Source organism: Chelonoidis abingdonii, chromosome 5 (genome assembly GCF_003597395.2).
Source record: "Chelonoidis abingdonii isolate Lonesome George chromosome 5, CheloAbing_2.0, whole genome shotgun sequence".
NCBI lineage: Eukaryota > Metazoa > Chordata > Testudines > Testudinidae > Chelonoidis > Chelonoidis abingdonii.
Window position 1 is genome coordinate 87568279 of NC_133773.1, and position 72089 is coordinate 87640367.

Sequence of the window (72089 nt, forward strand, 5' to 3'; positions counted from 1 at the left end):
ACAAGCCCTGAATGACAGGGGCATCACCACTTTGGCCATTTACCTGACAGGGCTGGTTGTGAATTTCCCTATTCTAGCTGCAGACTTAAAAAAAACAAAACACCACAACCTGAAAAGGAAATCTGATTAAAATAAAGTTCATGTCCTTTCACAAGGATGGTACATAAAAACTATGTAAAGAAACAAGTTAATTGCAGTTAATCTCTGTGAACAACAAATGAGCTAGTTAACCACAAGTTTTAGATGATTATATTGCAATTATCGTTGTTCCATATTAAGATAGTCATTTCTCAAAAATACCACCCGAAAAAATAACCGTATACTTTATCTAGAATGCTGTTGCTCTTTAATACTGATATGGAAGACAGCAAAACAACATTGAAAACATTTTAATAACTTTGAGGATTGGGGCACTATCCTAGTATGCGCCTATACAAAACATAAATTAGTTTTCTGAATCCCTTAAATCTGAGCAGAGCCTGCTAGCAGTAAAATATCTTGCTAGCAACTTTTAAGATTTGCATCTTGTACCAATGCTTTTTTGGTCTGCACTCACATCAGATGTACTAAATGCATTTCTTCTTTATGATGTGCACCACTAACTTTTTTTCCCCCTTCAGGACAAAAAAAATAAAAGATTTCTGTTCTCATCTTAAATAATGATATATTCTGTGCTTAATTTAAAAAAGGTTTGGCATTTTTGCTAAATATTTTTTATTTCCCAAAAAGAAGCCATATTTTTGGTCAGTATCCATGAATGCAAGAAAACCAAAGCCAGGTTTTTGGCAGCAACAGTGAGAATGTATAATAGCATAATCTGTTTTTCATCTAGGAAAGAGGAGAAGCTGGGGCTCTGGTAGCTGTGCTGGATGGGACACAGAGAATTGCACTCTTTGAACCTGACAACTCATTTCTGTGGCTAACAGCTCCAGGATTCTTCCTCTCATTCCAAGTCCTTTCTGGGCTGCTGTGAGATAGAAATCAACTCCTTACTGGAGATGGGTGGGAATACCAAATAACCCCACCTCCCACCTAAAAGTGGACACGTTTACATGAATTGCAAAGCCCTGGAAACAGTACGCCGGCTACAGGAATTCAAGCAAATTGCAAACGCAACCCTGTTTCCACACTTATTAATACGTCTGAGGTGAGGAAGAAGGGGAGAAAGTGCAGCTGATTTATGGAAAGTGAGGGAGACAAACGTTCCCTAGACAGGGTGAGGGCTGCCCGGGCTGTGCAGTATGAGAAGAGAGGAAGGGAGCCACAGAGAAGTGGGGGCGGAGGAGGCAATAAATGAAATGAGGCGGCAGGGGCAATAAGGGCGGAGAAAAGTGAGGAAAGGGCTGAAGGGAGCATGTCGGCAGGAGAGGCGCGGCAGGACTGTGGGACAAGCTGTTTGTACAGCACCGTACATTATGCCCCCCAGGCAAACAGCCGCTGTGCCTGCTAACCAGGGGAAGGGCAGCAGTGGGGGAAGCGAGCCAAGCTGCGCTCCCGAGAGCAGTGGGGCTGAGCCGCCGCGAGATTCAGGGTTCGCTGGGCCGCGGGAACAAGGGGGCAAGGGAGGGAGCCAGTGTGCCCCCAGCCCGGTGACTCACCATTTTGCAGCGTTTCGTGCAGCAGGAGGAGGCTCAGCAGGACCCACAGTCTCATGTCGGAGCAGCCGCGGACAGGCTCTGTGGGCGGGTGGAGGACGACTCTGGAAAGTCCGCCGCAAAGCTCCCAGTGCAGGGAGGGGGGAGCTAGAGCCGGAGGAGGAGCCCGCCGTCCGCGCACCAAGCGAGCTCCTCGCTGTGAGCGCGCGGGGAAGGGCTGCTAGGGGCGCGCTCAGCCCTGCCACGCCGAGGGCCCCGGGCAGCTGCGGAGCGGGGCCGTTCGGCATCCACGTGAGAGCCGAGCAGGGGCAGGTCCGGTTCCCCCCCGATATCACAGCCAGCGCCGATGAAACCTGCAGTGCCGGGCGTCGCTCACCTGGGCTGCCCCGGCCTGCAGCGCGTGGAGTGACCCTAAGGCGCAGGGGTCTCCGCTGGCAGCCTCCCGGGGTCAGAGCTTGGCAAACACACGGAATGGTACCAGCTAGCGGCAGCGTGGGCCAAGTTGTTCCTTTGAACGTGAGCCTGTGTCCCCAGCTGACTTTCCCTGCCGCCTGTCCAGGCAACCCGGGCGTTCAGTGCCCGGACACTCAATTTAAACACCCGGCCCTACAAGTGGCTGGATCCAGCCGCGGGGGCGATTCCGTCTGGCCGCTGACGCGCTGCAGAACTAACTGGCGTCCTCTGCCCTGCGTGGGCTCGCCCCTGGTGCGCTCTGCGGGCAGGTGACACCGCAGGGATGACCCGCTGTTGTGGAGCCCCACTGGGAAAGGGGCACAGCCTAAGGCCTGAACTGTCAGTGAGAGAACACAGCTGGTGGCGTGAAGTCTGCTTGGGCATGAACTCTATCAGGGTGGAACAGCTTAGTGCAAAAATTGTTCTGTAAAAACTTCTTGTGTGTCTTAGTAGTAGAGTTGCCACTGCCAACTTTCTAATTGCAGAAAACCAACAATCCCATTGCCCCCTGCCTCCACTCACTCCATCCTCCTACTCTCTCCATGGCTCACTCCCTAGGGTTGCCAACTTTCCTCTATCAGACAAAACCAAACATCCTAGTCCCACCCCTTCGTGGAGGCTCCAACCCCAGTTTAACACGTTCCCCTCTGTGGGTGGCTCACTCTCCTTCACCTCACTCACTTCCAGTAGGCTGGGGCATGGGTGCAGGAGTGGGTAAGAGCTCTAGCTGTGGGGCTGGGGATGAGGATTTGGGGTGCAGGAGCGGGCTCCAGGCAGGGATGGGGCAAAAGGATTGGGGGGGCTATGGGTTGAGGCAGGGGGTTGGGATACAGGCTCTGGGGTAGGGCTAGGGATGACAGGTTCAGAGTGTGGGAGGGGGCTCTGGACTAGGCAGGGTGTTGGAGAGTGAGGGCTTCAGCTGTGGGGTGCAGACTCTGGGGTGGGGCCAAGGATGAGGGGTTCAGGGTGTGGGAGGAGGCTCCAGGGGAGTGTGGGCAGGAATGAGAGTTTGGGGGTCAGGCTTACCTCAGGCAACTCCTGGTCACCAGGGCTAAGGCAGGTTCCCTGCCTGTCCTGGCACTGGTGCTGTACCCCAGATGCAGCCAGCAGGTCCAGCTCCTAGGTAGGGGGTGGACAGGAGGCTCCATGTACTGCTCTCACCCTCAGGCCCTGCTTCCCCCCCAGCTCCCATTGGCTGCAGTTCCTGGCCAATGAGAGTGCGGAGCCAGTGCTTGAGATGGGGACAATGTGTGGAGCCCCGTGGCCCCCCCTGCCTAGGAGCCAGACTTGCTGGCTGTTTCTGGGGTGCAGCGCTGGTGCCAGGACAGGCAGAGACTAGCCTGCCTTAGCCCTGCTGACCAGACTTTTAACAGCCTGGTTGGTGGTGCTGACCGGAGCTGCCAGGGTCCTTTTCTGGCTCGGCATTCCGGTTGAAAACCAGACACCTGGCAACCCTATCACTCACTCATTTTCACCAGGCTGAGGCAGGCAGTTGGGAGGGGCTGCAGGCTCTGGGGTGGGGCTGAGGATGAGGGGTTTGGGGTGTAGGAGGGATTTCTAAGTAGGGGGTGGGGCTGAGGGATTCAGAGTATGGGAGGGGGCTGCAGGTTGAGGTACAGGGTTGAGGTGCAGGAGGGGGTATGGACTCTGGGCTGGGGATGGGTTCAGGGTGTGGGAGGGGGCTCTGGGCTGGGGGGTTGGGGTGCAGGGGAGGTGAGGGCTCTGGGGTAGAGGCAGGGATTTGGGATGCAGGGGGTGTGGGTTCAGGAGGAGGTTATAAGCTGGAGCAGGGGGCTGGGTTGTTGGATGGAGTTTGGGATGTGGGCTCTGGGCGGTACTGACCTCAGGTGGCCCTGGCATTTCCCAGGGTTGGAGGAAGTCCATGGGAAGTGGTGGCATGTCCCTCTGGCTTCTAGGCGGAGGGGCAGCCAGGGGTCTTCATGACTACCACCCCCGCAGTTCCAATTGGCCATGGTTCCCTAAAGATGTCATGGCACACCCTTGGGAGCCACATAACTGTCTGCAAGGGCAGATTTTATCCCTGTGTTACCTATAGCTTGATTGAGCAGTAACATACTACTCAAAATGATAGAGATGGAAAACAGAAGGCATCTGTTACCTTATATTGTAAAGATCCTTTAAAAGAGCCAGTGGCAAGCACAGCAGTTTAGGCTGTAATGTGTTGAGCAAGTCAGTGAGAGACATCTGTTTTCTTTAAGCCCAGGTCTTGTCTGAAAAGTAACTGTAAAATGGCATATTAGGGTTCTATGTTCATAAGTCCAAAAATTGTTTTGCTCTGGTTTGTTTCTAACAGCCCTATAAATATGTAGAATCTGCAAGTCATACTGGGTTCTTTCCTTCTTGCAAATCACCACCAGTAAGAAAGGATCAGCAGGCCAAATTAGTCTTTTGGTGACACCTGTTGAACCCCTTTATCTTGAAACTCTATCATCAGTAACACCTGCCTACTGCTTTCAGTTGTTTTGCACTGGTAACTGGAACTTATAAACACTGTTCCTGATGCACAAGTCTTTTACTTTTGACATATCAGAATCTTAAGAACCAAATTCTGCCATTACATGCAAAACATGCAATGCCCATTGGCCATCAAAATTTACTAGCAGCATTAAACTAAACAAGCTCTGATATTTTTGGATTTTTTTATGATCTTCCAGAAAAGCCTGGAAGTTTGAATTTATAAACCACTTTCTCTCTTGATGTGTCTGATCACTCTTTAATTCTTGCTTCAACTAAATGACATAGCAGATGCTTCAAAGTAATGGAGACATTACTTCTTACTTGGCCATTTTCATAAATAAAATAAAATCTGATTACAATACAACCTAGTTTTACCCAATACATATTAATATTAAATTAAATCATGTAATGTATTGCCTTTCCAGATTTGCTTACTTTCAAAACAATGAGATATTTTTTCCAAGTGATATTACACTTAATATATTCTCTACTACCATCCATTTTGAAATATCTTCCTATTTAGGCCTTGGGACATGGGGATAAAAAATAGGAAACTTGACATGAAAAGCCTTTTAGGAATCACACTAATATTTCAGACAAGAGGGGAAACTCCAAAAGACATTCAAATACATTGTTAGAAGTGAACCTGTAAATATTTCCAAAGTGAATTTGCTGTGTTTAGTTTCATGTCTTTTGAGCTGTCAGATCCAGATCAATTGTCTGAAAGCTAAGGTTTATAATCCTTTTTAATAGAATATACGATACAAAAGGAAATGTGGATTTTACTTGATATGCTAGAGTGCCACATATGGCTCTAGCTATCTACAAACACAGTATAAGATTAAGGATCCAATGGGTTTTCTGAAATGCAAGTGTAACATAAAAAAATCCAAAAATATCAGAGCTTTATATGCATGATTAACTTTAAGCATGTGATTTATATTTATTACTAAAGTTCACCACTGTTAACATACTGACTTCAGTGGGGCCAGGATTATGCTCAAGAATAATCATCTCTAATATATCTATATGATATAGATTATATTTTGTCTTAAATCTTTAGTTTATCTACAAACTACACTGCAACCCATTTTATAAGTAACTATAATTTAATGTGGAATTATCTGAGTCTAAGAACTTTGTGTACCACTGGAAATTTGCTGCCAAGACTTTGTGTCCCTAGCCCCAACTCTTTATGGTGTGTTTTCTCTTTAATTTGTTGTATGTATGTCTGAATAATTTTATGGCAAGACTATGCAATCTGTGATTTAACATTAATTAAAAGAAATAAAAATAGCTGTCATACTTCTTTACAACACTCCAATTGATGAAGCTGCAGAAGAGGTTGTGGTTCAGTATATTCAGTGAGAACCATTCTCAACATTTGAAATTCCTATATATGAGTCTTAACTGCCCATATCCTTTAATTACCAATTTTCAGCTGTAGCCATATTACCTTGAAATATGATCTCATTCAGACTTACAGGACCTTGGCCTTGGGTGACAAAACTCCAAAGCAAATCCCACTTGCTAAAGGAGGTGATGGTGGCAATTAGGAGGTAGCACTGCACCATTTGATTCAGCAATAATCTCCCAGCATGGAATTAGACAGTACTGTGCAACTGAAGACACTGGGCCAGCTCCTCAACTTGTGTAAATTGTCATAGCTCAGTTGAAGTCAATAGAGCTTTGACAGTTCACAGCAGCTGAAGATCTAGCTCACTCTTTTGCTTGATATTTAAACCAGATGGATTTTTCTTATTTATGTAGGACCCTTTACCCAGAAGACTCACAAAGCTTATAAAGTACTTTGAGAAATTTCTTGAAGAAAGGTATTTCAAAAATTTAATAATATAAATCTTTTGTCTAGTGATTATTTTTATGTTAGAAAATACTTTGTCCCAGATCCTCAAAGGTTTTTAGGTACCTAACTCCCATCAGTTTCAATGGGATTTAGGCATGAGGATCTGTGAAATTGTATTTACGCTGTATATATTTGTTCATTTGAGGAACTCAAAGCACTTAACTATGCTGAATAAATGCTGTCTCCATTTTTAAGAAAGGGAAATGGAGACACACAAGTTTAGGGTCAAAATTTTCAAAAGCAGTCTCTAAGCTTGGGTGCCCAACTTGAGACATTGTTAGAAGTGTTGTACACTGGCCACCAGCTAAAGTTTAATGGAGACTGTAGGTGATCAGCACCTCTGCAAATCAGTCCCATGGTATCTCAGGATGGGCACCCCAAACAGAAGCACCAAAAATCAGAGGCCATGTTTGTAAGTTTTATCCTGTGACCTTCTCTCTCTCTCTCATATGCAAGCAGAGCTTGATGACCAGGTTCTGCAAGCAGAGGATGATTTCCGTATCAGGAGAAACTAGGTGTTATAGACCACCATCCAGATATCACGTCAGGCATTCTTCCAACACGAGTTGTTATCTGCAACACTGCCCCAGAGACACAGTGCAGAGAGGAAACCAGACCAAGCTGGTACATAGTTATGGCAATTGTGGTTGAGCTAGAGAGAAACCCGTTGAGCCTCATCCAGGATCTATGATCAAATGGACAAGGAAGTAGGTGCAGTGATGGACTTCTGAATTTACTTAGTGTTAGACTCTCTTTCTCGTTGATGCTTCCATTCAATAAGGACATAAAATTTGTCGGTAAGGACATAAAAGAATTGTTGAGAGAATAGTGTTGTCGCACCCCAGACCAGAAGAGTGGGACTCCTCCCCAGAATAAGAGCAGACCTTTGAGTTGGTGTAACGTGTTGTTCCCTGTCTGAGAATAGGGTTTCAATCAACTGGAGAGGTAACAGGTTGGTTTAATTGTCACAGCTCTCCATGTCTATTTAACTGAACGTTATGTAGTAAGTCTGTGATAGAGGCAGAATGGTAGCTTGGTCCTGTGACTACCTCATGTTGTACCCATTTTGATCCAATCCACCTTCTTGAAAAATAAAAGCTTTTAGCAAAAAACCACAGCTGCTTATTGTCCAACAGAATGCTCATATATATTATTATGCAATACATGTTAAAATCATAGATGAGTTTATGCTACACTGGAAGCAGTTTATAAAGTCGTAACATTTGATAACAAGAGTCACATAATGCACTCTGAATGGTTTTCAGTCACTGTAGATCATTCTACCTTACTTAGTAAAATCTGTGGTGTATTTTTTGTATAAAGACCTCTGCAATCATTTTAGAACACAAGACAAAGTTGAAACTTATATCCAGTACATGCAAGTGATTTTTAACTTTATTTTAAAAAATATAGAATGCATGACTGTTGTCCTATGAAGCATATATTACAGTGAATTAATCAACAGCAGTATAATTTCCATCACAGCTTCTATAGCAACTAAGAATACTGATGATATTCTATTGCAAAAGTGAAAAATCCAAGCACCATAAAGTATTTTAATTCCTACATACATTCCAAACACGTTTACATTAATAAAAATTAGGTTTTTTTAGACTAAAGCATTACACAAATCTAAATTTGTATCTGAAGCTGCATCATTTTATCTACATCTAAATGTACAGCAGCAAACAACATACACTTGAAATAATTACTGCAATGTACATATAAACAGTGATAGAGGAGAGTTCCAAAAGACAGAAATACTAACATTTTTGAAAATGATAAAACACAAAATTATTTTAAAATGTATTAAACAAATATATTAAATGCTTTCCAATCTGCCAACACTAAAGATAAACAAATCCTCCTAAGCAATCAGGGCCAAATCCTGTTGACCTTAACCCAGTCTCTGCCCAACTTATATTCATTTCAGTGGGAGTTTGCCTGAGACGGGCTGAGTGAAAACGTTCTAAAGACATGAGAATTTGCCCATCAGACAATAAAAAGCAGCATTTATACATACAGTTCAGTCTTATGTATGCCTGTACAAATGTCCTTTAACTTGGTTAGTGTCTGAATAATTCCTAGAATCAAATCATAAACTGTGTTCAGAGGGGAAGAAGAGACATGATTGCAATTAGTTTTGGAAAAGCCAACTGTGAAAATGAAGAGGCCGTCAAAAAGCACATATCAGGAAATATATTAAAGCTACAGGACACTAAAACAAAAATAAGTATCCTATGTTATGTGAATAACCCGTTGAGGAGTAAGGCTGTGATCCTGCAAATCCTGGCACACATGCTTAACTTTACACACTGCAAGTAGTCCCATTGACTTCAATATGTACATTGCACATTGTAATGTGTACCCTTTGTAGGATCCAGGCCTAAAAGCATTAAAGCATTTGTAACCAAAAAAGGATCTGTAAATACATATGTGAATTACGTTAATTTAGTATGAAAGGCATCCCAGTGTTGAAGGCATCATGTACTAAAGTGGCAGAGCCTTGTGCTTGCTCAATGCACTGTGGTAGATTTCATCTCTTTTGCTTAAAGCTTTGAGTATTCAAGGATGCATGGTATGCAGCCATTATAGACATTTGGTAGAGCCCTATTACTTTAAAAAGTAATTCTGCCTTTATAAAGGCACACTGCTGCATATGCAGTGATAGCTCCGGGGTGAGGGGTGACAACATATTCATTCACAATCTAAGACTTTATTAAAAATCTATACAAACTACTGTGTGTGTTGTGTCAGACTTATCCATGTTATTTGCAGTTACTGCACAGCACAGCTGTACAATCCCTTAGTTAAATGTAAAGGATAATAGTCTAAATACCTAACTTAACCTAACCATATTGCCAAAACAATCCCTTGATGTATTGCCACTAACACTTTATTGGCAGTTAAAATAAAGAAACCGCAACTTACAGTGACATAGCCATGATAACAGTTACATAGAATAAGTCTGTTTTGCACCAGCAGAACCTACCAATGCAGATACAGCAATAGCTTTCTCCATAAAAATAAAAGCTACCTGCGACAACAGATTTTTGACAATACTACATCATTTGCATAGATACTGAACAAGATACAATAACTATTAATCACGTTTTTAAAAAAGCAATGTGTAGACTAGGTTTTCATTCCACAGGATTAGAGTTTTCATTTCATCTCTAGGTAAATATAAAGACACGCATGCACACACACATTCAGTATTTGTTTTCTACATACCGTTTCTTACATATTTCTATCTAAACACCTCTCACATGTAAGAATTTGTATGGTTGTTTTCCCTTACATGGCTGGATCGTGCAAGGCAAAGTAAGTTGAAGGCAGCTAGAACCTTGCAGTGTTGGGCCTATACTGGATACCAAACCTAATGCATATATTTTACTTGATTCTTACAGTGATATTACTTTTGCTACCTAACAGTAAAGGCAGAGAATTATCTTTGTACATTAGAGAAGGGAACTGAGACTATCAGATGATGTTTAAGATGAAACTAAGTCAACTAAAATAATAAGTTAAAACTGATTTCCGGTACTATGCCTGCTTCTGAGCCCCCTGTGGTATCTGTACAATCATATTTTACTATTTTTTAAATGTCTTTATTTCTCCCCTGTTGTTGTGGAAAATATCTATGCAAACAAAAGAGAAACTGTTTATACACAAAGTGCTGTCAAATACACACAAACTAAACAAACTGAAAAAAAAAATTTAGTCTTTCAAGATTTGTCAAAATCTTAGGTAGCAATAATAGGTAACACTTTTCAGTCAGAACTGTTATTAACAGTGTCCCTTTTAAGGAAAATTGCAGTGCAACACAGAAATTATTTTAATCGCTACACTGAATTACAAAGATTAAATTATCAAGGACTACAGACAGACACAGATATTCCCCTCTTCCTCTTCAAGCAACCAAGTTTAGTCCAATTAAGTAAATGACTCCTCCCTCTAGGTTACAGAACTGCTGAACTTTCAGAGCTGTTGTAAAAAAAAGTTCTATACTTAAAAAGGTGATTAAACAAAAAGCTGAATAAATTCTTTTTAAAAATAGTTATTTCTAGCTTCCTCCCAAAAGCTTTGAGAGTCTTGTATTTCTAATAATTTCAAATGGTGAATATGATGTTTCTGTCCTACTCTGCATCAAAAGGGGCCCCAGCTGGAAAGTATAATTGAAACGTTAGACCTAACTGAGACAGACATCTTTTTTTCATTCATTTAACAAGATATTGAAACTGATCAGTATTTCTAAAAAGCTCTGAAAATTCCTCTGTTAATATTCTTATTTAGTAAACATTTATCTATCTATATCAGTGTAATAAGTCACTAGAGTTTTCCTTTAATTGCATCATTCTGAATGAGTGACAGACCCATCAAACTACATCTAAAATCTGTTCTCTATGATACGTGATTTTAAAAGTCTGAAGAAAGCAGTTACATTAAAAAATAAAAAAACACATTAAACCCATCCTGGTGGTCACTGATTGTCCCATGACACACAGTTAAACATAATTCCTAGCATTTCAGGGATTAAGGCAAACATTATAATACACACCATTTAATAAGATTTCTAAACAGGTATTCATAATTTGTGATTTCATATTAGAAATTTTATAAATATATGGAGCCCAAGTCTGCAAGTCTCTCTACCCACAAAGGTTCCCTTAAATCAATGGACTTAAAAAAAAAAAAAAAAAGATAAAATCTCTTGACATATCAATGATTAATAAAATGTAAATACTATTAAAATTTCTAAAATATATTAATTACATGTACATTATATAGAAACAAATATAAGCAGAGAATAATGTCAGTTTTCCTCTACACAGACAGTATTTGGAACCCAGCTAGTAGTAACATCCTCAAAGCTGAGACAAAGGAATTTCCATTGATGCCAGAAGTCTAATAGCGTCTTTCTTTATATCCAAATAAAACTGCTTCTAACTCAGAAACATCCCAACATGTAAGTTAAAAAATGCTTCCAAAAAAAGGAAGCCAACATCTGAACTTTGATTTCTATTTTGCTGAAAAGTAATAGTAAAAGTTGTTACCTAACATAGGGTCAGATTCATTCCTTTGAAGATAATAGAGTTGTGCCCACCTACCCACACAAACTTTTGTTGGGTTGTTTGCTTTCCATCCACTTTCCTAGCCCTTTTCTTTCCGCCTCACCCAAACTACATTGCTAATCAGCTTCCCTCAGGTTTGTCCCTAACACCAACACCCTCCCAAGATTGACCATACATAAGGGTGAGTATTTATCCTTAGGACAATAATAGCTAAGTCTCAGTAAGAGGAAGGTATTTTTGCATATGCTTCTCTCAGAGAGATCATGGTAGCTAATAGGGCTCTCACCTCCCAGCAACTGTCCTCTGGAAATTTCACTGGAGTACACTAGGTAACCAAGCACCTTCCAAAAGCAGCAGAGAATCCTGTGGCACCTTATAGACTAACAGACGTTTTGGAGCATGAGCTTTCGTGGGTACTTCGTCAAAGTGGGTATTCACCCACGAAAGCTCATGCTCCAAAACGTCTGTTGATCTACAAGGTGCCACAGGATTCTCTGCTGCTTTTACAGATTCAGACTAACACGGCTACCCCTCTGATACTTAAGTACCTTCCAGCCAAGGAAAAAAGGGAGTGGAGTTCTTTTCAGCATGCAACCTCTTGTTGTTAATGGCCAATAGGGGCCACCGGTGCAACAGCACAAATCCACCCCTCCCTCCATTCCAGGTACTGCAACATATCCACAATCCAATCCAATCCAAACTGAGGAGTAAAGGAAGCTCAACATTAAGAACCAATTCCCCTGTTCAGTATCAACACATTTCTGATTCTGTGCCAAGCAGCTTTCACATTTTTGTGTTCACCAGGTTTGTGCACGTTATATCTAGGGTGACTAGATGTCCCGATTTTATAGGGACGGTCCCCATTTTGGGGGTTTTATTGTATAGGCTCCTGTTACCCCCCCATCCCCATCCCAGTTTTTCACATTTGCTGTCTGGTCACCCTAGTTATATCTAAAAAGTAGCAAGAATCCAATGCTGCTAACACACACACACATACAGAAAATGGCTTTCCACCTTCTCGTAACTTCCAGATGTTGTAAAGTGTAAAGGTGATTTTTAATATCAGACAACATATGTCTTTGAAGACACCTGTCAAAACTGTGTTCACTGGGTCTTGCCTTACAGTGAGTAAAGGAGAAAGCTAACAGCTTAATAATAAATGGAGATATACCTATCTCCTATGACTGGAAGGGTCATTGAGTCCAGCCCCCTGCCTTCACTAGCAGGACCAAATACAGATTTTTGCCCCAGATCCCTAAGTGGCCCCCTCAAGGATTGAACTCACATCATCAGATTTAGCAGGCCAATGCTCAAATCACTGAGCTATCTTATCCTTTAGATTGTAGGACTACCTATTTCCTTTAGTCAATGGCAGCATTCTGGCTGCTCTTTCCTTACTATTGAGAACTTATTTTTAATTAACAACACACATTTTGGGCAAAATAACTCCACATTTTGAAATCCTCCATAACTAACAGTGACACTTCTCAACTATTTAAGCCTATATACACTAAAAATATTTAAATGATTATGTACCTTTGATAGGTAACACAAATCTTTGCTTTTACATTGAAAAGAACACCATCAAGATATCGTTCATTATGTTCAAATTAATTATTCAATATTGTTATAACAACTTGCTTCCTGGCTTTTGGACATCAGACCCATGTGCACTGTACTGTTTATGTATGGTTGCTTGCTCTACTATCATTGATATTTATTTAAAGGGTAATAAAGAACTGAAACATTTGTTTTTGGGGGAAAAACCCAGACTTTGCAAATAGATATATTTCAGATTTTAAATCCTATCATCCCTGAAGATACCCTGTCAGGATTGAAAATAAATATATTCAAATAAAAGCTTTGCCTCCATGTATGTCCACCCTCCTCCTCTCTGTGCAAGGAACTCTAGTACCATAGGCATTTGTTTTCTTGTCAAGAAGCAATGTATCAAATAGACCCAAACACCGCCCCCACCCACAATATGGATATGATGGACGAGGAGGAAGAGGGAATTTAGCTGTGAAGAAGAAAGCATTTCTAAAAGCTATACATAAGTACTAATTACAGAAATTCCCACTGAGTTCAGTACAGCTAAGATTTCGCGCTATGATGTCCCACACATTATGTCCCAGTTGATTGTCCCAAATAAGATTAAGTCTGCTTTTGAATTTTTATTTTAGCACCTGGAGTAACTTTGGAAGGAAAAAAATTCAGATGTTACTTTATATGAAACAAAATAATATTCTTGAATACTGTTCCTACAGTGTATCATTTCTTATAAGCATCTTCATGGTCTGAATTATGCACATTTGCTTACTGGTAAGAATAACTGAACATCTCCTTATTACTTTGATATAAATATACTGTACTCTACTTTGTTAAAAGTGTCTGATTTGTGCTGTTACCATTTGTAAACAAGCTTTGCAGATCATTTTCTAGACCAGTGGTTTTCAATTTTTTTTCATTTAAAGACCTCTAAAAATTTTGAATTGAGGTGTGGACCCCTTTGGAAATTCAATCTGTGGTCCACAGACCCCTACCCTGGAAGTTTTACACTGAAAACTGACTGAACAGAATTCAACTATAAATGTTGCATGTGCTTGGCACAATATTTGATGCATGAAGGGCGCTAAACTGTGGACTTCTATGGTAACAGTAACATTTCCAGGCTTTAACCTGTAGATGGGTGTATTCACATACTTTTGATTGATCAGAAAAACAGAAAGCCTTTTCTGGCATCTGAAACGTTATTTTCTTTAGTTAGACGTAGTGTGCAGATGCCAGGGGTTGAAAACCACTGCTCTAGACCTATTCCCAATTAATCTCTCATTAGTTCCCTGTAAAGAAATAAGAAGGAATTTAATATTTGAATGATCAAAGAGTATCGTCACTTTGTTATTCATTATACCCTGTCAGACCATGACAAAGTATTTTAACAAACAGGGATAAGGAGAACATATGAAAAGCAGTTGCTTTCTTCATAAAATGTAAAATGTTCAGGGCACTCTTTTGTAAGCAATCCTAAAACTCTTTATACTTTGTCATCACCAATTAATTGTATATAATTGTGCAACCAAAACACCCCCAAATTTTAGCATAGCAAAGGTACGGTTATCCCCTTGGAAGTCTGTCCTTCCCTTCATCTTCCTTGATGTTTTCATCTGGGATATCAATTTTTCACAGAAGAATGTCTTCATGTGATTGGATCTGAAGTATCCAAGAGGAATTAGCAGCTAGTTCAACATGTCAGTCACGCTTTCTGGTAGGCACTTTCAAGATGCACAAATATAAATTATTGTTAATCTGCTGGCAGCTACCTTTTTACAATTTCGTTCAGCAACTACATTCAGTCAGTTTACTACTACTTAAGAGACATGCACATTAAGGTTGTTTGCAACATTAACATTCACTTGTCCTTTCATGTGTAATAAACAGAGCATTTTCGTTTGTATGTTCATCTGCTTCTTCCACAGGGTTCTTTTCCTGGATTCCACTATTTTCTGAGCAAGTATCTTCATCTTCCTCATCTCTAGGATGACCTTCAAGACTGTGTCTGATGCCATATGCAAAGTAAATAAAGAAGCCTTCCAAAACAAAAAAAATACTTAATTTTTTTTTCAGGCAAACAGTGCATTAAAAGTGATTCCCAACCCCCTGGATAACTGAACCCATTAACCTGAACAGTTCCCTGTCTCTGGTATGCAAATTACTACTAGTTCTTCAGGCCTTTGCGCCTGGTAACGCAGCTTTTCCCTACATTAAAGATAACTGGCAGTGCTGGGCCCCAGTGCAACATTTCTATTTCCCAGTTATTTGCGTATGCTCTTATCTGCACTGGTAATGGTGAGTGCTGCCTGTAATTCATGACTGCAATGCAAGTTTGGAGCACCAAAACCGACTTTGCAGTTAATGTATATTTCTACAATTCTAAAGTACTGCAGTTCAGAGGAGAATGATAGAGTAGTAGGAAATAAAGTAGTTGCAAATACTCCTCTCTCTACAATTTTGACTATAATTATTAGAAAAATATTGATCTTGATTTTACATATTTTTCTCCCCATGTTTTCTGGTCTGGCTTACAAACAGACAGTCTGTACCGACTTAAGTAAATTGATTTAGGAACTGAGCTAGTTAAATCAGTGCAACCTCTTCATGTGAATACTCTTAAATTGGTTTAACCAACTTAAGCTACATCAATATAAAGCACTTTCTTAAACCAATTTAAAAAAAACTGTCCATATAAATGATTTGCACTGATTTAACTAACTCAGTTTCTAAACCAATTTGGTTAAAATCAGTGCTACTGGAATGTGTGTGTGAACAAAGCCTACACAGATTTCTCATTATCTACCACTACGCTGATTGAATCTCAGCTAACCTTTCAGGAGCATTTTGACACAACAACCACTTTCAGCTCTCATTTTATATTTACCATAGGGTGACCAGATAGCAAATGTGAAAAACTGGGACGGGTGGGGAGTAATAGGTACTTATACAAGACAAAGCCCCGAATATTAGGACTGTTACTATAAAATCAGGACAGCGTGTCACCCTAATTTACCAAAACAAATCCTGAGAATATGTTAAATATTCCCTGTTTGGATTTTGTATCATAAAGTGAGTTGAAAGTGCTGCCTCTGAAATAGAGTAGGCAGGCAGAAAAGATTTACCAGACTCAACGTTAATGTTTTCCAGGCCTACATATACATCACCTCTATTTGGAAGACAGCAATAAGCTAACTGGAATTAGCCCTGTAGCTTTTACGATTCCTGCTACCTCACAACTGCTTGTGCAGTTTTAGCAGCAGATGCATACATCTTCTGAGGTATGTTTTTGTTTTGACTAGTGATATCATTTGACATTTACTGAAAGAAAGCTTTTTATTTGAATAGTTAAAAGAAGATGATTAACTGATTCCTAGAAAGAACCACAAGAGAGGACCCACCAATCCTAATGTAAATAGTTGTTATAAAGTACCTACCAAAAGCCATCCAGAAGCTAAATCTGATCCAAGTCTCTCCACTTAATTGTACCATCAAGTAAATATTCACCAAGATACTGAAGGATGGCAAAAATGGCAAGAATGGAACCTAAGGGGAAACAGTTTATAAGATAGTAATGTTTTTCAAACCTTTCCGCACACTAAATGGCACATTTCAGTTTTGTAACACAAATAAAGGGACTGACAGACCCACTCACCAGTGAGAGTAAGACACATTTCCTGTTTACACATGCATCCGATGAAGTGGGTATTCACCCACGAAAGCTCATGCTCCACTTCCTGTTTAGTGTAAGGTTTAATCACTAGTTTCTGCAAAACTTACGCTTTCATCTTAAAAAAAAGTTTTGGTCCCTACAGCTGCAGAGAAAACCTTGTCAATTTGCACTGAACATACAGCAATGCAGTGCTGAATTCCTATACTAATCTAGGTGGGAAGCCTGAAACAATACTTAGTTTATTGATTAAAATTTATATTCAACAGCCTTCACCCACAGCTCTCAGCACACTTCATAAATAATTAAAAAGGATAACATGCCTCAATGAAAAAGCACACTCAATTTATATCCCTGTCCTTCCCAATCACCCTACCAAATAGCTTCCCATACCTCATCCCATCATTCAGCTCATCTCCACTTTCCTAACTGCTCATTAAAAAAAAAATCCTTGTAGTGTATGTGAGACTTATTCATGCTCCAAGGAATCATAGCACACAGTCCAAGCAACTGGGTTTTTGTGCTAAACTGCTCCTCCAGGGCTGGAAGTAAGGAACTCTTCCCTCTAAGTTACAGGCTCTGTAGTAGTGAAACCACTCTTCCACTGCTATCCCAACCTGAGGGCTGAAATAGCCTCTGTCCTGCTTGCCCCAGCACCCCCAAGTGGTAGAGAATAGCTGGTGGACCTCTGTACTAGACAATTTACCAGCCATATCCAACAATCAGTGGTGTGAACGGGATATGGACGGTGCACCCTGTGCAAGGCCTCCTCATTCAGTCTGCAGTGAAATCATACCAGAATTAATCTGAGACAGTCTAGACAATGTGGTGGTAAAAATGCCTATGACTGTCTACACTAGCACTGTCACTATCACCAGTGGAGATACCATAGTGCAATGGTGAGGCATTGTCTGAAAAACACAAGCACAGACACACACACACAGGTTTATTAAAACAAATTTAAACTCTGCATTATTTGTGTTATCTTACTCACCATAAAGGCTACTTTCTGCTGGTTCTGAGGCTGCCTCCACATGGTGAGAACTATGACTATGAAGAGTATTACCAACACAGCAAGAAGACCAATGCTCCAAGGCTCCATATTAGCAATAAAATGAATCCCATATGTGGTCAGAACACTCAACCCACACACCAGAAAAGCTGTGTGAAAAAGAAAATAAAAATTGGAAAGAAGTCAAACCTTTCAAAACTGTTTAAATGAACATGCAACTTAATCTGATAAAGCAGATCTTTACCAATAGAAACATCATCAGATGTTAAAATGAAAAGAGTCTGTTTTGACAAGAAAACACTTTATTCTGCCTTATTTTTAACTGCAGGAAAATAAATAAGATTATGGAACAAACTATAAAAATCTGTTTTCCTACCAGAATACTTCATATTTGACATTTGTGAGAAGGTACTCTAAGATGTTACCATTGGATTTGAACTTTTGTTCTGCTTAATTAAATTCCACTGTTTATGAAACTTGATTTGAATGTATTGTACTTATTTGGGTATCTGTAGACTTACCTAATAGACCCACCAAAAAGCTAACGGTAGTGGCAGACTGCTCTGTAGGCAAACTGGATGGATTCATCAATGTCTGAAGACTGAAGTGGTGCCCTTGAAGCATACTAATTTGAGATTCCCTTTCTGATCCCGTCAGAGCCTCTTTCTCTGGAGAATATTTTGGTTGCTCATAGGCCAAATTGGGTTGGTACCTATCCACAAGTAAATAGATATTTATATACAAGACTGTAACAAGTAAAGAAGTTAAGCTTGTGCTGGGGGTTGAAGGAGGATGGTTGTAAATACCACAGCAATCTCCAATGATTCCACTTTACACTAGTAGCCACAATAAAAAAAATAAGTCTCCCCTTTCAAAATTTGTGTGGCATCCCTTCAATCTTCTTTTATTTCTAGGTAGTCTATTTAATCTCTAAATTCTCTGCAAAGGGGCCTATCATCCAACACCACCTGCCATACTGGGCACTATCATATATAAAATAATAACGGAAGATTACACCCTAGTAACCTGGTTTCCCATAACCTGGACTTTCACAGTTTAGAATGGAACAAGAGAAACTCATAAGAACTGTATGCAGTAGGAGCTCTCAAACTGGGGATTGCAGACAAGTGTTGTGGGGGAGTGGGGTCATAATCACCCTTTCCTTTCCATTTTGTTAAATGGGACGATAATCCTGAAGGAGTCGTGGAATAGAAAAGATTGAGACTCACGGGTACAGAGGATACTACTAAAGGTAATATAGTCTCTTAAAAAGTTAACAATTACAGATCACCACTTTTACAAAGCTAACACTATGTCTCCTAAGATTTTCTGCGATAATAAGAAACTAGAAGAGGCTTTTTGCTTATTTTTAACTATACTGTGGGAAGCAGTTGTTTTTCAGCAAAAATACTTATAAGTGAAATAGAAAACACAACACAATACAGCAAAGAGTCCTGTGGCACCTTATAGACTAACAGACATATTGGAGCATGAGCTTTGGTGGGTGAATACCCACTTCATCAGGTGCACCCAACAAAGTGGGTATTCACCCATGAAAGCTCACGCTCCAATACGTCTGTTAGTCTATAAGGTGCCACAGGACTCTTTGCTGCTTTTACAGATCCAGACTAACACGGCCACCCCTCTGATACTTAACACAACACAAAAGCCCTTTGTGAGATGAAGGAAAGATATGGAAGAGGATTTCTTGAAATACAGTAGGTCTTTTCAATAGACTTTCACTGAGATGACCATGAGGCGCTTTAGAGAAAAAAAACACTTACATACTGATTGAATAAGGCTGAGATTTAACACCAACTTTGGAAGGAATGTAACGCTTTTATATACATGCAACCTTACTATGGGAAAGACCATATTCTCCTGTGAGTGATAAATTAGATGAATTTAAGTTACTATTGTCAGAACTATTGTTACATTTTTCAAAATTACCAGTTTGAGTTCCTCTGACTACTTAATTAGTTTTAACCTTCATTTATTGCCCCAACTACCAGCAATACACACAATTAAAAAAAACCTGTCTTATGCATTGCAATACCAAGTATCATTGTTATTCAGTTACCTTACATTAAAAATACCTTTAGATTAGCTGTAATTATAGACAAGTGTCACCTATTAGATCAGTGGCTCTCAACTTTTCCAGACTACTGTACCCCTTTCAGGAGTCTGATTTGACTTGCGTTCCCTCAAGTTTCACTTCACTTTAGAAGTGCTTGCTTACATAATCAGACAAAAATACAAAAATGTCACAGCCACATTATTACTGAAAAATTGCTTCCTTTCTCATTTTTACTATATATTTATAAAATAAATCAACTGGAATATAAATATTGTACTTGCATTTCAGTGTATATTATATAGAGCAGTATAAAAAGTCATTGTCTGTATGAAATTTTAATTTGTACTGACTTCACTAGTGCTTTTTATGTAGCCTGTTGTAAAACTAGGCAAATATCTATGAGAGTTGATGTACTCCCTGCATACACCTCTGCATACACTCAAGGGTGTGCGTACCCTTGTTGAGAACCACTGTATTAGATCACAAAAGGAACACCATTCTATAGCTTATAAGGATGCCTTGCCTTGAGACATTTCTCTAACCTTGTCAAAGACTTTCTGAAACTCTAAGTACACTGTATCCACCGGATCACATAAGAACATAAGAATGGTCATACTGGTCAGACCAAAGGTCCATCTAGCCCAGTTCCTGTCTTCCGACAGCGGCCAATGCCAGGTGTCCCAGAGGGAATGAACAGAACAGGTCATCATTAAGTGATCCATTCCCTGTCGCCCATTCTCAGCTTCTGGCAAACAGAGGCTATGGACACTGTCCATCCCTGCCCATCCTGGCTACTAGCCATTGACGGACCTATCCTCCATGTATTTATCTAGTTCTTTTTTGAACCCTGTTATAGTCTTGGCCTTCACAACGTCCTTTGGCAAGAGTTCCACACACTGACTGTGCGTTGTGTGAAGAAATACTTCCTTTTGTTTGTTTTAAACCTGCTGCCTATTAATTTCATTTGGTGACACCTAGTTCTTGTGTTATGAGAAGGAGTAAATAATACTTCCTTATTTACTTTCTCCACACCAGTCATGATTTTATAGACCTCTGTCATATCCCCCTTTAGTCATCTCTTTTCCAAGCTGAAAAGTCCCAGTCTTTTTAATAGCTCCTCATATAGAAGCTATTCCATACCCCTAATAATTTTTGTTGCCCTTTTCTGAACCTTTTCCAATTTCAATATATCTTTTTTGAGATGGGGCAAGCACATCTGCACACAGTATTCAAGATGTGGGCATACCATATATTTATTAAGATGTAATATGATATTTTCTCTCTTATTATCTATCCCTTTCTTAATTATTCCCAATATTCTGTTCACTTTTTTGACTGCCACTACACATTGAGTGGATATTTTCAGAGAGTTATCCACAATGATTCCAAAATTTCTCTCTTGAGTGGTAACAACTAATTTAGACCCCATTATTTTATAAGTATAGTTGCGATTACATTTTCCAATGTGCATTATTTTGCATTTATCAACACTGAATTTCATCTGCCATTTTGTTGCCCAGTCACCCAGTTTTGTGACATCCTTTTGTAGCTCTTCACATTCTGCTTTGGGCTTAACTATCTTGAGTAGTTTTGTTTCATCTGCAAATTTTGCCACCTCACTGTTTACCCCCTTTTCCACACCATTCATTAATATGTTGACTAGTACTGGTCCCAGTACAGACCCTATGGAGGACATCACTATTTACCTTTCTCCATTCTGAAAACTGGTAATTTATTCCTACCCTTTGTTTCCTATCCATGAGAGGATCTTCCCTCTTATCTCATGACAGCTTACTTTGCTTAAGAGCCTTTGGTGAGGGACCTTCCCAAAGGCTTTCTGAAAACCTAAGGACACTATATCCACTGGATCCCCCTTGTCCACATGCTTGTTGACCCCCTCAAAGAATCTAGTAGATTAGCGAGACATGGTATCCCTTTACAAAAACCATGTTGACTCTTCCCCACAAATTATGTTCATCTATGTGTCTGACAATTCTATTCTTTACTATAGTTTCAACCAGTTTGCCCGGTACTGAAGTCAGGCTTACCAGCCTGTAATTGCTTGGATCATCTCTGGAGCCCTTTTTAAAAATTGGCATCACATTAGCTATCCTCCAGTCATTTGGTACAAAAGCGGATTTAAATGCTAGGTTACAAACTACAATTAGTAGTTCTGCAATTTCATATTTGAGTTCCTTCAGAACTCTTGGGTGAATACCTTCTGGTCCTGGTGACTTACTACTCTTTAATTCATCAATTTGTTCCCAAACCTCCTCTAATGACACCTCATTCTGGGACAGTTCCTCAGGTTTGTCCAGACCTTGCTGATTCTAGATTGGGCAAATCCCAAGCATCTGTTTTCAGTCTCCTAACTTATTGATTCACAAGATGAAAACACACTAGAAGGTCAGGATTTAGCTTATGAAGCAAATTTATTAGAGTATTTCACTATTCACATATAGCTCTCACAATTTACTGTGCTTGCTGTATACAGTAGGAGATAAAACATAAGTTATATTGTAAAATTAGAAATACGTTTCTAGCTTTGACTTGAGGTCCTACTACACCATTTGGAGTTGAAGACCATAGAAGTTATCTTTAGAAAGGAAAACCCTCCTAGATTTCAAATAAGGTTTTGAATTTGACCTATGCCCACACTGGCATTACACTGTGTCTATTCCTAGGGTACATCCAGCTTTGAAGGGACACCATTTCTGGTAATCATTAAATTAAGAAACCACACACGGATTAACATTTTAGAAGAGCGAACCTAATTTTACAATATGTATGTACACAGAATAAAAGTTATACAAACAGAAATTGTATTTTAAATGTATTCTGCATAGGACAAAATAAAATACAGAAAAACAAATGGGGGTAAAGATGAGGCTCACCTGAGGATGAGAACACAGGCTGCTACAAGTGAGTAAGCAAGAAGTGTACCAATAGACATCATATCCACCAGAGCCTTTAGGTCAAAAAGAAATGCCATTATAGCTAAAAAAAAGAAGAAGAGAGAAATACAGAGTTTGTATGAAAGTTACATATTGAGAGTTAAGATTTTTAAGGCAGCTCAACAGGTTATGTATGGAATTTTTATTTAGTTGACTTACTAATAGGAATACAAATGAAACCATGGTAATGCATAAAAATGAATTTTCGAAGTAAAGACCCACATTTTTAAACTTGGTTGCCTGGAGTCAGACACCTAACTCTATATGTAGGCATTGAAATATAATTGGTCTCTTTTCAGTGACCCTGAGCACCCATAGCTCTCACTGTGGTTGTTCAACACGTCCTGAAAGTCACGTTTATTTGTATACCTAAACAGGGATTTAGATGCCTACTAACTTTAGGAAACCAAGTTCACAAATTTTGGCCTACTTTTTTGTTTTCAAACGTAAGACACCCGGAGAACATCTAGGAAACACTAATGAAAACCTTGCAGCCATAATTCTCTATATACCTGCTGTGTGATTTTTAATATGGTTATTTTAGACATATATTTAGTTGCATAGTAGGAATGGTTCTTAAGTTTAAGACAAAGGGGTAAACACAACACAGTTAGGAAGGAACATAATGAAAAATACATTTTAGGAAGCCCTTCACTGCTGTCATGTAAAAATGTCATTTTCAACTATGAAAACTGATATGTAACATAACCCTATGTGAAAACATTTCTCACTTAAAAATATAACACTTTAGTTTTACTAAGGTACTGTAGAAAATTTTGGAGAATATTTAATTATCAAAGAGACAGATCCTGCAAGCGTGCTGTGCATAGAACTCCTACTCAAATTCTACAGGCTGAAGTCTGCATGGTCAGAGCCTGAAACCACAAGCTGACAGTGGGATCCAGTCTACTGACATGCATGTGGATCAAAGACAGACTGGATCAGGACTTTAATCTATAACCGGTACATGTAATTTGTGTGTACTATGGCCCTAATTCAGCAAACCACTTGAGAACCTGGTTAAATCCCATTAAGCACATCATTAAATGCTTTGCTGAATTGGAGCCTACAAACAAGAGTAAGTGAATTTAAAGGTAAAATCAGGCTGAATAAAATCTTAGTATTTTGCAGGTGATTGCATGACTTTTTAATAAACAGCACTGTTTTAAAAGTGACCTATTTTACGCCTTCTTTGGCAAGGCAACTTCCCTGTGACTTCCAATGAGTTTCTTCTTCTAGCCTTAGCCCCCTCTAGATGGGATTGACTATTTGAGTCCTCCTTCTCCTTTCCAGTTTGCTTGAAGCAGATCCTCAGAAACGTCAGACTAACCAGACCCTTCTGTATGACATCCATCCATCCATTTGGTTTTGGGTCTTCTAATCCTCCTCTTACCCTCCACTTCTAAGTTTAACACGCTGTTTTTAATATATTCTTCCTATTATCTTTTCACATGCCCAAACCATCTACACCTGAATTCTGTCAGCTGTTCTATAATTGATATCACCTTTAAACCTCCCCTAATTCATTCATTCCAAATATGGTCCATCCTAATAACTCCAAGCATCCCTCTTAATATTTTCATTTCCCTTATATTCAAAATCCTTCCTTCAACGTCTCTTCCTCAATGTCCAACATTCAGAGCCATACAAAAGTACAGGCCTAATTACCATCTTATATATCTTACTTTTCAATTTGATAGGCTTCCTCCTATTGCAGATCATTCTGCTCAGTTCTCTCCATTCTTTTCCTGTTCTGCTTATACGTTCATCACTGAGTTCACCATTATCCTGTACTACCAAACCTAGGTACTTGAACTTTTGTACTTTTGGTAGTGGCTGGCCCTCCAGACTTTACAGACCCGTTGTCTTCCAGCAAGTTATCGCTGAATGAACAGACCATATACTCTATTTCTGCTGATTTTCATGCCATTTCTTTCAAGTATGCACCTCACTCTCTCTAAATCTTCTTCCACTTCCTCTTTGCTCCCTCTACAAGCACTTCATAATCTGCAAAAAGCATGCACCAGGGTGCCACTCTGGATGTTCTCTCTAAGTGCATTGAGCACTAACATGAACACAAAGGGGCTTAGTGCCAAGCCTTGATGTACTCCAATTCTTACTAGAAACTGTTCAGTTTCTCCAGATGACCTTCTGACTGTGATAAAAGCACCCTTGTACATGTCCTGGAGGAGTCTGATATAGTCTTAGACATCTGTTTCATTCCTATACACCAGATGCCTTCTCTCAGAACATTGGTCATAAGCCTTCTCAAGACTGATGAATACTATGTGCAGGGTTTTCCTCCTTCCTCTATATATTTACAGAAGCAAAGATTGCATCCACTGTTTTATTGACTAGCCTGGCATGAATCCAAAGTGATTGTCACTGATCTTTACTTCTCTTCATAGTCACAATAAATAAATTGTGTGTGTATATGCTAATACATGCATTATTTTTATATTACATATATGTGTGCGTGTGTACAGATAGATAGACCTATAAAAAGCATACACCCCTCCCTACCTTCTTGATTTTATATATATTACACACACACACCTTTTTGATCATGAAGAAAAACAGAAAAGATTAATTCCCAAAAATAAGACTGCATTACCAAAAATACCAGTTAATCTGCTGGACTAATAACTAACCAAGGAATACAATTTCCTTAATGATCATGAAGCATCCTACATTCACTAGTCTTGTGAACAGGGAGGTTTGTACAAAAACTATGAAGCATTCGGTGAGAAGATTTCTCATATATTTCACTCCCGAGGGTGCTCAGAGACCAGCACTGACAGGCAAAGCTGAGGGACATCAGAATGTGCATATGTTCATAAACCAAAATAAAGGAATTTGATTTAATTTTAATCCTTCCAGTCTTAAAGTGTTCCTGTACATTACAAGTTAATTTTATCATACTTTAGCTAATTATAGCATATGATTATTATATTTAAAATATTACAGCTTTTTACTTTGTATTCTTTTTAATTACAGTGTTATTTGTGATCAACACAATGCGTGACTTTACGGCCAAGAATCTGCTTTTGAAGGTTAACCACATTAATATTTATACAGTACATCTAGCCTGCGGCCTTTGATAAAATACGATTGGACTGTAAGCAAAACATTTTGCTGTCCACAGAATTTCACTATCATAATTATTATATGGGAAAAAGAGCAAATACATGTAATCATGCTTGGCCTCAACTGTAGTTTTGACTCGATACATAGTAAAAGGTCAAAATCTAATCTTCTTAACACTGTTTAAAACTGTGAGACTATCCATGCTAAGATTTAGTAGGAATGCCAGATTACTTTCATGCTGCATTCCTTTTTAACAGATCCAGCAAAACAGCATAACATAATTTAAACCTACAAGTTACTAGATACACATTTTCTTAAAGAAAAAAGAAGAAAATTTACCTGCTGTTTCAAAAGGTTTTGTTCTGTTAGGATAAGCCACTCACCCACATAATTACACCCCCAAAACTGGCTTTGAATTACTGCTCTTGTGTTGCTGCTACAAAGACTGAATATTTGCATTCATCAGTTTACTCAACTGGGGAAAACATTTTTCCTTCTTTTTTTCTGCATTGGTACATTATTCCACTAAAACGAAAAATCACTTTTGATACCAGATTTCCACATTTTTCCAAAGTATTACAGAAAAGGGATCTGGTGCAACATGAAAGCAATCTGGAAAATTATATTAAGTGTCTCTTTATGAAGAGTAATTCCGCATTATAGATTTGTTCTTTGACATACAAAAAAAGATGAATTAAAGCAATTTTTTAGATTCTGAACTATTTGGGGCATGACCATGGCTTCCTATATGTTTGTAAAGCTCTTCAAACAAAAGGGTCCTGACCATGACTATGGCTTGTAGATGTGACAGTATGATAAATAATAAATACATGTTTTAGCCTTGTCTGAATCTCTTGGTCTTTGTCATCTTGAGGCAGCCTACCCTCACTTTTCCATGCAAAGCTGACATTACATTGAAATCAGTAGGCTATAATTTGTATTCCAGGTACATTAAGCAATATAAGAGATATGCATCTTGACAACAATGAAAGAGTTAAAACGAAATAAATAAATCTCCACTTCGAAGTATAAGAATTTGCACAGCTCCTGGAAATATTGCTTTGATGCATTCTGTATGTGTGTACGTACACACATATGTAATGATCCTTGCAAAATATCTGTACCAAAAATGGATTAGTGCCCTTTATGGATGAAGAATGTGTAAAATTTCCTCTTTTTTAAAACCATTTTGTAGTTGCCTTACTGAAGATTATTCAAAACAAAAACACATTCCCCCTAGTATTTCTAAACAATACATTAATCTTGAACTAAAATTTCCTATACCCAAACCTCATAACAGAGCATAGTCCAATGGCTGAGTTATAAAGACAGTTTTATTCCAGATGCCCCAAATTGTTTTGTTTGTAATGCAAGAGAAGCCAAACTTAGAACGCACAAAAAGCTGCAAGTTCATTGACATCAAGGATATCACCACCACCACGATTGCCATGATTTGGAATTCTTATGCCCTTCAATTAATCAGCAATTTTATTCCCAACTTACATGCATGAGACGTTAACAAGCAGGCCCTTCTTATAATCCATGCACGTGCATACAAGGTTCAAATCCCAGTTTGAAGAAACCTATGTTTTCAGAGCTTACCAGAGATGACCCCTGCTGTCATGGTGGCAGCAACTGGTGTCTGCCTCTTACTCACTTTGGCAAGAAACCTAAACAGTAAACCATCTCGTGCCATGGCAAACAGAATTCGGGGCAGAGGGAACATAGAGCCGAGAAGACTAGAACAGAAAAATTTAAAGTTCAAATACATATTATTAAAAGCACTGTGTTCTACTGGTAAAGTGAACTAAAATGGGAAGATAGGAAAAGCTTATTTTCATGTTGTTTTGTTCTTTTGAACCTGTGCTTCCAAAGCACTTGAGGTTAACACAAAAAATACACTCTGTGGCAGGAAAAAAGTTATTTTACCTTGAAACAATCATATTTTATTCCTTCAGTCAAAAGCAAACCAAAACTTGCCTGACAGTATTCAATTTCCACATATGCGATGTGTGAAGCAGTGCACCTTTCCTTACAATAATCAACTCTCAGTCTCACCTGCTACTGCACCCGATGACAAAGTAGCAATAACTGGAGTCTTCGTTTTGGAATTGATCTGAGCTAGACATTTGAAAAGCAACCCATCTTCCGCCATAGCATAGATTACACGTGGCATTGGGAAAATGGATCCAAGAAGACTGAGTAAAAAGCAAACACATGCAACATGGCAAAACACAATTCGTGCAAGGTTATATCATAGAAAAGAGAAACAATGCTAATTAATGGCATGTTTCACTGAAAACAAAATGTCTGATGGTAAAAATATTATAGACCAAAGATACTACAGTTTGGACACCAATAGATTTATTTTGTTCTGAAAACCACTAGAAGTTTTGTTCTAGTAGTAATGCAATTCTATAGTAATGCAATTGCTTCACTGGAAAAAGTAGTAAAATAGCTAAACAACTTTTACCATCACTGTAGATCTTGGGATACTAGTGGACCAGGAGGATGACCCTGGTAACACTAGCTATGCAATTAAGCATTATTGTTCCTTGAAAGATTCTGTCAGTTAGCAACAGTGAATCACACAAACAGTAACACATTCTGCAGCTCCTTATGACAACATTAATCAATAGTAACTCGAAGTAAACACCACACAGTTTACACTTAACCCTATTATTTTTTTCAGTTAAAGCACCCATAGCCAAGCTACCTTATTATTCTTGGTTTTATTTAGGGACTGAAGGTAAACTATTTATTTTAAACAGTTGATATTTTCAGAATTTGAAAAGCATTTTGAATTACAGATGACTCAAAGCTCCTCCTGTATTTAAAACATTTAAAATTTATTGGGTTTCTTCCCTTCACATCAAAATAACCACACTAACAACCCCCACCAAAACAAATAAAAAACCCACACAGTATAGCCTCTGCAACAGTCATATAACTTCTTAGCCAGCTGAAACCGAGGTTTTACTATACAGCCAGTTTGCCTTTCTTGCTACAGAGAACTGAATACATCACCTACATATATTCAGTGGGTGTGCACCTTTTATTTTCCACAGAAGCTAAGCCACTTTAGCACTGCTTGTGAAACGTAGCATTAAAATTAAATGCACGTGTAGCACTACCAATCATTCACACTTTACCTGGTTTTGGTGCTGATTCAGGAAAGCACTGAAGTATCTACTTAAAGTTAGCATGTGCTTAAAGAGCCCTTGCCCAATACAGATGCTTTCCTGAATCAGGGCCAAGAAATCTGAACTTGAAGAATAAGTAATATTTCCATACTGGTATCACCAAAATCTCTACATATTTTATTGTACTGGCTTTGTAGAAGTTAATTATGCTTCTTCTCACTTCAGACTGCATTCCAGTAAATAATGGAAGTCTATAAATACTGTAAACATTTTAATCTCATTTGACATGGCCCAGGAATAGGTAAGTGTTCGGATCAAAGCAATATTCCCAATCTATCAGCCTACTACACCGCCAAGTAAAGGAATTATAAGTAAAAGGGTTTCCTTTAATTAAAAAATTTAAAGTGAGATATTACCCCTCTCAGAATAAACTCGGGTGTTAAAAACTTTAAAATACTTTGGAAGAAACATTAGGAGATCAATAGTTAAAATGTGGTAACCAATGGTTTTACTTTCTATGTAAAGTTTTCTTCTCCGTTGCTATTTTCTTTGCTCGAGTTTCTATTTAAACATTTGCTTTTATATTTTATGGGAGACAAATATTATAAAAATCATAAAACTGCTAGAATCCACTTCAGGCATCACTATAGAAAATTATAGTCCCAAAACTAACTGTACAAACACAAACTTAGTCTACATACACAGGCCTAAGATTCTTTTAGCTTGTCATTTAGAGCTCTTTTCTTTTTTATAATCTCCCACCCCAGAGTTTTTCACTCAATTATTTTCCACAATCAGTATGTTTATCTTCTATACATGACTACTCATGGACTATCTCAATGACATCAACAGTACTCCTTAAATAGGCAAGGCTGCTTCTTTTTAAACCACTCTAGTAACGTACATGAGCTCAGTTAGCAGAAAAGGAGAATATTACAGCTGTTCCTAAATGTAAGTATGAAGACTATTCTATTCTAAATAGGTTCTTATACCACATTACATGTGGGCTATAATATATAGGAAGATGAATGTACTATACATATTAATACATCTCACAATCTAATCAACTCTTCTACTAAAATAATATATTTGGTCACACTTTATATTAAGATTACATTTATAGTTTACCAATAGTTATTTATTGATGGATGTTTTCATCAATTGTTATAGAGTCCAATAGGTTGTTTATAATTATGACTTACAATCACAGCTCCTCCAGATAGTTTATACTGATCACGTACTACTCATGTCTGTAACATGCTTATAATATTTATTAAATGTTAACCCTTAAGAAAATGTACCCTCAATATAAAAAGTGTGACCACATATGGAAATATATTGTATTTTTCAATTATCTTATTTTCCAATAAAATTAGTAGTTTTTTCTTCTTTACCTTGTGGACAAAGCACAGAGGGATCCCACTGCTACAATATACTTTGCAGGACCCCATCCAACATATTCAAATGCTACAGGAAGAGGACTTTTCTCATCTAGAAGGTAGTATGGCATCATAAGAGTCAAAGCTGCTGAAACACCGAAATAGGCCATAAAACAGACAAGCAGGGAAGTCACAATTCCAATAGGTATAGCTTTCTGAGGATTCCTGACTTCTTCCCCTATGGAGGAAAAACAAACATTCTTACTCATTTAGGAAAACTTCTGTGTTTTTTTACTTCAATGTGCATCAACACACAGAAAAAGGTAAGTTCTGCAGTCTAAATATTAAGAATAATAGCTTTAATATTCCATAGAGAGTAAAATCAATGATATAGTATGTAACTCAGGACTTTGTAGTCAGCAATAGCACAAAAAATTAAGTTAAGCAAAACGACATTATATACAGAATTTTATCTATATCTATATATAGACATAGATAAAATTCATATATGTCATATATATAAATAAAATACATATTTTACTTTAGAGAGGCCAAAATCTAGAATTTTCTACTTATCAATACAATTAGTCTTGGAAAGTTGCTTGAAATGTCCCTAGCCTCTGTTTGCTAGAAGCTGGGAATAGGTGACAGAGGATGGACCACTCGATGATTACCTGTTCTGTTCATTCCCTCTGGGACACCTGGCATTGGCCACTGTTGGAAGACAGAATACTGGGCTAGATGGACCATTGGTCTGACCCAGTATGGCCGTTCTTATGTTCTCTGCGAACTGCCTGAGCCATACCTTCCCCGAGGATAAGTAAGTTGTTGATCTTTTACTGTGTTGAGCTTCATAAGTATTAATTTCACATTAGTCTAAAAGAAGCTCTAAGGAATATGCAGCCTCTGAGTTTGTTTTTTTAAAGCTATGATGAAGCTAGTTTAAAAAAAAAAAAAGGCAAGATGCCTGCCATATCGGCTTAGCAGAAAGAACTTGTGCTGATCAGTTTCCACACTCTGCCATTGCCATCGTAGCTAACTGCAGGCAAAGAGAATTTTATTCACACTGTAATTTTGTTTTTCTGTGGAATGAGAAAGCCACATTCAGAAGTGATCTCAGTCTCTTTCTAGACATGGTGACAGAGTTTAAGAGCAGAGATAGACAGACAGATACAGAGGCAGAGAGGGAAGAAGAGTAGGATATATATAGTTACACAGTTTGACCACCAACTTTTTACTTCAAATATATATATACAGAGAGAGAGAGAGAGAAACTTCATTTTACCAGTTGTTGCAATGCAATCAAATCCCACAAAGGCATAAAAACATGTTGCAGCACCAGCCAATGTTCCTGTAAAACCATATGGCATAAAACCACCGGCCCCAAATATGCTTGTCACGTTCTTATAGGAAGAATAATTTCTATAGAAAATTGAAATACAACAGAAAAAAAGGCATTTTTAATTTGCAGTAGAAGAAATGCAGAGTATTCTCAGGATAAGGATCTTTTTACAAAGCTCTCAGTACAAACTACCTTTGTAAGACATTTGAGATAAAGATTGTCTATCACCAGATATTCATTAACAACAGAAAAAAAATGGATTATCAAATAAACATTATAAACCCTGGTCCTGCTCCCATTGTAACTAATGGCAAAACACCCATTGAGTTTAATGGTACAGGATCAGGTCCAATATCTTGTTGTTAATCACATCCTCTACTGCAGTTAAATAGCTATCTTTAGAAATATACACCGACAGCTTCCCAGGTGGCTAAGGCTGAGATTACTAAAAGGCAAAAAAGTAATTAGTATAAAATTTAATTCTATTTCAGAACACAAGTCTACATTTCCCACCAAAACAATAAATCTAAACCTGTTGCTTCAATGCATAGGATACCAGAGATGCATGTACAGCAGGAGCTGTCATCAGAAGCTGCTTAAAGTAGGACCAAGAAAAATGGAAGAAAATTGACAGATGAAAAGAAAAAAAAAACAATTACCCTGTTTGTGTTGTGAGGTTGATGAGCGATTCTTCACTTATTTTCCAGTTGTCAGCATCTCCTTTCACAAAGCCAGAAATCATAACAAAGAGGAGAACCAAGATGTTAACAGCAGTGAAAATCTTATTCACCCATGCGGATTCTTTTACTCCAAAAGACAGAAGACCTATGAAATACAAGAGGGGTTTTTAAAGAATTAACATCTTCTTTAGGGAGTAAAATAGCATCTTTAATAATGTATACATGCTAACATGACTAATACTAATTTTAGTATTACGTTAATGATACTAGATCTATGGCTTTTAGATGTAAGTATTAGGTTAATGAGCACTTCAACATGATAAGCATTGTATAAAAACTGTAAAATAGAGATTATTTTTAATCCTCTTTCCCTCCAAAGTTTGATGACTGTCTTCTTGACTGACATTAATTCCATTTCTTATCCAGCAGGCAAAAAATATATATGGGAAGTGTAGCATACTTCTTTCCTGTGCTCCCAGTCCATACGTCTATGTGTGGGATATAGTCTTGCAAGCATGTGTGTGAGTTAGCAAAAAAGAGAGATGTTCTCTCTCTCTCTCTAATTATTTGAATTCTCTGTCTACAGGTTCAAGACCTGGCACTATGCTGATTTTTAGAATCTCATGTAGAATAGTAAAAAAAATTAAATTTAGAATTTTTGATAAAATAAAAGTCATACATTTTAAATGCATGTTTTTTCTTCCATGTTTTGACCAGTTCTAATCTAATTTTATCAGTGCACATCCCAGCGCTGTCCCTAATTCCTAGAATAATGAGGCCATCCCGTAGGTCAATCGTTTTCAATCTTTTTTTCATTTGTGGACCCCTAAAACATTTTGAACGGAGGTGTGGACCCCTTTGGAAATCTTAGACATAGTCTGCAGACCCTCAAGGATGCATGGACAGCAGGCTGAAAACCACTGATACAGATTATTAAAATAATTAAAGGACACCCATCAATTTAGCTCCTAAACAACTTTAGATTTAGAGTTTCTTGATCTTTTGTATTGTTGTGCAAATCAGGATATAAAATAAATTTCTCTCTATATAGCAGACTATTCCGTTTGCACAATCTGAACATTTTTCAAGGGAGTCCCTGCTGTGAAGTTAGACAGGGGACAGCTGAAGCCTGGTCTGTAGTTTAGCAGAATACAAGATGACAAATGGGGATGCGGAAACATGAAATACAGTAGAAAAATCTCACACCATTTCTCTGTGAAAAAAAGTATTTCCAATAATGCCACACCTATATGCTTTTCCTCATTATTTAGAGATTAATTCTGAAAACGTTAAGCCTATCAAGATAATGTCTAAATGAAATTTCTGATTCTGTTAATGCAACATAAGACACGTTCTCAAAAACTAAGGAACTATCATTTGTTGGTGGTATTTTTATTGGCAGAAGAAGTAAATTGTTTTGTAGACCTTTACATCTCCCTCTTACCCCAACCCTCCTAGAAAGAAGTTTCTCAATGGACCTAAAATGATATGAAATCCAGCATGCAAAATGTCTTAAAAATGAATCTCCATCTGTAGAAAGAAAACATGAAGGAACAGGATACATGGACTATTCATTTGGACAATAAAAATAAAAGTGTGTGAGTGGGGATCTTCACAAACGTCTCCTGCTCCCATGGAAGGCCATTCTCACAGTAAGAGACCTGAGCAATTGGCTATTGTGCTATAAAGTAGGGTATGATAGTATCCATGAAACACCTGTCACTTTGCCACTCCCACAGCTGTAGCTTTGCTTAGCACTGACACCACTGAACTGTGTCTGGCACTACCTGAACTGCAGGACACCCCAAGATTCCAGTGTTCCTCCTCCTCTCTCAGTGGCAGAGATCTGCAAAGTTATTTTATTGCTGGTTCAACTGTTCTGGGCAAAGTGACTTGAGGACAGAAGAGGAAACAAATGGAAAGGGAAAGGGAAGGAGAGAAGTGATGTTTAAGACAAAGAGAATGACAACAGGGTTTGGAAGAACAGAAGACACAAAGAGAGAATGCAAATGAAGAGGGGGATAGAGAGAAAGAAAAACAATGGCCTGGCAGCTATGACCTAACTTCAAGAAGCAGTGTTTTCTGATTGATTGACAACATCTGGGAGGCCCACTTCAGATGAAGAATGGTAATCAAACAGAAGAAAATATAGATAAGTGGAAACGTTAAAAAAACAAACAAACAACGAGGCATTATTCCTTTCATCATTGAAACTCTCTCAAATTTAAAACTTTTCCAAAATTTGTCTCTCTCAGCAGCAGTTGGCCGTCATCCAAGTTCGAATTATTATTGCTACTAATTAAATTACTTCTCTTTGCATTTCATACACTCTCTTGTCTTCCCTATTTCAGGCTCAATCAGTTGTACTGATTAATTTTCTCTGCACTCCCTAAGATGCTAAGAGGACCAACTTTAAAAAAACACACAAAAATATGGATTCTAGAAATTTCTTCCTACCAGAACCATCAAATCTGGGACATTCAACTTCCGCAGCTTGAACTGTGTATGCATTAAAAGGGAGCCCCAATTTCTTGTCTTCTTGAGAGCTGTTTGACCACAAGACAGCCCTGATTCTCATCACTAAGGTTCACTAGATGAACAGTTACTAGAAGACTGAAGGAAGGAGGAAGCTATCCAAGACTGTCGCAAACTGTGTAAACATAAAATTGGTATTCTTGACATTTTTAGCTGTTACAAACAATGTGATTTTGTTCTTTCCTGTTACTCTGGACAAATAAAAAGGCAGACAATATTTTATTTACCAAGGTTAAAAGTCTGGAATTATTACTCCAGACTTCTCGCTAGATCTTTTTATATGGTTGTCTCCCCCCCACCCCCCTTCTCCTACCCCTTTTTCTTCTTCATCTTCTTCTTCCTCTTCCAGAACCCAACTGTAATCTTTCCTCCAGGCCATACTCTTTTGGCAATGTCTTAGTAAGAGAGTAAAAACTGAACTGTAAATGCAACTGTCTGATTTCCATTCCGCAGATCAGCAGTCATGATGGCTACTAGTGTCTGCTCAGACGGAAACAGTAGGCAGTGCTCTGTGGCCACTAGCAAAAAGGCTAAGCATTCTCTAGTTCTCATCTCAGCAGCAGCATGCTTGTCTTTTGAACCAATTCAATCACCCAATATAACACGGCTCAACAAATGAAATTCGATAGGGGGATTCTGAGTATGCTGAGTGGGCTTCATGAAATAAAGTGCTTTGCTATTCCCAAATAGAAATTCAACTGGAAAAGAATTTTCAAGGGACTGCAGCAATTGTAACAACTAATTTGAAACAAAAAGAGATGCATATAATTAAAAAAATAGGTTATTAGCTTGTTAAACCTACAGAAATTCACTGTACATGACTGACAGCGAGAGGTACCGGTAGCTTAGTGGGAAGAAATAACCTTATGATTTACTGTTCTGTAAATACTCGTCTTTATTATTTCCTTAGCCTCATTGTCAGGCCAAACCCCTGTTTTCTTCCTCATGACCAAGTTTTATTTTAATTTGCAATGAAAATTATTCCTATACAATTTATATACAAAGAAAGAGGGAATTTCTTAAGGCCGGGGGGTGATCTAAACAGTAAATGGCTAAATGACACTTGATGATATTCAGAAAATGATTGTCATCCTATTACCTCCATTGCAGTCTGACTCCATAATGCTACAATTCCAATAACTGCTGATAATGTCAGTAATTCACAATCAAAGGAAAAACATTTACAAGACTCAAAACTACTGCTGCTTGAAAATTAGTCCCAACTAGTTTCCAAACTGAAAACTATCCTTTCCTCAGGGCTCTGATTCATTTTTTGCTGCTTGTTTACGGAAGAGGCAAATATGCTGCTGTTCATTTTTGTCAACACCCTCAAAAGCTTCTGGGTAAAATTTCCAAAAATACTTAATTGATTTAGGAGACAAAACTCAGTGAAACTTAAACTTTAAGTGTCTACGTCTCTGTTGAAAATAGGACTCAGGCACTTTTGAAAATTTTATCTTCTATCATCTTCTATTAAAAGTAAATAATGATTAAGACAGAGAACATTAGTGTATCAAAAATGCATGCTTACCCACATAAGCAAAATTCTGACATGATTGTAACCTTTATCCTCTCTTCCCTCTACATTATTCTTATTTTTTTAGACCTGGTCTACATGAGAAATTTTCACCAGTCATGCCACCGAGTGCATGCACTCTTATTCTAGTCTGAAAATAAAAGTGTCCTCACAGGGGATCATAGCAATATAACTACATTGGTTTAAATTCACGTTAGCTTATGCAGTCTAACTTTCCGGTGCAGACAAGCCCTTAGTTTACTGGTTGGGTCAGGTATCTATTTTGATTGCTAACTCTTCAGGGCATGGGCTGAGTCGTCTATCTATCAAGTATCTATCACACTTTTGATGCAAATAAATAATAACAAATACTATCATTCTCAATATGCATGCTGTTTCATATGCCGCATCATCAAAACATGAGTGACTTTCTCTCATGCAGAATAGCCAATCTGAATGTAAAAACTAGCCATGTTTATTTTTATTTCTGAGGGAACCAGACTCTCATGGAAACAAACTATGGTTAATGGTTTAGTTGTCTGGTGCCAGTGGCTGGGACTTCCTTTTGTAAAGTGATGCATTAGTAAAGATGTAATAGAAATAAAATGACTTATTGTTGTCAAAAGAAAAACCCTGTTAATTTTACCAGTATCAAAGAGTACTAGAAAGTAGTAACCTAACAGCATGCAGAAACAACCTATCCATTCTCCAGACTTGAAGTGCTGAAGGTTCACATGGGCTGGATGGATGGACTGTGCTTGTGTCTTGGAGTTGCCTATTAGCTGACGCAAATCCTAGCCTGTATAATTCTTTTGAAGACTGGAAGTGGGAAAAAGTTAAGTTGTACTAAAGAAATAGTTTGTGAGGAAAAGATTAAATGAAAAGTTAAGTCAAATATCTACCTTTAGAACAACCAAAAAAACACAAAAAAACCAGATGCTGTTTAGTTATTCTCTTATTGGTCTTTCTACATTACGGATTTTACACAAAAGTTCTCATAGTTGATTACCTCATGACTTAGATGAAGTTAAAAAAATGTGTATATATATTTGCTTCTGATTGATTGAGCGACTATATCAATGTTCTGTATGCATTTATATTTCTCTAAAATATAAACAGTATCTTGATAGGACAAAACATTAGAACTATAATTCATCCTTTTTTATTGCTTGTATAAAGATACGTGCAGAATCTGTTCTCTCCCTCCAATACATTCTCTATTATTAGTCACCATGACATTCCTAATGTAAAGACATTTCTACTTCTTACCTGCCAGAAGCAATATCAGACATACTGCAAAGAAGTCTGGATATTCTGCTAGACCAGAAAAATCCATTCTGAAGTAGGTTCTGAAAAACTGACCAATTTGTTTTCCAAGGAGTTCATCAAAGGTGCCACTCCATGCTCTTGCTACACTGGATGTACCTTCATAAAATACAAAAAATAAATAAATAGGATTTTGCACAAACATAATGGTACAACAGTTAGTACTATATAAATAACATGTTGCTATTTGTATTTAGGAAGATACAATTATTGTTACACAAGTGGTCTTTTTCTCCATAGAGTTTATTATAGAAATTAATCTCTACAAAATTATAGTATAATATATTAAGCTACAATAACAATATCCTAATTTACTGCATTAGAAGAGTTCAAGTAAACTCTTCTATAATAGCTAGCTTTGATAGTATAATAATCAATAATAATTTTTCATTTAGAGTACTTTTCATTATATTGTTTCACCATATTATACTTTTATGTAATCCCAAAACATTCTGAAAATTACAACTGATATAAAATTAACTTCTCTCTGTGCTGGAGTGCAGCCACTTATAAGGTGAAACATGGTATGTCTTTAGCAATGCACAGCAATACCACATGTGATGGGGCAAGGCCAGATGGCTACAGTAAAGTACTGAGAAACAGGTATGTTAGCCCCAGGCTAAACAAATCCCTAGTACCCTGGTAACCAAATGGCAGTTGCTCCAGGTTAAATCAAGGCACCTGGAGCCAATTAAGACCTTTCTAGAAGGCAGTAGAGATAGCTACTTTAATTAGAACACCTGCAGCCAATCAAGGCAGGCTAATTAGGCACCTGAGTTTTAAAAAGAGAGCTCACTCAGTCAGGCAGGGAGGAGCCAGAGGAGAAGGATGTGTGTGAGAGCTGGGAGCAAGAAGAAGAGCTGAGAGTGGAGAGTGTACTGCGGAGGATTGAGAGGACAAGTGTGTATCAGACACCAGGAGGAAGTCTGTGTGAGATAAAGAAGAGTGTTTGGAGGAGGCCATGGGGAAGGCCCAGAGTTGTAGCTGTCATGCAGCTGTACAGAGGCCACTATAGACAGTGCATCCACAGCCGGGCTGAACCCCGGAGGTAGAAGGGTGGCCTTCCCCCCAAACCTCCCAACTCCTGATCAGACACAGGAGGAGCTGACCCAAACTGTGGGTTCCGCAAGAGGGGAAGATCACTGAGGTGAAAAAATCCGCCAATAAGCGCAGGACCCACCAAGGTAGAGGAGGAACTTTGTCACACACACAACAGTTTAAGATAGGAGTTGAAGAATAATTTTTCCAGCTTGAATTACAGAAGTTTTAGTAGGCAGAATGAAATTACCAGAGTTTGCATTTAGCCAGCATGCAAAGGTTAATCCCTAGCTCTTGAAAAAACATTACAGGACACCACATGCAATCAAGATCACATTTTTATATCACTCTCAGAAAGCAACATCTCTATCAGCAGAGTGTCCCCTAATATAATAATTGGATGTACTGGGTGAGTTGTGATACAAGCCATGGTCCTGCAATTGAACCTGCACATGCGGATATATTCACCCACACAGAACATCATTAACTTAATTGACTCTGTGCTGGTGGTACCCTGTGCCTGTGCAAAGCCTCAGTTGCAGGATCACAGTACTGGAAGGAAGCATAATACTTGAGTCACAAATATCACTTCTTACACTCTTCCTGACTTACTAAGGTGTCCCTCTGAATCTCTCCAATCCAAACACTGACATTTCCCAGTCCCAATTAGCTTTATATATGATGGGTATCGGCCCAAAACTGGTATGTCTGCAGGACACTGCATCACTGATGGAGTTACATCAACTGATACTTACATTTCATGATTTGTTTTCAAGTGTAGTTCTACACTGATGGCACTGTCCCTAGTCTGCTACCTTTTTGTATCCAGAAACATTTATACTTACTGCTTTTACTCCAACTAACCCTGCAGAGCCAACACAGCAATGAGAAACTGAATTAGGTTCTATTTCTTCTTTTGCATCATCAACAGAATTGTTTGCCACTATTTTCCACATAGGTACACTTGTTTAAGCTGTTGAAAAGAACTGGTTTGCAAAGGCATCACAAAGTACCTATTTTGGCTTGAAGAAGCTTTATTAGAGGGGATAATGCATGAGAAGGAAATAACCCAGCTTGACTATCAGATGCCAGAGTGTGTCTGAAGTAGTAGCAGTTAAGAAAAAAGAAAGAAAGAGCCCAAACCTACATTTTATTTCTAGTTTTCCCAGTCACCCCATCAGTTTTACACTGGTCTCCCAAACTTACCTATAACGTATGATAAAATGAGATTCCAGCCAGTGATAAAAGCCCACAGTTCACCAACAGTTACGTAAGTATACAAATATGCAGAACCAGTCTTGGGAACACGAGCACCAAACTCAGCATAGCAAAGACCTGCCATCACAGATGCTAACGCAGCAATGAGGAAAGAAACAACAATACTAGGTCCAGAATCTGCTTTTGCGACTTCTCCAGCAAGTACATAAACACCAGCACCAAGAGTGCTTCCCACTCCCAGAGCGATAAGGTCCACAGTGGATAAACATCGGCATAGCTTGGAATCCTCAAGACTGTCCACAGTGACAATTTTTCTTCGCAACAGACACCGAACAAATGACAGAACTGTTCCACAGGGTATCATTTTGGATGTAGAACTAGAAAAATAAAACAGATCATTAAAAAACATAGAAGGCATAATATAAACAAACTGCCACAATTTAACCTTCCAAAAGCCACTTTACTGATGGATAATACATTTTGCATTTAAACAAAATTGTGGATCATTAGCAATAAATTATCCAGACATTTCTCCCTACCTCCTCTTTTCATTGCTTTGTTAGATTCAGTTTACTTTCTGACTTAGCTGACTGACTGGAAATGTAAAATACACTAGATGACAACTGATTGTGATTACAGTTTTAATTAACTTTAAAAATAAAACCCTAAAAGATGAGAGTCTGTAAGCTAATAACACTTTAGAAAGATTTTATGATGACACAAAAAAGATACAACAGGGGTTTTGGTATCTGAAGACAAGGAGAAGGATTGTTAAAGAAATATTAATTGTCTGAATGTGATTCAACATAGCCTCCTTACAAGATCAGATCACATTCATGCATATACACTGTTCCATGAAAGTAAACAGAATTAGTGATTTCTCAACAAAACAGAAAAGGTAGCAACCTTATCTCACTTTTGTTTTCAGCTCCCATACTCTTTTCAGAAAATTTCCATCATATTTAAAACTTAACATAAGGTAAAATGAGAGCAAATAACTTATACTTTATTATTAATGGTTTGCCCTCAACCTTCCCTACAACAGAATCAAAGCAGACAGCCACTATCATATCACACAGCCTGTAAGCTGCTTTACCAATGACATAATTAGGAGAAGGAGCAGCACCAATATTCCTAAGGATTTTGTATTTTCAGATTCATGGCTACAAATATCAATCTTTCATAAAAACTCTTTTGATGGAGCCAGGGAAATTCACGATTAGATTCATACTACAAGGAATTTGCTTTTAAAGTTCACTTTAGTGAAAGCAGTTTAATGTCAATTTTTGGACGGTTTGTTTCTCTCCCTTCTCCTATCAACAGCATCCCAAAAAGTAATTAATTCTGGATTATGACCAAAGAATTTAACCTTGTAATTATCTAATGAAGATCAAAAAACACAATAAGAATATGTATTTATCATACAGTAACTGTGGTTCTTCAAGATGTTGTGGTCAGTATGGATCACACTGCAGGTTTGCATGCATGAGATTGGATTGTTTTGAATAGCAATGTCTGTCGGTGCAATGCACATGCCCCGTTCCTCCTCACGCTCCTATGCCTGGGCATTAAAGGTGGAACAGCCCCAAGCTTCCCTCCATTCCCTCACAATTCAAAGTCCTTGTTGCCAAGAACTCCAAAAACAGAGAAGAGCAGGTAGTGGGGATCTAGAAGAACCAAGTGTTAGGATACAGATATTCAGGCCTGTCTGTAAAGGCCTATACTTTAAGAATTTAGGTATACATTTATCATTAGGTAGTTACAGAAGTATAAAAAAGAATAAAAATCAGTGTCTGCCTGTATAGAGCCTTTTTCTCACTGTGACAGTCTGAGGCCCTGTTCTTAGGCTAACTATATCCTTTTCTTACTTTTTCTCAGTTTACTTAATTTGTTGCTGATAGCCTGTACTTTAAACTGACCTGACAGGCTTAATTACGTGTCAGTGTGGATCTCACTATAAGGAACTGGAAGGCTGTATCCCTTCAGGATGGCGGGAACAAGGAGTTTCAACTGCATCAGTTAAATAGTGGTAGTAGTTTGGTATCCTGAATTTGACATCTGCTCTACCCAGGAGTGTCGGAACCTTGGTAGAAGTGGGGGTGCCATGAGATCCTGCTCCCTGCTCCTCTCATCCCCTCAAGGCCTTGCCCCCGAGCCAGGCAGGAAGCCAGAGCTGGGCAGTGTTAAGAGCCACCCAGGAAGCCCAGGCCACTGTGGAGAGCCCCAGAACTTTCACTTGCCATGGGCAGGGAGCCAGGGGGCCCAAGAGCAGTCCATACCTCGTGTCCCCTCCCCCTGGGATGCTGTCCAGGGCTCTCCACAGTGGCCTGCGCTCCCTGAGCAGCTCTTACACCCAGCTCCGACTTCCAGCCTGGCCAGGGGGTGGGGCCTCATGGGGAAGAGGCAGAACAGAGGCGGGGCCACGAGAGGGGCTGGGTCTCATGGCGAGGACGGTTAACGCCCACCTTAGCGCACCCCACCGGGAAGAGGCTGGCACTGCTGGCAGGAGCTGTACTTTGCAGCAGGGGAGCTGATCACCCTATCACCACTCCACCCCTGCCCAAGGCTTGCAGTTTGGGGGGTAATGCAGCCCCCTGTCCCCAAACTACACCCATGTTTAAAAGTGAGTGAGCATGGCCCCTGGCGCCTGCAGTTCTGGCACCCTTGGCTTTACTCACTAAGTTCAATGCATAATGTTTGATAAAGGTCAGTGGATTACTCCATGTTGCTGCCTAGCAGCTCTCAGAAATTGGCACAGTTCTGAAGGAGGCAGAGGATGTTGTTGAATAGGAAGGGTACAACAGAGTTCAAGCATCAAGACTCAGCAACCAACTGGTAACTAGGCAAGAGACATCATGATATCAATTTTGGTATCCTCTGCAAGGAGAAGGCTTAACCTTTAGCATGCCCGGATGTGGCTATAAACAGATGGGGTGACAGTTTTTGTCAATGTAATAATGCAGCATCCTGGGCATATGTAGTGTGTGTAATTTCTTTACTTCCTGTGCCAAATGTGGTTTCAGGAAGAAAACTGGCAGGTTGATTGACTGGTTTAGAAGAAATTCTGAGACCCACTTAGGAATGAATGTCAGGTGAGGTCGCAGCATTTCCTTGTCCCTCTGGAATGTAATATAGGGGATTCAGCTACCAACTTCTAAAGATCACTTTCCCTCCTGGGTGAAGGGATCTTTGTGAAATACCATCGAGAAGGAATACACCAGCATTCAGAAGGAGGAATATATCTCCTTGTTGAAGGGCAGTGCCAAGGGATGGTATGGGGCTGGTACTGGCTGCCTCTTTGGTACTGAGGGCATCTCCAGACACTGCTATTCCAAAAAAATCCAATCTTGTGCACATGAGATGCATATGAGCCCATGATGGGATGCACACTAACATATACTCAATGAAGAAATGTACATTTGTAAAAAACGTTGCAACTCAAATGAATGTAAATTGCTTTGCAAACTAATTACAGCATATATGTCCATCACTTCATCGACCACCGAAAGGCAGTTATATGTGGGACAGAAAACAAACACTGTTTAACAGCATGTAGCAACAAAAATATAGGATATAAGTGAAGAAAAAATGCATATGACTTTAGGCAAAGCATGGTAGGGAGAATACACTTGATCAAGTTGAAGTTCAGCCTTCACATTGAAACTAATCACAACTAAAGTACCAAAGGATCTTTAGTGACCATTCGTCACAAGTAGTCAGAAGCTTCGTTTTAAGTGTTACCCAGAAAGGCTTGCCTATATGAACTGTTTGCGTGCAGCGAGCTGGAGTGTCCATCCACCACATAGAGCCTGGTGCACACTAAAAGTTCCATGGTTTGCTCTGATCTTCCTTGCTGTGAAATGAAAATAGACTGAAATGCTACGGAATACTGCTGCTGTGCATTACAAGTCCTGTACTGTACTTAGTTTGATCTATTCTCATTTCAAAGTGGGGTAGAGCAAAGAAAATTATGGCACTTTCAGTGAATAGCAGCAAGGTCACACAGATTGTTATTGTGTGGCTGGCTAACACAACACAGATTTACACCACAGCTTGCCACGGACTAACTGTTCCTACAGACATGCCTTAACATAGCACCTCCAACCAGACCAGTTTAAAAAACATACTGAGGCACTGATTCAGTACCAGGGTGGATAAAAATCAATGTTTTTTTTTTAAAAAATAAATAAAATAGCTCAAAGATATCTCATCATGGAATAGGGACTATAAATTCTAATTCTCTATAGTATGAGACAATATATTCATGTAATGTTTAAGAAAAGTTTTGTAAATGAGTTCCAGTAGTTCGTGGATTAGGGACCCAATTTTATGGGGTTCCAAGAGCTTCTGTATAAATTATTTAGGTTACTCTTTTTTATCTACCCAATGGACTCAGCCTAGAAGATACCATCAGAGATGCTTAGTTAGTTTTAAATAAATAAATAATATATAGAGGTGAGAAATAACAGACCTCAACCCTATTGTCCCTCTGCAAATTTGTGTACACAGAGTCAAATTCCTTACCTCTCTCTAAAAGTGCAAAATTTCAAAAAGTTCAGTGAACAGAAGATTGTTGGAGGCAGAATAGATCTGGACAAGGAGAGAAAGTCTGGAGATAAATGTGAGGAGGGAGGGACAGGCAGTAGAAACAAAAGTGAAACAGTTTGAGCAGCATATTCCAGAAGTCTTGAGGTCTTTCTGAGAGTAGCCTTCATTGATTTGAGATCTACCATAACATTCTCTCACTAGAAGGGAAAACCTATAATTGCAGCAGGCCATAAAAGAGACCCAGTTTGGGAATATTTGAATGAAGTTCCTCTACCTGCGGGTAAGACAGGCATGGGTGCAAAATGCAAACAGCGCAACAAAGAAATGCAAGGCCTGGTCACCCGAATGAAACAACATCATGAGAAGTGTTCCTTCTCAGGAGGAAGCTGTGTTGAAGATGATGAAAGGAACATGTCTGAACATGCAGGATCTTCAGGTTGGTAAACTTTTTCATTTCATACTTCTTTCTTAAGGACTGCCTGTCTTCCATCTAAACTATTCTTGAATTCTCATGTTTGAGCAAAAAATATAGTTGTTACTCTATGGTATTATCATTTTAGATGTGGCTGTAATAAAAAATAAATAGGCAGATCTTCCTTTTACAATTTCACCTTTAAAGTAGTACTGAGTGTCACTGAATGCAATAAGTAATACTAAATGAGCAGTACGGTAATAATAATTAAATAACTGCATTGACTTATTTTGTTTAAGAGATTCCATCCTCTACATACAGGATTCTGAAGACTATCCACCTTCAAGATCACCATCATTTTCTATAGTTCAGAATTATCTGCCAATGATAGTGTTAGTCAGTCACATAGTCATAGTATATCACCTGTGGCAAAAAGAAAAAGAAAAAAATCTCCGTCATCCAGAAACACCATAGATAAGTTTGTAGTAAGAACCAGCAGATTGCAAAAAGAGGTAACTGATGAAAAAATTACCCAGTTTGTTTATGCAACAAACTCTCCTTTCCGTATGACTGAAAACCCACACTTCATTAACATGGTTCAGTCATTAAGACCAGGATATTAGTCCACCCAACAGGGCAGATGTCACAGGCAAATTGCTGAATAAAGTGTATGAAAGAGAAATTGAGCAGTGTGCAAAAAGGTCTAGAGGGTAAAATTGTTAACCTGAGTCTTGATGGGTGGAGCAGCGTCCACAATGATCCTGTTGTATGCGCTTGTGTGACAACAGAAGAAGGGAATGTCTTCCTTACAGAAACAATTGATACATCAGGAAATGCCCGCACAGCAGAATACTTACAAGAAGCTATAACAAACTGAAAAAAAATTCAAATGTCTAGTACGCAGCTTGGTCAAAGACAATGCTGCAAATCTATTCAAGATGAGAACAAATTTAAAAGAAAGTGAAGAGAATCCCAAGCTAATAACATATGGTTGCAGTGCTCATTTGATGCATTTCCTAGCCAAAGACTTCAGTGTTCCAGAAATAAAGGCTAATGTTGTTGAAATTGCAAAATACTTCCGTAACAACCACTTTGCAGCAGCTGCTCTGAAAAAAATGGGAGGAACCAAGCTAACCCTAAGATGTGCAATGGAACTCAGTAGTGGACTGTTTTGAGCACTATACCAGGAACTGGCCTAATGTGATTCTGTGAACAAAATTGTGAAAAAATAGATGGCACTGTCACAGCCAAAGTTCTCAACACTGGGCTTAAGAGAATGGTTGAACACATGCTGAGTACCCTGAAGCCTATTTCTGTAGCCTTGAAAAAAATGCAGGGAAATAGCTGTTTTATTGCTGACGCTGTTGAAATTTGGAAGGAACTGAGTGAGATCTTAAAAAGAGAAATATGCAATGACAGAGTTAAATTGCAAGCATTAAAAAAAAAAAACACACATGGGACAAGCACTATCTCCAGCTCATTTTCTTGCAAATATTCTCAATACTCAGTACCAGGGTCAAACCTTAACTGCTGAAGCAGAGGAGTTGGCTATGACATGGACATCCAGCAATCATCCCTCCATTATGCGGACTATAATAAACTTCAGAGCTAAGGGTGAACCATTCAAGAAATATATATTTGCTGATGATGTTTTAAAGAAAAAGTCACACCAGTGAACTGGTGGAAGTCACTTAAGCACTTGGGCCTTGGCTATACTGGCGCTTTACAGCACTGCAACTTTCTCGCTCAGGGGTGTGAAAAAACACACCCCTGAGCGCAGCAAGTTACAGCGCTGGTGCCGCGACCACACTCGCACTTCAAAGCGCTGCCGCGGGAGCTTTGGAGTTTCGAGTGTAGCCAAGCCCTTGGATTCAGAGACTGTTGAAGTGATAATCTCACTTTTAACAGCAGTAGTTTCTTCTGCCGCTTTAGAAAGAATGTTTTCTTCCTTTGGACTAATTCATTCCAAACTGAGAAGTTGTTCAGGACTTGAAAAAGCAGGAAAGCTTTTCTTTTCCAGATTATGAACAAACAAGAAAATGAAGGTGAAGATGACTCAGTTAGCTGCAGAAGCCAATAGTTTTAAGTTTCTCATGTTGACCTGGCTGACATAGTCGATTTAATTTTTAAATATAAATATAAATATATATATATATTAATGTGTCTCTGCTGGAAAAATTCTTACGTCATCCACAATATATATAAAAACAAAAACAAACCTGATTTTTAAAACTTGAATGTTTAAACTAAATTCAAAAATTCATATGCTTGTTTTGTTAAAATATTATATGTTTGCTGTTGAAGAAAAAAAAACAGAATACATAACATTGTTGTTTTACTTAAGTAAAACATTTTACTTAAATGTCTGTCTGGTGATGTTCTCCTCCTAAAATACAGCATGGCAAGAAAATCCTCCAAATATTAATGATTAACCTGTGGAACTGGAGATAGTTCACCTCCCAATGACTTCATAAATATCTGCTTCAATTACCTTTGGTAAATTAAATAACCAAACAATCATTCAATTTTCTGATACAGCTGTAAAACCAATCTGAAAAGGTTTCAAAATAAATCACTTAAAAATATATAGTGTGTACCTTCCAAAAATGAAACCTACATCTATCTGAGTTGTGAAGAATATGTATTAAGGTTATATAACAACCAACAAGAATGCAATTTATGTAGAAATCAGTGATTAAATCAAGTCTTCCTGACTAGTGAACAGGGTGGATTTGATTTAAATTAATCAGTACTGACTGTCACCTACTGAATCACTAATACAACCTTCTGCAGCACTCTGGCTGAAGGGTATCTCCCATCTGCCCCTGCTTAGCATATAAGAGTAGATAAGATCACTGTTGGAGGCATTTCGACAAGCTGATTGTGGATGACTTAAGAATTTTTCCAGCACAGACACATTTACCACATTTACTATATAAATGCAATTGAGTTACACTGTAAAAGTCAAATCCCAAGCCTCCAGCAGCTGTAAGGAACACATCAGTCAATCATTCACTCCGAGAGCACCACATTGGGCCGACCCATTTTGAGAATGGATGGTTTGATGTGGAAGAGTATACTGGGGAGCTCTAAGCCCAAAAAAGCAACCCTTGCTCCCATAAGCAGCCCTCTGTAGAACCTGTTTTCCCTACCCTCTTTCTTCAGGCAGGCACCTAAGGAGGTTACTGAAGCCCTGGGAGGAGAGATGCCATGGAGGGGAGAGAATGAGACCAGGAAGCTTCTTCCCATAACATGCTTCTTCCTAGTGATGTAGGAGCGATTAGGAGCCCCCCTCCCGATTCCTTTTCCAATTGATTTCTATCAGAAAGAAATCAGAAGGAAAAAACCCCTCAAACACTGCAACCTGATGGTCTTTATCCTTTTGGATAACTGCTCTGAAGTATGCCGAAGGGTATGCTGTAAGAGGTGAACAGCCTCTTGCCCTCTTAAATGCTTTGCTGCTGACTGTCATGCACATTTCTTTCCAGGCATTATCTTCTAGGGTCCTGGGGGCAGGGATGGGTGGCTGCGTAGTTGTTATGCTGATAGCACTGACGGAGCATGTTTCTGGTGTCTTTTCCAAAATGGCCGTTGAAAGACCCTTTCTTTTATAGGCTTCCAATCCCTCCCCGTCAGATGACCTCTCTTGTCAGCCTCAAACCCCACCAGGTGATCATTGTGGCCCACCAGGTGCTTTGTTACTTGGTCAACATCCATGTACAGTCCAGGCTTGAAAAACTGGTTTATCCTGGGTGACAGCCAGCTCTTTGTCCCAGGGTGCTTCCATCTGAATGGGTGATCATTAAGCTTTAACTATCATCCATTATTAGTCCTCTGCTAGGTGCAAGATTTTCTCCTGACACCTCTTGTGTGTTTCAGCTATATTTGGAGGCTACAGAACAAGCTTATAATCAAAATGGTGCTTAGAAAACAAACTGGAGTTTGTAATTTGATATATGGAGAGAGTACACAGAGCGTTCATAATACCAAAAAATTCATAGCTTGTACCTAGGCAGACCCCTAAACTGTCACAGTACTCATGGGATAGAGTCCCCTTCCACAAAGTCTCCATACAGCTCTTAAATAGGTTTGACACTTCCACAGACATGTAAAGTGTTTCAGGACTTGGTCGTGATTTTGTTGCAAAACTTCATAAATAACTGAAAAAAATCAATAGGTGTATATGGACAGAGTCTGTATTTCTACAGAAAAACAATTTAATCTACCTTTTACATTGTAATCTCTGCCTTCACTCTGAGAAATAAAATTTGCTTTAAATACATAACATAAAAATTACAAATCACTCCCCAGTCTGCGGGTGGTAGAAGACACACCTTTCACTTTAGTTACTGTCCTGTGGTAGGCTCTTGAAATATTTCATCCTGAGTTTTGCATTTTTTTAAACTATAATATAAACGACAAAAGTATTTACTGTACAAAGAAAACACTATGTGCAATCCAAAATGTGATTTTATTGTTAACATATATGCTTAAATATTCCAGGGGAAATCTATTTTCAAGAGGTTTTTTGGTACCTTTATTTGTTGTTAAAACATATTTTGCTGACTTCATATTATTTTGCAGTACTGCATCTGACAGGCTATTTTTAAAAAAAAGAAAGTAGTGTTCATACATGTTCAAACATGTTGTTTTACAGACCCCAGTGCCCCTGGAATATTCAGAATGGTAAGAAATATGGAAACCTTCTCCAGATAAAAATGTAATCCTTCTTCAGCCTGTTTCCTTCAAAACACCTGCAACAAATTGTACCAATAGGTTTCTCCAACAATACCAGCTCTCCTTATAACTTACTGCCATCTTCAGTTAATTTGGCTTAATTCAATTTTAGCACTGATTTGTCTTTCCTGGCATGAGGATGTTTAACTTTGGTTTTCTTCATCCTCTATGAAATTAAGAGAACAAAAATTTGAAAGTTGCAAAATGTACATACATGAGACTAACATATCAATGCATGATTTTATATGAACTGTACTGTTAATTTTGTGCATTATAAATACTGATACTATGAATAAGAACCTCACAGTTGTTGTCCTGCTCATAGAAGTTAATATTAAAAAAAAAAAAGAGAAATCAATGTAATGATATTTAAGAAAAGCAAGACAACAGAACAAATGTCTAAATACTTAACCTCCTTCAAACAGAAATGGTCTTTGTTTACATTAATGTGGAAACCATCTCTATTTGATTAACACGTTGGAAAGTAGATCAGTATGGCATCTAGTTAGAGAAGTATTAACGGTTAATACTTTAAGGTATGATATATTTATCACAGGTCTTGCTTTTCAAAAGCATATACAATTTTAGTAATTTGTTTTAATTTATGTGATAATCCATAATCTCTTCAGGATATTAAAAATCTTCATGGGTACTGAAACTGACTTTTTTTTTAAAAAAAGAGTTTCTTAGCATGAAACTTTATTACTAACCTTCTGGTTCAATGTAACTTTTTGTTGGACAAGCTTCTGCCTTTCTTATAAATGATTCCTGAAGTTCTGTATCCTTAAATGTGAGCAGCAACAGTTCTATATGATTTTACCAAACTATCTGCTTTAAAACTGTGGGTTAGGTGGGAGCTGCTGGTTCCTGGGGGTGGTGCCACAGTAATCACAGGTGATTGGATGATAGAAAGCTGACTGGGCTATTTACCCAGCAGGGGGAAAAAAACTATGTTACTGCTGTTCAATTTAAATCATATTCATTATAGCCACAAAGTGAAATCTTTTTTAGCTTCTTTTTCACATTTAAACACACACACATACATGCACACAATTGGTGTTAAGGCCTGAATGGGCATTTTTGTCCATCACTAATGGATAGGAACTTGCATTACTTTTAAGATGTTTGCATTAAAAAAAAAAGCACCTAAACATTCTCTGCCCTACTGGGGAAGGGAAATATCTTCAGATTTCATATTTGCAGTCCTTATAAAAGGAAGATCCAGCATTACAGTACTATTATAAAGCACTCACAAACCCAATCTTCAAACCCACACAATCTAATGCTGAAATGTTTAAAATGTTTCTGCATTACTTGAAATTATTATTAAAAAAAAAAAACACTGAAATCACGCCTTTGGAAACAGTGTTGTAATAAAAGCAGTGCAGCTAGAGAGTATACCCAGTTCTGCTGAATTGTGATAGAGACATCCAGTACAGCACATTCTCCTATATATGGTTTGAAATATGAAAGTGCTAAGGACTGTAATTAGAATAACAGTCCAAATATTCTTGTGACATAACCAATAAGCAAGGCTCAGTTTGTTAAAAATTATCTTCCAGAATGAACTAAATTGAAAAGTATAGCAGTTTTATTGCTTCCAATGACAGACAAAAAATAATCTATGAACGATACAACCCCTACACACCAAACCCCAAATGCAATAACATTTTTATTCAACTGTTTACACTGTTGTTTTTGTAGTGCATCGTGTCACTACACTTCTCATAACGAAGAGCGCTCTAGATTGTGTACATCCCGAGGTGAAGATACACTATCTCAGAGTGCACCATCTGAGATACACCATCTCAGAGTGCAGAACCTTCCAGGACCTTTCTGATGCTTCAACTAGCCTGCTCTTGAGGCCTGAGTAGAGAAGGAGACAGGGCCATACTCCTCCTCTTCCCATGCTTGTGGGGATAGTTTGCATCCCCAAGTGGGACCAGTCCCTCTGCTCCCTATATGCAGGGTCTGCAGTTATGTAAGATGGGGATATGGAAAGCCCCTCAAGCCTTACCTTCTGTTCCTACATACAAGAGCCAGAAACAACCTGGCCTTAGCCATTCTAAGTAAGTCCCAATCCTGAAGCCAAGGCAATTGCTTGAAGATACATGATCCACTTATGTAGAACAATATTGCAGGCCTGGGGCTCAAGACACCATTTCCCATATCAACACAGGATATTCCTTTATAAAAGTAAAAAAGGAGTAAAGGATTTTTATTCTGAAAAGAAAACAAGAACCGCTTTAAACTTCTGTAGATATTAATACTTTGCGCATCACCCCTACCACCCCTACTCCATCCTTGCCAACTTGAGCTCTGCTTTCCTCCCATTTACTGTTCTCTCTCCCCTGAAGTGCATGTGACTCCCCTCCTGCTTCCCTAGCTGTCCTTAGGGTTGCCAACCCTCCAGCATTGTCCTGGCGTGTCCAGGAACTAAAGATTAATCTTTAAAGATTGTGTCATGTGATGAAACCTCTGCTCCATGAACATGTCCAACCAAAACTGGCAACCCTAGCTGTCCCATGCTCCCAGCCTGATCTCTCCTCCCCTGCTAGTACCCAGCCTGAGAGAGGGGCCAGCAGCAAGGGGGCACAATCATGTCAGGAGTGCAAACTGTTAAGTGGAAAAGAATTCTTGGGAGGAGAGAGGCAGGAATTACTCTTGAAGAATCTTACCCCTACTCCTGCTGCAAGCTAAAAACTTTTCCTTTTCCCAGTACAGAGCCCTCCTGTGATTCCACAAAAGCCTTGAAACTTTTCCATTTCTCAGGGGACATACATACACGTAGGGTGTTACCTCGTGTCCTCCAGGTTCGATATGGATTATTTTTAAACCAGGTAATTAGAAACTGGTGTTGAAACATATATTACTGCCCCTCAGAAATCAAAAGCCTGGGGTAAAAATACTCCCAAAGCTAGAATCCTGTAACAGCAGGTGTATTTCTTCAAAATATTCAATAAAAATTAAAAATACTCCTGCTTTTAAGACAACAGCTAATTGCTTCATATTCCACTGAAGATATGGGTCCCTCTTCTTTTGATTTTTCTTCTAAAAGCTCAGCCTCTAAAAATAAACGTGGCACAACTGCAAGGTGCTCAGTGCCATCGACTCCCTCTGACGTCAGCGTGAACAACGGCCACCCAGGTCAGTGGCCCCACTGTATGTAACCAATAGTAAGATGATTTTTCTTTACTTTAAACATTCACCACCCAGGAAAGATACAAGCTGTCTGACATTAAAAGACTACTGACAGTCCTGATATTACTGCAGAGAAGAGTATTTCCTTTAGAATGTTAGAGCTATGTTTGTGCCACCTTGTTGGTAGACATGAATGTAAATGCATTTGATTTAAGTAGCAACCCTATGCTGCATTTTGCTGTCAGACCCCTGCACCTGTGCAGAGCCCCATGTGACTTCAACCGTGCTCTGTGTCTGCCTATATGGAGAACAACACAAGATTGGGACGTTAGTGACCTAACTAAAAAAAACCGTTTAAGCGTTCAGAATGCACTCAGTAGAACTACTGCATTTTAAAGTTAGCTCAGCAAGAGTCACATGTGCACAGCTACAACTATTTATGGCAAACTCAACCTAAATTAGCAAAAACAATGAGGAGTCCTTGTGGCACCTTAGAGACTAACAAATTTATTTGGGCATAAGCTTTCGTGGAATAAAACCCACTTCACAAGATGCATGGAGTGGAAAATACAGTAAGCAGATATAAATACACCCCACATGAAAAGATGAGAGTTGCCTTACCAACTGGGGGGTCAGTGCTAACAGCACATCAGTACACTGCTTATATTAAACTGTTAAACATATCTAGTAAACTAGATATTTTTTTCAAACAATTTATTTAAGCTTTCTTCCTCAGCCCACATATACAATAGCACTTCCTTTAACTGAAAGGAGGATTTAAAAAACAGTTTTGTTTGTGTTAATTTTCATTATAAATTGTGAGTGTAATTGTGTACAATTTCTGTAACGATTTTAGAGCACAGTCTTTTTTTCCATCTTAGGCACGGAACAACAAAAATAACAACAGGAAGACAGTTCAAATTCTCTGAGTCCTGACACACACCATAGTCTTTTATAATAATTACATTTCATTATGGAAACACAATTATGGAAGTGTCCAAGTCTCCATACAAGTATCATATTCATAATCTGGATGATGGGATGGATTGCACCCTCAGCAAGTTCACGGATTACACTAAACTAGGGGGAAAGGTAGATACGCTGGAGGGTAGGGATAGGGTCCAGAGTGACCTCGACAAATTGGAGGATTGAGCCAAAAGAAATCTGATGAGGTTCAACAAGGACAAGTGCAGAGTCCTGCACTTAGGAACGAAGAATCCCATGCACTGCTATAGGCTGGGGACTGACTGGCTAAGCAGCAGTTCTGCAGAAAAGGACCTGAGGATTACAGTGGACAAGAAGCTGGATATGAGTCAACAGTGTGCCCTTGTTGCCAAAAAGGCTAACGGCATATTGGGCTGCATTAGTAGGAGCACTGCCAGCAGATCGAGGGAAGTGATTATTTCCCTCTATTTGGCACTGGGAAGGCCACTTCTGGAATACTGTGTCCAGTTTTGGGCCCCCCATTACAGAAAGGATGTGAACAAATTGAAGAGAGTCCAGCAGAGGGCAACAAAAATGATTAAGGGGTTGGGACACATAACTTACGAGGAGAGGCTGAGGGAACTGGGCTTATTTAGTCTGCAGAAGAGAAAAGTGAGGAGGGTTTGATAGCAGCCTTCAACTACCTGAAGGGAGGTTCCAAAGAGGACGGAGCTAGGCTGTTCTCATTGGTGGCAGATGACAGAACAAGGAGCAACAATCTCAAGTTGCAGTGGGGGAAGTCTAGGTTGGATATTAGAAAAAACTATTTCTCTAGGAGGGTGGTGAAGCACTGGAATGGGTTACCTAGGGAGGTGTTGGAAACTCCATCCTTAGCGGTTTTTAAGGCCCGGCTTGACAAAGCCCTGGCTGGGATGATTTATTTGGGATAGGTCCTGCTTTGAGCAGGGGGTTGGACTAGATGACCTCCTGAGGTCTCTTCTAACCCCAATCTTCTATGATTCAGACACTGCACACTGAACTAATAATGTTTTTTACTTTTGTCCTAACTCATGAAAAGAACCAATAATAGTTTATACTGTATTATTTTCATCAGAGAGTTTTTAAAATACTACCTAATATTTAGTTCTAATATTCCAAGAGAAAAACAACACTTCATAACATTACTTCCAATCATATTGAAGCTCCTAGGGATTTCACTGGTGTCAGGATTTAGACAAAATGAGTACTTTGAAAATGTGGTGTTTCCTCCTACTATGATTGTTGACACTTTTCCAAAGCAGTAACAAGTATTTTAGGTCAATCTGTAGAAAGGACCATGCTTTCCTTCTAGAACTCTTAACCTTAACCTTATCCACTACAGTCTCTGGCACCACTGCCAGTTTATCAACTCCATTCTATCAAAAAATCTCTTTTCTTTATCATTGTTGTCATCCTGACAAGGCAAGGCAACTATCTCTTTATACATGATTACGATGATTTACCCTACAAGGAATGTAGAAACTTAGCCAAACGAAACATTTTTCTAGCACATATTTGCTTTCAAGCAGTACAAAATACATTTCAAAAGTAATGCTTAAAAATGCTACATTAGTGCAAGCCGCAGTGGAAAATACCCAGTTCATGTGGACAGTGAGAGGAATAGAGTCTGTAAAACCACTTTAGTGTATCTCATTGTAAGGAGGAAAGGGAAGTACAGTTATTCTTCCTCGTAGGTAGCTGGAGCTACCCGATTCTTGATCTTCCGCACCACTTACAAAATCTGAAACACTAGTCTTCTAGGATTGCCTCTTCTAAACACAAGAGGTCTCCAAATCCTTCCCTTTATGAATAAGAATAGAAAGCAGTGTGGCCAGTCATTAGGGAAATCTCTGCCTTGCAAATACTCATCATGGCTTCCAGAATACACACATGCTTCTTGGATGCATCTCAGGAGCTTGCTTCTCTCGCCTGGCTAAGCTTTCCAAGCTATAATTAGGGAGAATTCATTAGGACAAATAGGATTTGCTTTTGACCTATCATCCGTGATAGAAAGGAGATTACGACAAGTTAGTTTTGGTACTAACTGGAGTCCTCAGAGCTCTCTGACCCTTTCCATTTGGTTCCAGGATTGGGTACAACACAATCTATTGCTGGTCTTGTGCATTATATAATATCCTTTCAGCAGTGCATAAAGATAAGAGGCTGAAATTCTGGCCCCACTGAACTCAATGGCAAAACTCCCACTGATTTCAATGGGGTCATGATTTTACCCTGGTTCTTTCAAATTTATCAGCTGCCTTTGACATGATTGATCATGTGGTTCACTTTGCTTTTCTAAGATTTGATCCAGAGAGGAGTATGATTATGTGAATTAGATGACTGCTGTTCTGCATTAAGAGCTGTCCCACTTGGACTGTCATGGAACTCTGTTCTACCACCTTTTCTGCTCCTTTGAGGAAGGTACAGCCACTCTTTATTAAAAAGATTTGCAGTTTAAAGGTCCTGTTGCATACCCGGCTGCATCTGAATTATCAGATAGAAAACTTTTTTTTTTATACTACAGCTATCTTTATCTAATGCTAATAGGTTACCACTATTCTTTTCAGATCTGGACATCCCCACCTTACTTGTGTCTTTGACACCTGCCGACTAAATTTCTGTAATGCACTCTAATCATCAGTTTGCACACTGAATTCCAGTTATAATTCACGGCATTGGTTTTGACCTACGAAGTGCTTTGTGGTTTGGGTCCTGCCCTTAGAGGCTACCTTTCTCTTCCCTACCAACCATATTCCACGTGGAATCATCAGCTGCTTCGGGCAACAGTTCTTAAGTTTATATACCCCAGGGCCAGGCAGGAGGACATTCTTGCTGGAGGGACCTCCCATGTGAAATTTGCTTCACCCCTTGATCAGAGATAGCTGAGTTTGTAAGCTTGAGAGTATGTTACCAAGCCTGTTTACTCAGGCTTTTCCAGAGGGGATGGATGAAGCAGTGAAAGCTCTTATATTTTATATTTTGTGGAGGGAAGGCTTCTTTCAGCAGTTTTGACATGTTGTCAATGTAGAAGAGTTTGAGGCTGTTGAAGAATTTTTAGTTCATGAGTCTAGAAATGTATGATCAGCGAATAACGAAGTAGAAAAAAAAACACTGCATCCTAATTTACTTGTGAAACGAGACTCTTGCATAGACTGGAAATGAAACACAGGAGTAATCCAAGGGATACCACGATTAGGGGACTGGGGGGAAGGGACGGAGGGAGGTTAAACTTTCCTAAATATGAACACAGAGCTGCAGCCTCACCGTTATTGCCGTTGACTGATCTGGTAGGTATAATCTCTCAGAATGGCCGTAAGAGGCTGCCTTGATAAATCTGTAAAGGTTTAAACATCTAAAGAGCTGATCCTGCAAAATCTTATGCATTTGCTTAACTTCACATACTACTCAGCGTGTGTGAAGTTGAGCATGTGCATAAGTGTTTGCATGATCGGGGCTTACACTTGCAAGTCAATAACCAAAATCTTCTTTGTCAGCAGTACTCTGTAAAAAGCAGGTTGTCTTGCACTGGAAGTCAGCAGAACTATGACCTCTTGTTTTATTACCTTCTTGGTTTGGGATTATTGACATCTACAGAGACTAGACAACAAAATAAGTATGAGTACATACACTATGGTATACATACATGTGTATTACATTGAACACTTTTACCATTAGGGGCAGCATTCTTCCAGAAGACTAAGAAATATAGAACCAGAATACAGTAAAAGATAAGAAATAAAATTAGGAATTTACTTGGGCAGAGTCTGAACTCAATTACCCACCATTATGCCGTGTTATTCCAGCGTAACTTGCCCTCCGTGTTTTTCTTGGAATTATATTATATGACAAACTCACACTAACAGCTGTAACATGAGTGCAACCATTGTCATACCCAGGGAAAAGTTATGACTCAGTTTGTAATTTTAGATCATTCTGATACCATCAAAGAAGTATCATTGGCTAGTGTTGCATTAACAGATTCATGCATTACCACCAAGAACCTTTTTCATGTCTAGATTAATAAAGTATTAGAGATCTGATGTAATCTTCTAGCATGATCCCATGCTTAGGAGCTACAGACCAGGATAATTAAATACACAATTACTTCCACATTTTAGCTTTAAGGCTCTTGATAGAAAAAACACAAGTAAAATTTTCAAATGTCATATTATTTCAAAACTCAATAAAATAGCAGGGCATTAGTTCACTGCAGTTTTAAATGTGCCAGACCTCTGAAGCTTTTAAAATATTATTGGTTTCCAAGATTTTGTATCCATGTTGGCTTAAAATTAAAATTTTTATTCTGAACAGCAATAATGGACACTTCTTAACTACAATGATTCAAAGCCACTAAGTAAAATTTCAAGTTGTGCAAGCTGAGAGGCAGTCTCCAAACTAAAATAATGAACATCTTACTGCAATAGAGATCTCTCAGAGAGAAGAGAATGGCAGCACCAGCCAATGTTTTCTAAACTCTCACATTTTCAAATGCATTAATCTACATTACCAATAAACCATCCTATTGAAATGTCATTATTAGCTCACTTTTGTGGCATATACTGAAAGGGCTCAGTTCTGCATAATGATGAGTCCTTCCAATGAGATGCTAAGCAACCAAAACTCAGACTGACTTTAGTGGAAATTCAAGTCTGGGCCCTCATACCATGAAATGCACACACTGACAATCAGCAATCCAGACTAGAGTCCTGTGTGGGACTACTTTTAATCTCACTCCTGCTATTTTGGCAGCAGCTCCTGTGAGACCTGGGGGATCCCGGTCCTGCTGCAGGGCTCTACACTAATCCCATGCAGGGTTCAAATTCAGATACTACATCTGGTTTCTTGTGACACCTCACACATACACTCTAGGCCCAGTCCTGCAGCTCTTACACAAAACTCCCAATGAAATCTCTGGGCTGAAGTCTCCCAGAGACATCAGTGGAAGTTTTGCCTGAGTAAAGACTGTAGGATCAGGAAACAGGAAACTAAACAAATACTTGATTTAAAAAACAAAACAACAAAATACACACAGACAAAACCAATTACAACTATGATTCATTTGGGGCCAGATTTTATGCACCTTGCTCACGCTGAGCAGTACCTTAGTCTATGAGTTGCTGTGGACTACTTTCAGTCTGGAATAAAGTACTATTCAACATGGATAAGAATGACAAAGTCTAGCCCACGAACAGGGTGAATAGAAGGTGAAAGAGGCTCTTGTTAACAATTTACTACACCAAAAATAAAAGTAAGGCTCAAACATTTTAAACAAACTTAAGTTGACCTTTACCTGTTTCTCTTTATCTGGATACCAAGGATTAATCGGGAAGTGTACAGCAAGCATTTGCTTTTAACATGGTGACTAAAGTTGCAGGTTGCACTTTTTAAAAATTAGTTCTTTAAAGCCCCCAATAACTCTCCCATACTCAGAATCATAAAAAAGGATTCACATAATGTTTAAGACGCCAGTGAAAAATGTGCATAAAATTAAGAATAATTCTTTAGAATGTGATTTAACACACACACACAATTCTGAAAATAATACCAGGTTCCTGCAAAGAAATATCAGTTACAGTGTGAGAATATACAGCAATGCTATTTATGTGGATGTCTAAAAGCACATACACATACAAATTATGAAGAGAAAAAAATTAATACAGCTCAATAATTATGATTTACAAATTACAATGAGATAATAAGAATAGGATCATTCTAAAATAGGGAGGTAGACTAATTTCCCAGGAAAATAAATGTAATTCTAATACCTTTTTAAAAAAATTAATGTCTTTCACACATATATAAAGACAAGAAAAATATTTGTTTCAGTTTGTTTTGTTGTCTTACGATCTAACCAGACTACTGACATTCTACTTCAACCTATGGTACATACTATATTAAATAGAATTATCACTTACCAATTCTCTCAAGTTCTCCTTAATTCTCTTTTCAGTTTGTTTTTAGAAGAAAAATCACACAAAACCAAAAATGGCTAGGCACAGCTCCGTTTTCTAAAAAATTTTATAGCAGCTCAATTATCTGTTGATAAAACACTGACACTACTAGACTACGGCAAGCACATAGAGTAGTTTTGATAGTGTGCAGCTTCAAATGTAACAAAGACGGATTAACAGATTTCCTTATGAAGAAACTCTTAATAGCTCTATTGGCCTCCAGTGCTGGTCATTTAATCTGACCTTCAAGATATCCCGAAGCATTACACAGCAGGACTATATATCATCATCTGAATCCCAGATATTCACAAGAGACCTACAGAAACTGCTTGTAACATTGCCACACAGTGCTGTCCCCAACTCCTCTCCACAGCACTGATTTATTAAGCAGCCCATGGGAGGAACTATCTATTTAAAGCAATACTCTCAAAATAAACTTTTTTGGGGAGGGGGCAGGGGGGCACCAAAATCCATAACAGAGTAAAGTTTGGAAGTATAAATGTAAGAAGAAAGTTTAAATAGCAAAGATTGTGACACAAACAGATGAAAGCCAAGAAAGTCAAAGTTAAAGCTAACACTCCCACTATAGAAAATAAATAAAATAAAGCACAACAGGCTCTTTTGCCAAGCAGCAGGAGACTGAAATGAAGAAGACTCTAGTCAGTTTCACCAAGCCTATTCAAAATCCCTCTGCAGGAGTGAAACTGTCCAGAATCAAGTCCATTCCATACTGCTGCTTGGCAAAGCTATAAGCAGCAGAGGTAGGCACTGGAGACTAGATTCACACCCTTTGTAAATGCTATATCCACTGGGCAAAAAAGCCTGGGGAGAGAGAGCAAGGAGGAATGTCACCACCTTTCCTGCTTTTTTTTGGTGAAAAACCACTAATCTGGTTTGGGGCCCTGGCTCCCTTTGAGAGTGAAGTGTAGACTACACACCTCTCTTAGACATTTCCTACAGGCTACCTTAGGCAGATCTCTGCTTAGCTAGCTGTCTCTTGTGAATTCCTTTTTTAGGTCTCAAACTCTCTCCATGTATTCTATAGGGAGCTTAACTTGAGGCTGTGAATTCCTCCAGACAGCCTAAAGCTAGGTGCTGCTATGCTGAGAATTGCAGTGCTTAAGTCCCCAGGGTGAATCTAGCCCTGTGAGGACCACCCAACAAAATGGAAGATGGAGGTGAAAAGAGCAGGGGATACTTCTTTCTTCTTACTCTCCCATCCCCATAGCAGCCAGGAGGCTCTGGGGAAGGGAAGAGTACTAGAGATAACCCATCCTTTTCAGTGGTGAGGCAGGGCTGGAAACTGAAACATTTCCCTTCCCACAGTCATAAGGGCAGAAGCTCCAAGTTTACTAAAATCACCTCCTAGCCAGAGGCTAATTAAAAAATGGAGCCCTCAGTCAGGGACTAGGGAATAACATTGTGATGCCATTTGGGTAAGTAGGTCTTCAAATCAAGACTGGATGCCTTTCTGGAAGGTATGCGTAAGTCAAATACAAGTTACCGAGCCCAGTACTTGAGTGACTGGCATGGTTGATTGTTATACAGGAGATTAGACTAGATAATCAAATCATTTTTTCTTACCTTAAAAGTCTAGGACTTGAAGCACCTTCCTCCATCTAGTGCTGCATACCAGTCATTTCCCCAGGCTCTCTGCTAGTGAGGCCTTTCACCCAGCAGATTAAACCTCTGCTAGTAAATATCTGGTACCTTTTTCAAGTCCTAATTAGGTCTTATGTTACCCTTGCATGTAAGAGCAAAGGCAGGAAACAAAATATCAGCACCCCATTCCATGCCTTTTGATGTGCAGCTACTGTGCTACATTTTATTCACCATCACCATAGGACTGATGGGGATGTTACTATGAATCATAATGAAGCAAACCAAATATCCAGCTAGACAAATATTCCCTCTCTAACAATGGCCTATGACGGATGTTTGAAGGGAAAATGAACACACTTCCCTTCCCAGTATATCTAGCTAAGCATGTAATAACAACCTATTGGGAAGACTTTCTTCTTTACCATGGGTAGTGATTAGTTTATAATTTGGACTTTTCTCATAACCAGTATCTTAGCTTGTATAACTGCAAATACTATATTTATCCCTATAAATGTCTAAACTTTTTTTAAAATGTTGATAAGCTTTTTACTCAAATATATGGCAGTGAATTCCACAGATTAATTATATGGTGCATAAAAAGTATTTTCTTTCATCAGTTTTCAATCTGTATCTTTTACTATTCATAGTGTTGTCTTCTTCTATTTATCATTTTCCATAATATAAGCATCCAACCAGACATTATTTTATTTTATCATATTATATTGTACATGCTTGTCTCATATATCCATCCATTTACTCTTCTCCTTTCCAGCCAAATCATCTCGGGATTGGCTTGGGTTTTTTCTCTTCTTTTTCTTTTGTTGTTTTTGTTAGTTTTGTTTTGCTTTTTAAAATCTTTCCTTGCTTGGAACATCCTCTCTAGACCTGGTTGGAAACTGTTTGTTTCTTACAGAAAATTTCAACTTCAAAATCAACATTTACTGTGGAAAGCAGAAACTTTTAACAAACAAACAAAAAAATGTTTCATTGAAAATCCAATTTCTGTGGAAAATTCTCATCCAGACTACTCCCCATCTTATCCCTGAAGTACTCCACACCGGAAGCTGGCTGTAAGACTCACCTGGAGATTGATATTCCTACGTATTTGTTATTTCTTACGTTGTTTTTAACCAATAACAGGGGTACTTTACTTCTTACCCCATGGTTACCAGGTTTCCTAACAGCCTCTCGTGTAAGATTTCATCAAACGCCTTAGAAAGTCTCAATTAAATCTACAGTTTCTACTTTTTCACTAAAGTGTTAACTTTTTAAAGATCAAATTCTAACAAATTAGGAAAGTATAATTTACCCTTACAAATGCTATACTGATTTTTCCCTTACTATATTGCAGTCACCTACTCTGTAACTGGATCTTTCACATTACTCCCAAATGTGTCTCTTGATACTGAGGGGCAGCTAACCAGTGTAATTCCTAGGCTCACATTTAGCTCTTTGTAAAGAGGAAGTTACAACATTGACCACCATCTAGTCCTCTGCTGCTGTGCCATTTTTAATTTTTTTTATTAGTAGGTCAGCTACTTCATTCTTTAGTTCCTACAGAATTCTAAGAAAGAGGCTGTCTGGTCCTAAATTTATTATAGTTTTCTGTCACTATTTTCTCTTTTCAATATCAACCACTAAAAGTAATTTCATGATAGGTATATCCCCACCAGTCACAATAGTAAACTCATGAAAATAAGTCAACTTCTCAGCACTGCCAGCCTTTGGGTTCTATATGAAATGCAGGGAGATAGAACTAGAAATTTAAGGGCTAAGCCTTTTTATTTAAAAAAGGTAAGCTTCTAGCCCTTTTCCTAGTGAAAATAACATTGAAATGCAGACCAATGTAAACACATTATTAGGGTTGGAAGCTTATTACTGATTTTTCCTAAAGATCATGGTTACTCACTAGGATGACCAGGTGTCTGGTTTTCGACCGGAACACCCAGTTGAAGAGGGATCCTGGTGGCTCCGGTCAACTGACCATTGACTGTCTGGTTGGCGGCACTGCACAGCGGGACTGGCAGGCTCCCTGCTAGCCTATGCACCGTGCAGCGCCCAGGAAGCAGCCAGCATGTCCCCCTATGGCTCCTAGGTGTAGGGGCAGCCAGGGGGCTCCACACGCTTCCCCTGCCCCAAGCACCGCCTCCCGCAGCTCCCATTGGCCAGAAACTGCAGTCAATGGAGCTGTGGGGGTGGCACCTGAGGACAGGGCAGCATGTAAAGCCGCCTGGCTGCACCTGCATGTAGGAGCCAGAGGGGAGATATCGACTGCTTCTGGGAACTACTTGAGGAAACTACCACTCGGAGCCTGCATTCCTGCACCCCCACACACACACCCTAACCCCCTGCCCCAGCCCTGATCCCCCTCTCACCCTCCGAACCGCTTGATCCAGCCCAGAGCACCCTCCTGCACCCCAAACCCCTCATCTCCAGCCCCACAGCAGAGTCTGCACCTCCAGCCAGAGCCCTCACAGCCCCTGCACCCCAACCTCCTGTCCAGCCCAGAGCCCCCTCCTGCACCCTGAATCCCTCAGCCCTCAGAGTCTCCTCCTGCACAGAACACACCTCACCCCAGGCCCCACCCCAGAGGCCCCACCCCCAGCCAGAGCCTTCACTCCCCCCCCGGTCCTCAACACCCTGCCCCAGCCCTGATTCCCCTCCCACTCTCTGAATCCCTCCATCCTAGGCCGGAGCACCCTCCTACATCCCAAACCCCCCAGCCCCAGCCCCACCCCAGAGCCTGCACCCGCAGCTGGAGCCCTCACCCCGTCATATCCCAACGCATGCCTCAGCCTGGAGCCCTCTTCTGCACTCTGAACTCCTAATTTCTGGCCCCACCCAGGAGCCCACACCCCCAGCCGGAGCCCTCCTTCCCTCCCACACCCCAGTGAAAATGAGTGAGCGAATGAGGGTGGGGAGAGCGAGCGACAGAAGGAGGGGGGATGGAGTGAGCAGGAGGCAGTAATTCGGAGAAGGGGCGGGGCATGGGTGGGGCCTCTTAGAAGGGGCAGGGCAGAGCAAGATTGTTCGGTTTTGTGTGAGCAGAATGTTGGCAACCCTGCTCATGACTCCCACTTCACCTCCCCTAGTCCCGGGTAGGCCTTTGAAGTTGAGGAAACTGTAGTCACTGTTCCCTTGATTTCTGGAATGACTTTATATCTGCTTGCAGCTGTGGGGAGCTCTGCTTCACAATGGCCACCACAAGACCCTTCCCAGTGGGATGGGCAACCTTTAGCTGCAAGGAGGGGCAGAAGCTCAATATCATGAAAGGTAGCATGATCTAGTGGTCTAAGCACTACTGCTAGGGTGACCAGACAGCAAGTGTGAAAAATCGGGACGGGGTGGGAGGTAATAGGCTTCTATATAAGAAAAAGCCTCAAATATCAGGACTGTCCCTAACTACTGCATTCTACTCCTGGCTCTGAGATCAAGTCCTTCTGCACAAGCAGCTTCTCCTACTTCAACAGCAAGAGGACCTGGGGAAAGCCAGAGATCTCATATGAACTTTTTTATATGTAATATGAGTCACTTAGAAGCATAAGGAAAATATTTCACTAACCCTGAACCGAATCCTCAAGCCAGCCATTTGTACAGTATAGTGATACGATCATGGTAGGAAAAAAATGTTTTGCAGGTCTCCCAAAAATCCCAGGGCAACCATTTCCTTCCCCTTGAATGCAGCCTTTAAACCCCTGTGATTTAATGGACTCAACAACGTTACGTTTCATACACTTTTATTTTTCTCTGTAACGTTGGCTCCATTTCCCATTTTGAAGTACCGGGAACTACTAACCTCCCTGAATCCAACTGATCTACTACTATAAACATTCAAAGGTACTTTGGAATTGTGCTCTAGAGCACATGGGATCTTCCCTTTCCTGCATCCTCATACAAGTAATTACATGAACAGAGAAGGTATCTCACACAGTGCAAGACTGCATTAAGAGAATATGCTCCAGAGATCCTTTTAAAATTTTAGGGATGACTACTTTACTTAACTTCTCAAGAAAGTAAGTGGGAAAGTTAAACAACATGCAAAGAGGAGGGGAGGGATGCTTCTTATTCACTTGAGAGTAGAACTGTAATTTAAATAGGAAGGAGGTTAGCCAGGGGCGGCTCTATGTTTTTTGCCACCCCAAGCATGGCAGACAGGTGGTCTTCGGCAGTGTGCCTGCAGGCGGTCCACTGGTCACACGGATTCGGTGGCGTTTCTGCAGGTGATCTGATGGTCCCGCACCTTCAGCACCCTCCGCCAAATTGCCGCCGAAGCCGCGGGGCTGGTGGACCTTCCAGAGAAACGCCTGACTCCTGCCCTTAAGGCGACCAGCACACTGCCCCCCATGGCTTGCCGCCCCAGGCACGCACTTGCTGCGCTGGTGCCTGGAGCCACCCCTGAGGCTAGCCTGCATTATGTTACCAAGTATGATTTTGGGGGAAAAGATCCTTACAATACTATCTCACTGCTGTCCATCACATGATGACCAAGAAACTTTTATTTTAGAAGAATTGCAACACAGTCTCAGGTATCAATTTAATTGTCAGCAAACAGTTTTGTAGCATCTCTAGAATCAGATTTTAGGATAAAAAAGTAAACCACTATAGCCATTTAATCTGATCCCCTTCCATATTTCATTGTTTAGGATGTTTCCATGCTTCATTTCCAGTAAAATTTAATCCTCTGTTGAAAGGGATAAGAAGTCCAATAGTGGGCTTTGGTATTCTTGCTTGGACAGTCTTTTCTCTACATGTAATTGTTCTCACTGTTCAGAAATTATTCCTGTTATCCGCCTGAATTAATTTCCTCATTAGTGTTAGGTCATATTATTTTAAACCTCTTTCAGATAGTACTGTATACACATCTTCAAAGGAGAAAAAGGATTATGGCAATTATTTCTGTCTCATACACCCTACTTTTCCAAGGGGAGGGGTGTGTGCAGAGCACAAGGGAGGGGCCAACTATCAAAACAAGTGATATTCTTTCACTAAACCACTTCTTCAAAGAAAGAAAGAAAGAAAGAAAGAAAGAGTGCTTGATGCCACAATTTCCAGTAGTTCACGAGTAGAGCCCTACCAATTCAGGGCCATGAAAAATGTGTCAAGAGGCATGAAATCTGTTTTTTTGCATGTTTTACCCTATACTACACAGATTTCACAAGGGAGACCAGCATTTCTCAAATTGGGGTCCAGACCAAAAAGGGAGTTGCAGGGGGGTAACAAGGTTATTTTAAGGCAGTCATGGTATAGCCAGTCTTACTTCTACACTGCCTTCAGAGTTGGGCAGCTGGAGAGCACCGTCTGTTGGCCAGGCGCCCAGTTCTGAAGGCAGTGCCCCGCCAGGAGCAGTGCGGAAGTAAGGGTGGCAATGCCATACCGTGCCATAATACGCCACCCTTACTTCTGTACTGCTGCCATAAGAGTTGGGCAGCTGGAAAGTGGCAGCTGCTGACTGAGGGCCCAGTTCTGCAGGCAGCAACAGAGAAGTAAGGATGACAATACCATTCCATGCCATCCTGCCTTCTGTGCTGTTACAAACGGTAGCTCTACCTTCAGAGTTGGACTCCCAGCCAACAGCTGCTGCTCTCCAGCTGCCCAGTTCTGAAGGCAACGCTGCTACCAGCAGCAGTGCAGAAGTAAGGATAGCACTACCACAACACCACCTACAGTGACACTGCGACCCTCCACAACTCATTTTTGGGTCAGGACCCCTACAATTACAACCCCATGAAATTTCAGATTTAAAAAGACTGAAATCATGAAATTTACAATCTTTAAAATCCTATTACCACAAAATTGACCAAAATGGACCATGGCCAGCCCACAACACTTTGGCACCTGAGGCGGGGAGCTCAAATGATGCCTCCATACCCTTCGCTTGGGCCAAAACTTTGAAAGGTCTCAATTTTGCCTTCTTCCTGTTCTACTTCTCTCATGGTACTGCTCTGCTACCTACCCCAATAAAGGAGAACTAACAACTTAAAATGCCTTGTTCAAAAATGTTAAGTAACACTTAACTTTCAAATGCCTGAACAGCAAATTTAACTTTTATTGTCTGCGTAATAAACACTGGCATTTTTATCTGTTTGAATAATCAAAGTGGTGCTTTCCGTGCCTTCTTGGTTGCAAAGATCTGAACTGCTTCCTGCTGAAGGTCCACAGCCTAGGCCAGCTCATGCTCTACTGAGATGACTGCAAGACCAACCAGCCTCTCCTGTGTCATTGTGGAGCGTAGATGTGTTTTTAACTTCAGCATGGAGAAGCTGCGTTCTCCACTGGCAACTGTTACAGGAAGTGTCTGAAGTATGCTCAAAGCAACAAAAGCATTTTTCTACACTCTGGGTCCTAGTGGTGCCCCTTTCCTCCTCCCCCAGTCTGCCACCTGAGGCAGCCACCTCAGTTTTCTCATGGTAAGGCTAGCCCTGAAATGGACTGTGAATTTGGTAGGGCCCTATTCATGAGATAAAACAGTTGTATACTGCTGGACAATTTTACAGTTAAATATTTATAATTAATCATCTTCTATTTGCTGACGTTTTAAAAATGCAACTTGCTAACGTTCTCTTGCTTTTTTATACCATGCATATATAGATGACCTCACAGTATTATGACCAAAAAAAAACACAACAAAACCCCCAGCTTTTATAAGCTCCCACAAACAGAAAGCTGAGAACCTTTCGGATGTACCCATTGTTTGTATTCCACATTTCATTTATCTCAAGTCAACAGAGTGAAGTTTATTTAAAATATTTTTATAGGAAGGTTTCAACAAGTCTCATTTGCAGGAACAGTCTGTCTGCAAGCAAAAAGCACAGTTGCATCATATGGAGTTGCATACACTATCTATACTGCTTCACACAATTCATAAATACAAATTCAGAACATATGAGAAGTTATACTGAGCACAAATCAGCTAAACATAACGATGCCCCAAACCGAAATATAATCATCATTTTCCACAAATGCAATTATATTAAAAACTTGAAGTGTCTTTAGCTGGTTTCAGGAATCTCCTATTTTAGATGATCTGTGTTTAAAGAAAAAAAAGCTGTCACGTTACAACCAGAATTTACATACGCCTCAACAGTTATGCTCTTTGAATTTTAATGCATATCTAATTTCTTTCTGGTTTAGATATTTATTGATTTACAGGTTCTATTTAATTTACTTTGTAATTGAGCTAAAGTAAGTCACAGAAACATGAATGTACCTATTCACTCTCCAACCCTTCCCCCGCAACTAAAACAGTTATCAAATGACATACTAAATGTTATTTATTACTATCAACTATTAGCATAATTTTAGGTTTCAATTAAACCTGGGCTTTGAATTCTATTTAATTTCTTCCCACACTCTCCAAAAAACACATACAAAAAAATCAAACTACAAACAGATTTCCATGCTTTTTTCTAGAACTTAAATCATCAACTTATTTTACGTGAGATACAATAGGCCAAGTTCCTACTCCAAATATTTTTTCAGATAACATTTGAGAGTTTCTATGTGTAATATTGTCTACATGTGCATAAACCACCACACGATCATCAGTGGATAATAAAATCAGCAATAAACACAGTGGGAGGAAGATATACACGAATAAAAAGAAACTCCGTGAAACTGAAACAGTCTATTTGGAATAAAAAAACCTCCAAATAATGTAAAAGCAGCAGAGAATCCTCTGGCACCTTATAGACTAACAGACGTTTTGGAGCATGAGCTTTCGTGGGTGAATACCCACTTCGTCCTGCGTCTGACGAAGTGGGTATTCACCCACGAAAGCTCACGCTCCAAAACGTCTGTTAGGGTATGGCTACATTAGAAATTTCAAAGCGCTGCCCCGGCAACGCTGCGGGAGCGCTGCTGCAGCAGCGCTTTGAAGTGTGAGTGTAGTCAGAGCCGCAGCGCTGGGAGACAGCTCTCCCAGCGCTGCTTGTAAACCACATCCCTTATGGGTGTAGCGTGCAGCGCTGATTACACTGACACTTTACAGCGCTGCATCTTGCAACGCTCAGGGGGGTGTTTTTTCATACCCCTGAGTGCGAAAGTTGCAACGCTGTAAAGTGCCAGTGTAGCCAAGCCCTTAGTCTATAAGGTGCCACAGGATTCTCTGCTGCTTTTACAGATCCAGACTAACACGGCTACCCCTCTGATACTTGACTCCAAATAATGGAAATAGTAAAAAAGGAATAATCTTAGGCCAGCAGGTTACCAGGTTTCCAGGGTTTCAGGGAAATGAAGAATCTCTCAAATCAAGAAATGGATTGCATATCAATCCCTAAAATCTGAAGTTTATAATGGCAGCGCTGACTGACAGACCTTTAACTATAAAGCTTGCTCATAACTGCTGGTTTATTTAACTGAGCAAAAGTTTCAAGGATTAAATGTTATGCACTGTCACAATTAATCTGCTCCAAAAATTCCCAAATGTACATTTTGCTTTCTAAGCATTAATCAAAAAGAGACACACTTAAATGCTGATTTTGAAATAACTACAAGGGTTTTAAATGGGAAACCAACACAAGCATCCCAAAATTCTGGCTACATTTAGTATAAATGGAGAGGAATTCTTCTGAATTTCATATGAAAATAGTATTTTTCCTCCTTGGTAGAGTACATGTTTTTTTGTAAATGTATTTTATTGGGCAAATCTCCCCATAGTAATTGTTATCCTCACAAATAAAAAGTGCAAACAACCTTGTGAGAGAGGATTAACCCATATAAAATCATTGAGGGCTTTGTAAAATGCATTTAATCCTGCAAGGTTTTGGGCACCCACCACCTCCCTTGAAGTTAGCAGAAGGGGAAGGCACTGTACCTCACACCTTGAAAAATCAAAATCTATACTAGCAGGGAAACAAATTATCATTTATGGTCCCACATGCATCTTTCAACATGAAATCACCATAATTATAAATCTACGAAGTCCCAGTAAGAGCCCTTTTTTAGAATGTTAACCTTTGAAATTAAATGTAGGTATTCAAGCCATTATGTTATTATGAATATATAATATCTACTTCAAGATCATATAAATCCTAGCATCTAGCATTTATTTATAACTGAGGCAACTAATGCCAGAGAGTTCTGTTTTCAGGATACATTCTTTGCTTTAAATAGCAGCTCTACAGTTACTGTATCAGTATCAGGGTATGAAATTCATTACCTCTTTCCACTTAAATATATTTTGAAAATCTTCAACTTTCTCAACAATTTGGAAGTATGGGAATAAAGTATAGGACTGATGTTGCAATACTGGTGTCATCAAGAGCATGCAGCACATTACAAGGTACACATGGCCGTGCTTTTTATGTTGTAAATTAGGAAGTTGCTCGGGAATTTCCAAGTGGTAGAGCACTCCCTGTTAACCCAAACCCACGTGTTGCAACTTTCCACACTGCTTACATAGCATATGCTACAGAGAGTACAGAGCACTCAGCTTTGAAGCACAGTACTGCATTGCTTATAATAAGGCTTTGCAGTAGTTCCTTTAAAGACACTTCAATGAGCTACAAAAAACTTCAATGAGCTACAAATTACTTGATAAAGACACAGGCCTGATTCACCACTCTTGTGTCTTATTCAACCACTTACAACTTGTGCAAATTGGTGGTTGAAAAGTACCACTATGGTGAGTAGCACTTTGTACTGGTATAAGTAACTAAACAAGGTGCAAAACAGTGGAGAATCAGGCCAAGGAAGCCAATTCAAATATCACATTGGTGAGAATCATGAATAATTGTTATCATTGTCAATGGAATTACTTCAGGAGAGTACAGTACAAAAACAATGTTAGGGAGATCAAAACTGGGGTCTTATACTATCATGATGCTTATTAAGACAATTAACAAATATCTACATGTTCTGGATCTCCACAGAGGAAATTATTTAAATTATATTTCCTTCCCTGGGTATCTAACACTGGGAACACTGACAGGACCAGAAAAAGTTGAGGTTAGTCTATGTATCACTGTCCTGCCTAGTCAATATGGCACTCCATCATCTTCAATTTACAGAGACAGTAACAAGTAGAATAATACAGAGACAGTAATAAATGCATCCAAGGTTTTGTGACCATCGCTGGTCAGTTAACAAAAGAGGTCCACTACCTAGACATTACAGTGCTAATAAGTGATGGTCACATAAACACCACCCTATACCGAAACCTACTGACTGCTATACTTACCTACATGCCTCCAGCTTTCATCCAGATCACATCACACGATCCATTGTCTATAGCCAAGCTCTAAGATACAACCACATTTACTCCGATCCCTCAGACAGAGACAAACAACTACAGGATCTCTATCAAGCGTTCTTAAAACTACAATACCCACCTGGTGAAGTGAAGAATTGATTGACAGAGCCAAAAGGGTATCCAGAGGTCACCTACTACAAGACAGGCCCAACATAGAAAATAACAGAACGCCACTAGCCCCCAACTAAAAGCTCTTGAGCACATCATCAAGGATCTACAACCAATCCTGAAGGATGATCCCTCACTCTCACAGACCTTGGGAGACAGGCCAGCCCTCACTTACAGACAGCCTTCCAACATAAGGCAAATACTCACCAGCAACTACCCGCCATACAACAAAAACACCAACCCAGAAACCAAACCCTGCTACAAACCCCTGTGCCAACTCTGTCCACATATCTATTCAAGGGACACCATCATAGGACCTAAACACATCAGCCACACCATCAGGAGCTCGTTCACCAGCACATCTACCAATGTGATATATACCATCATG

General features: G+C 39.4%; 2 protein-coding genes across 4 annotated transcripts in view; both read right to left on the bottom strand.

Annotated features, from left to right (window-relative positions):
* PDGFRL (platelet derived growth factor receptor like) overlaps window positions 1-1736 on the bottom strand; it is a 77782-nt gene extending 76046 nt beyond the window's left edge. For both annotated transcript variants that reach the window (XM_075066431.1, XM_032798195.2), the window contains exon 1: window positions 1599-1736. In XM_075066431.1, coding sequence (XP_074922532.1) covers window positions 1599-1653 — 55 coding nt within the window. In that variant the 5' untranslated portion in view covers window positions 1654-1736. The remainder of the gene's footprint in view (window positions 1-1598) is intronic.
* A 10631-nt stretch (window positions 1737-12367) lies between these two features.
* On the bottom strand, window positions 12368-60072 carry SLC7A2 (solute carrier family 7 member 2). 2 transcript variants are annotated; one of them, XM_032798211.2, is made up of 12 exons: window positions 59707-60072; window positions 39979-40367; window positions 37678-37833; window positions 32337-32502; window positions 31621-31757; window positions 30351-30573; window positions 27416-27552; window positions 22667-22769; window positions 18217-18407; window positions 17678-17844; window positions 16451-16559; window positions 12368-15052 (listed from the first exon to the last, which is right to left on the bottom strand). In XM_032798211.2, exons 2-12 carry the CDS (start codon window positions 40352-40354, stop codon window positions 14868-14870), a joined length of 1950 nt encoding a protein of 649 aa, XP_032654102.1. In that variant the 5' UTR covers window positions 40355-40367; window positions 59707-60072; the 3' UTR covers window positions 12368-14867. The 2 variants fall into 2 exon arrangements, with proteins under 2 accessions (XP_032654102.1, XP_032654100.1); XM_032798209.2 differs by lacking the exon at window positions 27416-27552 and adding an exon at window positions 27872-28011.
* Between the last annotated feature and the right edge of the window lie 12017 nt (window positions 60073-72089).

Excerpts from the sequence above, each read along its gene's own strand:
- SLC7A2 (XM_032798209.2), bottom strand. The coding sequence starts at position 40,354 with ATGATACCCTGTGGAACAGTTCTGTCATTTGTTCGGTGTCTGTTGCGA. Across the intron at positions 28,012-30,350 it reads CTCTGTGCTTTGTCCACAAG|TCTTCTTGGATCCATTTTCC; the intron begins GTAAAGAAGAAA and ends CTTTTTACTCAG. Across the intron at positions 22,770-27,871 it reads GTCATCGGGTGCAGTAGCAG|CTATAATGGCATTTCTTTTT; the intron begins GTGAGACTGAGA and ends TCTTTTTTTTAG.